Source organism: Zootoca vivipara, chromosome 2 (assembly GCF_963506605.1).
Source record: "Zootoca vivipara chromosome 2, rZooViv1.1, whole genome shotgun sequence".
In the NCBI taxonomy this organism is placed as follows: Eukaryota; Metazoa; Chordata; class Lepidosauria; order Squamata; family Lacertidae; genus Zootoca; species Zootoca vivipara.
Window position 1 is genome coordinate 13,199,699 of NC_083277.1, and position 62,307 is coordinate 13,262,005.

At 47.5% G+C, this 62,307-nt stretch overlaps 3 protein-coding genes across 4 annotated transcripts in view; 1 reads left to right on the forward strand and 2 right to left on the reverse strand.

Annotated features, from left to right (window-relative positions):
* Nucleotides 1-37,958: 37,958 nt before the first annotated feature.
* NFKBIL1 (NFKB inhibitor like 1) lies at nt 37,959-46,020 on the reverse strand. The gene is made up of 5 exons (XM_035107176.2): nt 45,934-46,020; nt 44,552-44,868; nt 43,228-43,340; nt 43,015-43,132; nt 37,959-39,530 (listed from the first exon to the last, which is right to left on the reverse strand). Exons 2-5 carry the CDS (start codon nt 44,838-44,840, stop codon nt 38,989-38,991), a joined length of 1,062 nt encoding a protein of 353 aa, XP_034963067.2. The 5' UTR covers nt 44,841-44,868; nt 45,934-46,020; the 3' UTR covers nt 37,959-38,988.
* Nucleotides 46,021-48,276: 2,256 nt separating this feature from the next.
* GPANK1 (G-patch domain and ankyrin repeats 1) lies at nt 48,277-55,898 on the reverse strand. The gene is made up of 3 exons (XM_035107177.2): nt 55,625-55,898; nt 51,210-51,859; nt 48,277-50,382 (listed from the first exon to the last, which is right to left on the reverse strand). Exons 2-3 carry the CDS (start codon nt 51,800-51,802, stop codon nt 49,920-49,922), a joined length of 1,056 nt encoding a protein of 351 aa, XP_034963068.1. The 5' UTR covers nt 51,803-51,859; nt 55,625-55,898; the 3' UTR covers nt 48,277-49,919.
* A 5,638-nt stretch (nt 55,899-61,536) lies between these two features.
* CSNK2B (casein kinase 2 beta) overlaps nt 61,537-62,307 on the forward strand; it is a 5,340-nt gene continuing 4,569 nt past the window's right edge. The window contains exons 1-2 of one of the 2 annotated variants that reach the window (XM_035107178.2): nt 61,537-61,686; nt 61,981-62,063. In XM_035107178.2, the coding sequence (XP_034963069.1) occupies nt 61,992-62,063 (72 nt within the window). In that variant the 5' untranslated portion in view covers nt 61,537-61,686; nt 61,981-61,991. Of the gene's footprint in view, nt 61,687-61,980; nt 62,064-62,113; nt 62,186-62,307 lie in introns of those variants that run through there. The other variant, XM_035107179.2, reaches the window with a different exon arrangement.

A 62,307-nucleotide genomic window follows, 5' to 3' on the forward strand; every position in this document is an offset into this window, starting at 1 on the left:
TCGAGGATTACGAGAGGCCAAGCTCTGCCCCTGTTTTCAATTTCAGTTCTCGGGCTTTGCCCCCTCTGGATCGATGTAACACAATTAAGAAAGGGACTGGTGTACTAACCTCAATGCCCTTTAACATTTTGGGGTTTTGTAAGGGGGGGGGGGAGTGGCTGTATAAGATGGCAAGATGAAGCAAACTTTGCCAGCATGAGTGGATTTTGGAGGAAGGCGCTCAGACCTGGCAATGAGGGGGGAAGCCAGCAACAAGAGGGGAGAGGCGGGGTGGGGGGTCACCATGCAAGCTCATCCTCCAGGGTAGGAGAGACATTTTTCGGGGAACAACTGGCTCAGTGCACCTCAGAACCCCCCCAGAATGGAGTTCGTTCTGCCTCACCTGTTTGCCCATGCTTTAATGACTCCCTCTTTAGTTGGGCACACACCATGCGTTGAAACCGAATAGCTTTAAACCAGGGGTCACTCAGCAACCTTTTTCAGCCGTGGGCCGGTCCACCGTCCCTCAGACCTTGTGGGGGGCCGGACTATATTGTGGAGAGAGAAAAATGAACAAATTCCTATGCCCCACAAATAACCCAGAGATGCATTTTAAATAAAAGCACACATTCTACTCATGTAAAAACACCAGGCAGGCCCCACAAATAACCCAGAGATGCATTTTAAATAAATACATTGTACTCATGTAAAAACACGCTGATTCCCAGACCGTCTGCAGGCCGGATTGAGAAGGCGATTGGGCCGCATCCGGCCCACGGGCCTTAGGTTGCCTACTCCTGCTTTAAATGCATGCTCAACAGTGGAACGGTCCCCCTCCCGGAGCTGGTGAGCTCTCCTTCCTTGGAGGTTTTTAAGCAGAGGTTGGATGGCCAACGGTCATGGATGTTTTCTTTTTTATTTTATTTTTTAAAAAAACATTTTATTGGAAGAATTTCATTTATAAAAAGATAGAGTGAGTAAAAAAGAAAGAAAAAATGAGTGAGAATGAAAAAAAATACTGTTACATTAGTATACAGGTGTGTATATTCTTATTATCCTAATATGCATATGGTTGTCAGTAACCTAATAGTTTCTGCGCTAACTCATTCCAGACATCACTGTATTTATCCAAAGAAAGTCTGTGTCTATACGCTGTCTGTTCAAATGTGGCCAATATTGTCAAGCCATTGATTAGGATAATCATGTCTCTGTTCTTCCAATTCATGGGTGCTTTAGTTGAGAATCCACCACAAAACAGACGTGACCAGCTTATAATTGTCTCAATATTGCATGATTATTATATATAAAGACAATTATCAGCTGGTCACATCTGTTTTGTGGTTGAGTACATTTATACGTGATCTTGGTTTCTTTGTGTGTGACACTTTAGTTGAGATTCCTGCAGGGGGTTGGACTAGATGACCCTGGTGTACCTTCTACAATTCTAGGATTCCCTGGTAATCCTAATAACTGTAGCTTCTTAAGGGTGTTATGTAAGCCTCTCCTGTAGGGCCCTGGGACCCCTGCACCAGGCCTGAGCTGCCTCGTGGGTTTTCAGCTTCTCATTCCTCCAAATGCAGCAAAGGGGAATTTTGGCTTCTCAGATGCTCGCCAGAGATTTCCCCAATTGCTGGGTCAGCTTTACCAGCCCTCTTGGTGCCTGTCAGCCCAACTGCGGGGCTCTCTAACATGGAATTTCACTTTTTCAGCGTCATCATTGCCACCGGCTGCAGCAGAACATTTGGTTCTGCCGGAAAAGGCAAGCCAGGGAACATTACTTGCCCTGCTTTCACTTCCCCATTGTGTGAGAACTTAGCTCTGGGCTTTGTTGGTCAACAGTGTGGGGGGGAAACACTGTCTCTCCGTAGCACTTAAGCTGCTTCCATTCTGCTCTGTGCCTCCCACATCCCAGCCCCCTAAGCTCCATCCTCGCTGTGTCCCAAGTCAAAGAGCTGTGCAACCTGAAGCCAATTGCAATGGGGCATATTATGTCAAGTGTGTCCAGGCTTGTAGCAACAGAGGCAAGCGTGCGTGTGTTCCCCAAACTCCACCCCCCCCAGATGCTTCTCTGCTCATCACGGCCCTTTGCTCATGTCTGAGCCAGCATGGTAGAGACAGCAGCTCAGGCAGGAATGGAGAATCTGCAGCCCTCCTGCAGGTGTTCCTTGACTGCAGCTTCCATCAGTTCCTGCCAATGGTTTCCCTTCCAATTTGTGCTTGCCCCATGCGATGCAGTTTCCATTCCCCTGCATTTCAGCTTCCAATCATCATCTTCTTCTTTGGCAATCACTCATAGCTGAGTAAGATTGTCTTCCATAAACATGGTTTTAACAATGAGTCCGTAAGTGACTGTCAGTATCCTTCTTGAACTGTGGTGCCCAGAACTGGACACAGTATTTCAGGTGAGGTCTGACCAGAGCAGAATACAGTGGTACTATTACTTCCCTTGATCTAGATGCTATACTCCTATTGATGCAGCCCAGAATTACATTGGCTTTTTAAGCTGCTGCATCACACTGTTGACTCATGTCAAGTTTGTGGTCTACCAAGACTCCTAGATCCTTTTCACATGTACTGCTCTCAAGCCAGGTGTCACCCATCCTGTATTTGTGCCTTTCATTTTTTTTGCCCAAGTGTAGTACTTTACATTTCTCCCTGTTAAAATTCATCTTGTTTGCTTTGGCCCAGTTGTCTAATCTGCTAAGGTCATTTTGCAGTGTGATCCTGTCCTCTGGGGTATTAGCCACCCCTCCCAATTTGGTGTCATCTGCAAACTTGATCAGGATGCCCTCAAGCCCATCATCCAAGTCATTATCTGAGGAAGTGTGCATGCACACGAAAGCTCATACCAAAATAAAAACTTAGTTGGTCTTTAAGGTGCTACTGAAGGAATTTTTTTATTGATAAAGATGTTGAATAAGACTGGGCCCAAGACAGAACCCTGTGGCAGCCCACTAGTTACTACTCTCCAGGATGAGGAGGAGCCATTGATGAGCACCCTTTGGGTTCGGTCAGCCAGCCAGTTACAAATCCACTGAATGGTAGCATTGTCTAACCCACATTTTACCAGCTTCTTTACAAGAATATCATGGGGCACCTTGTCAAAGGCCTTGCTGAAATCAAGATAGGCTATATCCACCAATTGTTGGTGTATATACTACATTTTTAAAAATTTGCCTTGAGACAGTCTTTAAACCTCTTTTGTTGACCACCAGCAATACGCTTTCTATTTTTAAAATAAAAAAAATTCCTTCAGTAGCACCTTAAAGACCAACTAAGTTTTTATTTTGGTATGAGCTTTCGTGTGCATGCACACTTCTTCAGATACAGTGAAATGGAAGTTTCCAGGCACTTATGTAGAGAAGGGGTGGGGAGGGGTGGGGATGGGGAGGGGGGATCACTCAGAAGGGTGGTGGAAATGGGTGATTGACTGACTGATAGCTGTTGATGACCGCAAACGACTGCAAATGGTTTTGCATGAAAAAGCAAGGGTTGAGATGGCTGAAGATCGCTTATCATGTATAATGAGATAAGAATCCGATATCTCTGTTCAAACCAGGTCCCTCCATGGTTTTGAGCTTGGTGATAAGTTGCAATTCAGCAACTTCTCTTTCCAGTCTATTTCTGAAATTCTTTTGTAGTAAGACAGCTACTTTGAGATCTTGTATAGAATGTCCTGGGAGATTGAAGTGTTCTCCTACTGGTTTTTCTGTCTTCTGGTTCCTGATGTCAGATTTATGTCCATTTATCCTTTGACGTAGGGTTTGGCCTGTTTGTCCAATATAGAGAGCTGAAGGGCACTGTTGGCATTTGATGGCATACACAATGTTAGAAGATGAGCAATTAAATAGTCCTGAGATGGTATGTTGGATGTTGTTGGGGCCAGTAATGGTGTTGTCTGGGTGTATGTGGCAGCAAAGTTGGCATCTGGGTTTATTGCAGGCTCTGGTACCAGTGTCCATGTTAAGTCTGGTGGTTGTATTATTGTGGGTGAGGAGTTGTTTAAGATTGGGTGGCTGTCTGTAGGCAATGAAAGGTCTTCCTCCCAGAGCTTGAGAAAGGGAGCTGTCATTGTCCAGGAGAGGCTGTAGATCTCTGATGATGCGTTGTACTGTTTTAGCTTGGGAGCTGTATGTGATGACTAGTGGTGTTCTGTTATTTTCTTTTTTGGGTCTGTCTTGCAGCAGGTTCTCTCTAGGTATCTGTCTGGCTCTGTTGATCTGTTGTTTAACTTCATCAGGTGGATATTTTAGTTCTAAAAAGGTTTGCTGTAGATCTCTTAGGTGAGATTCTCTGTCTGTAGAGTTGGAACAGATGCGGTTGTAACGTAAGGCCTGGCTGTATACGATGGATTGTTTGGTATGTTTGGGATGGTAGCTAGAAGCATGTAGATATGTTTGTCGGTCAGTTGGTTTTCTGTATAAGGTGGTGTCTATATGTCCATCCTGTATTTTTATAGTAGTGTCCAAAAAATGTATTTCTTGCATAGATTGGTTCATTGTTAGGTTGATGGTGGGGTGAAAGTCATTGAATGTCTGGTGGAAGGTTTCCAGGGTCTGTTGTCCATGTGTCCAGATAATAAAAATATCGTCAATGTATCGCAGGTACAGGAGAGGTTTGAGTGGGTAGGAGTTAAGGAAACGTTGTTCTAAATCTGCCATGAAGATGTTGGCATACTGTGGGGCCATGCGGGTTCTATTTTTAAGTTCAGAATAGAGTAGTTGCTTTAGAAGACGATCATCAGGCATCCGCACAACATGACCAGTCCAACAAAGTTGAAGTTGAAGAATCATTGCTTCTACACCAGCGTTTCTCAACCGCTGTTCCGCGGCACACTAGTGGCTGGTGTGCCGCGACGTGCGGCGACGAGAAGGGCAATTTGCATTGTCACGTGCCTGGCGGCCGCCAATAGACTACACTGACCCGCCGGAAAGGAAGCCAGCCGGGTCACGACGCGGAGCGAGCGCAGCTCTCAACAGCCACCACCACGGGAGGGTGGTTTTAGACAAACCTAAAGAAGCAGGCTGGATGAGCTCAACCTGAAACTTGCTGAGCAAAGGATTGTGCTGGCAGAGAAATCAGCGGCTTGTGAAGCCTTATTACAGGAGATTGCAACCAACAATTGGCACGTGTTTCTTACAGTCATAATTATATAGTCAATATAGGGCGGCACAGAGTTAATTTTTTTAACTTTTTAAATGGTGGTGTGCCTCGTGATTTTTTTCATGGAACAAGTGTGCCTTGGCCCCAAAAAGGTTGAGAAACACTGTTCTACACTAGTGAACTTTGCTTCTTCCAGTACACTGGCATTAGTTTGCCTGTCTTCCCAAGTGATGTGTTAAAAAAAATGGGAGACACCATTGATGGAATCTTTCGAGGAGTTGGTGATGGCGTTTATAAGTGGTCCATGTTTCACAAGCATACAGTGAGGTTGTTAGTACAATAGCTCTGTAAGCAAGCCTTTTGGTTTCCTTGCAAATGTCCCGGTGCTAAAAACACTTTGCACTTCAGTCAGGAGCGCAGGCAATGCTGGATTTCTGCATCAGTGTCACATAGCTAGATATGACCATCTGTCTTACTGGAAGGGAGATTCTCATGCATTCCTTATAACGTGTCTGCTTTTGTGAAGCAGTTGGGCACAGATGACTATGTTGTTGGACCACTGCGCCCATCACCCTTCACCATTGGCTGTACTGGAAGGGGCTGATGGGAGTTGGGGTCCATCAACATATGGAGAGCCACAGGTTCCTGATATGAATATGCTAATGCTGCCGCCGGGGGGGGGGGTCTTTTTGAGAGGAAGAGAGAGGAAGGAGACTTCAAGGGAAAGAGGAAAGCCCGCACAGAAAATAACTCGGAGGCAATGTTGCTTATGGCCAAAGGGAAATTAGATGGTGGGAAAGCCCAGAATTTCCTCGTTTCTAAAAAAGCTGGTGTCTATGTATTTGAACCTTTTTACCAGAAAAACGACTGTGCTGACCACATGCAGTCGATCAACCTACCTAGAGGCAAAGCAGAGACCCCTGTCTAATGAGCAGGGCAGAGGGTGTTCACGATGATTCAAAGTGTTATAGAAAAAATAGGGGGGGGTTGACTTTTGCTGCCCAACTCCCCAAGGGACTGAGTCCCCTAAGTCCATGACTGGTCAGAGATTGATGGATGGAGGCAAAATCCATAGAAAGCAAGGCAGATCTTGGTTTTTCTGTTGCAAGGAGGTAGGGGAGACCCAGAACAATGGTGAGCAAGCCCCCTTAAAGACGTTGAAAACTGCCCACCCTGTAGCCCAAGACCAGGAAGGTCCAGGAAGGTTCATATGGAAAGAGGCGGTCCTTGAGGTATTGTGGTCCTGAGCCGTTTAAGGCTTTATAGGTCAAAACCAGCACTTTGAATAAGGCCCGGTAACTGATCGGTAGCCAGCACTGTTGGACCAGGATCGGTGTGATACGCTCAAACCCTCTTCCTCCGCTGAGCAACCTGGCCCCTGAATTCTGCACTGTCTGAAGTTCCCGAACCGTTTCCAGAGGCAGCCCTACGTATAACAAACTGCAGCAATATAACCTTGAGGTTGCTAGACCTCAAGGTCACAAACACTGACTTGAGCATTTGTGGTTCATGTCTTGTGAAACTTCAGAAACTGCCGGAGGGGGGAACTTTAAAAAAAAATCTTATCCACCTTTCAGGGTGCATTGCCCTCACAAAGTAGTTTACAAAACAAACCTCAAATCATGTAACACAGCCCAGATTCGGTGCTTTCAGGACCTCACTGTCCTTTGTATCTCTTTGCCCCACCTCCAGAGCAAGCAGAAGCAGGGCACATGATGCAAAATAACAGAGCATGTCGTAATAAGCGAATGCAGGCTAATTCCCCAAAGTAAACATCACCCAAAGAAGAACCTGCGCAAACAGCCGGTTGTGAAATAATTTACTTCTGAAGCGAACATCATGTTCAGTTCAAAACAGCCTGTTTATAAAACATCCGTCCAGATTTGTTTATGCAAAGTTTGTCTGTGCAAAGTTTGCCAGGAGATTAGATGATGTCAGCTGCTTATTGAGCATCCACTCTCATTTATTCGCAGGGAGGTTGGGCGATATCGCACCAAGCAAATATTGTCCCACACTTTCCAGTACATTTCCCCCTTTCACTTTACTTTTCACAAAAAAAAGTCAGGGGGGGGGTAGAGTGGGTTTGTTTCCCTCTCCCTTCCGGTGGCTCACTGATAAGAATTAACGAGCATTTGGTAGATTTATAGTCTTTTTATTACAGCATTCTGTTACAAGCACAAACGGGCAACTCTCTACAAAGACGTTAGTTGCCTACTCTGACTCCTCCTTGCAATTTCCACAGCAAACTCTGACGGACCTCCCAGCTGCTCCCTCCCTTCTGGTTGCTTAGCTACTATCTCAAAGCTGGGCAGCTCCTCTCTCAACTGTGCAGTTTGTGTTGCCTGTCTAGATCTTCCTCCGATTGTATTCCCCAATCTTCTGATTCAGACCAGCCCCCCTGACACACAACTCAGCGATAAAGCTGATGGGACAGCCATGGTCTCTTAGCCAAAGCTACCTCACAAGGTTGTTTTGGAAGGATCAAATGTCAAAGAAGAAAACCACAGATGACACCTTGAGCTTCTCAGAGGAAAGGTTGGGTGTAGATCAAATCAACAAATAAAAGCTCCTAAGCAACTTTGATTGCACAACCTGGATTTGTTGGTATGTGGTTGTATCCCACCAGAAAATGAAGCCAATCTGGAAGCGCCTTGTGACTGAGACCTTGAGACTGAGACAGGTGTGATGGGCCAAACCAGGCACAAGCCTCATTACCAGACGTTTCAGTCACCCTCACAGATGATCAGGCTCTGTCACTTGATAGGGATGGGGGAGAAATCCATTGCAGTTTGTATGTAAAGATGAAATTGTCTGTTTCACACTTCCCATAACAATCCGTGATCCGAAATGCAGCCACCCATTCAACATTCACACTTCAAAAATAAAATAAAACAATTAAAGTAAAAATCTGTGCTTCTCTGAATTTTGCAGTGCAGAACCCAGCCAAGCAGTGTGTGCAAAAAAGTTTTTTAAAAAAATGCATATACTAGGTAAGTTGTGAATTAGTGAAAATAACCTAAAAATGCATTATATTAGGGGAAATTACTTTGCAGAGAGCTGTATATTAGGCAAAATTGCATACAACATGTGTCTATTGGGAGTTACGTTGCCTCCGTGTGATTCCACACCATTCCTTTTGGTGCAAAGGAAACATCGGGGTGGGGGTGGGGAATGAGGGAGAAGGAAGTCCTACATTACATATAATCTGCATACAGGTAGGTAGCCATGTTGGTCTGACGTAGTTGAAACAAAATTAAAAAAATCCTTCCAGCAGCACCTTAAAGACCAGCTAAGTTTTTTATTTTGGTATGAGCTTTTGTGTGCATGCACACTTCTTCAGATATAATCTGCAGGCTGGGAAACATCAACAGCTAATGCAGGTCGTATTTGCTTGTCTCATTTCTGTTCCTCACCACAAATGAACATGCAAACTGAGGCAATTTCCACTTCCATGTCTGCTCGGAGCTGAATTCTCTGCAGTGCCAGCCCTAGCTGTCACCCGAATGGAAAGAAGGATGAGCTGCCAGTTCATTTGTTTCTACAATTGTTGCTTTTACACCTGGCAGAAAAATGTCATGGATTGGCCCTGAGTTGGGGGAGCCAGCCCTCAAGTGTGTGTGTGTGTGTGTGTGTGTGTGTGTGTGTGTGTGTGTGTCTTAAAATACCCCCAGCTCCTGTGCCACTTCCCCAATCAAATTTGTATCAGCTTAGGGGAGAGAGAGAGAGAGAGAGAGAGAGAGAGAGAGAGAGAGAGAGAGAGAGAGAGAGAGAGAGAGAGAGAGAGAGAAAGAGAGAACATATTAAGAGAATATATGCTGGATCAGTTTAAACACCCATTTGGTTCAGCATTCATATTTTCATCATCATCATCATCATTTATTATTTATACCCCGCCCATCTAGCTGGGTTTCGCCAGCCACTCTGGGCCGCTTCCAACTGAATATTAAAAACAATACAGCATCAAACATTAAAACCTTTCCTAAACAGGGCCGCCTTCAGTTGTCTTCTAAAAGTAAAATAGTTGCTTATTGCCTTGACATCTGCTGGGAGGGCATTCCACAGGGCAGGTGCCACTACCGAGAAGGCCCTCTGTCTGGTTCCCTGTAACCTCACTTCTCGCAATGAGGGAACCGCCAGAAGACCCTCAGTGCTGGATCTCAGTGGCCAACCTGAGGGAAGCCTTCGAGAAAGATATGGGTGTCATTTATATTAAACAAGTGCCTTCACTGTATCTTACCCAAGCCTACTCGGGCATGTAATTTCAACACATAATTTTATTTTATTGCAAAAGGGTTGTAGCCAACCAAGTCCTACTCAGAGTAGACCAAGGCCTTACCCGCCCTATACATTTGACACAGTACCATGCCGCTGCAAACAATCATGGCTTACTCCAGAAACCTGGGAGTTGTGGCATGTTAACGGTGCAGAGAGTTCTTTGGAAACCCCTTACAGAGCTATGGTTGCCAGAGCAGTCTAACCATCAGTCCCTCTTCCTAGTGAGCCCTGGGAATTGTAGAACTCTGAGGGTAATGGGGGGGGGAGTCTCCTAGTTTCAATTTTTTAATAGTGTTTTTATTGTATGGTTTTATGCCTGACTGTTATTTGTTGTTGTTTAGTCGTGTCTGACTCTTTGTGACCCCATGGACCATAGCACGCCAGGCACTCCTGTCTTCCACTGCCTCCCGCAGTTTGGTCAAACTCATGTTTGTAGCTTCGAGAACGCTGTCCAACCATCTCGTCCTCTGTCATCCCCTTCTCCTAGTGCCCTCCATCTTTCCCAACATCAGGGTTTTTTCCAGGGAGTCTTCTATTCTCATGAGGTGGCCAAAGTATTGGAGCCTCAGCTTCAGGATCTGTTCTTCCAGTGAGCACTCAGGGCTGATTTCCTTCAGAATGGATTGGTTTGATCTTCTTGCAGTCCATGGGACTCTCAAGAGTCTCCTCCAGCACCATAATTCAAAAGCATCAATTCTTCGGCGATCAGCCTTCTTTATGGTCCAGCTCTCACTTCCATACATCACTACTGGGAAAACCATAGCTTTAACTATATGGACCTTTGTCGGCAAGGTGATGTCTCTGCTTTTTAAGATGCTTGTCATTGCTTTTCTCCCAAGAAGTAGGTGTCTTTTAATTTCGTGACTGCTGTCACCATCTGCAGTGATCATGGAACCCAAGACTGTTATAAACCGCTCTAAAAAAATCATGCCAAGGAATCAGTAACTTTACAACCTCGAGACAAGGAGATAAGTAGCTATAAAACCTTTAGAAGATAACCGAAAGCTTCCCTGCCTAGGGAAGTTTTTAAATGTTTCATGTTTTATTCTGTTTTTATATATGTTGGAAGCTGCCCAGAGTTGCTAAGGCAACCCAGTCAGATGGGCGAGGTACAAATAATAAAATTGTGACCATGCAGACTTTGGTCACGCCCACTTTTTCTTTAGCCACGCCCACCACTGTCATGTGGCCCTCAGAGGAATGCAACTGTTCAGGTCCAAAAGATTAGCCTCCCCGGTTGTCCCAGAGGCAATGCAAGAGGACAATGCCATCTCTCTCTCTGTGTGCCTTCATTACGCCAATGGGGAAGTGGGCGGGGAGAGCAACGGCACGGACTTTTGCAATACTTCCTAGGGAACGGAGTTTGTGTTTGCCAACAACATACCGTGGAATCACGCAAGAATATTGACTATGACGCGACAGGAGTGTCACACAGCCTTCAAGAGAGAAGGAGGTGGCGCTGCGGTGGGAGTCCGGCCATCCCCACGGCATGATTTACAGTTCAGGAAATGGGTTCATTTAAAACACACACACACAGAGTAAAGAGTACTTGGGGCTGTTACCTCAGGACTGTTACCCTGAACCAGTCACTGCTTTCAACGCAAGGCAAGGAATTCCAGGGAGTTTCAGTCTACACCTTCTTGCTGAATGACTGTCACGGGTCATTTATGAGTAAAATGAGGTGGGGACTGTGGGATTTGCATGACCAGGCCTCTGGGTCCGTGCACACTTCCAAGTGTCCCATTTGTAGAAAGCACAGGCCCTTACGGTAGGTTTTTCTTTTAAGCCATGGGCCTGGTGGGTTTTTTCATTCGTCCCACTGCTTTGCCCAGGAAAGCCCACTGTTTACCTCTGAATCGGAACAAACAATTGATGTTCAGCAGTAAACAGCAGGTTTTTGTGAAGAGAAGCACGGTGGCGAGTGCAAAAGCCCTGTTGTCTGTGGGACAACCTTGAGGTTGCAACTGTTAGTCCCTCAAGTGGTCGCCATCTGTTATAAGCAAAAATCTGCCCTTATTCCCTTATGGGGTTCCCAAGAGCCCTGTTATAGGGAATTGTATGGGGGGGGAGCAGGACACCATTGTTGATGAACAGGGAGGGGTGGCAGAGTTTGGCAGCTGCGGCTACCCAGAGTCCTGTTCAATGCCATCTTCCCCGTCTCCTCACCCCTCCCGCTAGGACGCGACCCTGCCTGAAGGAACGCTTAAGGATCTGCATATGCACGCATGTCTCAACGTTAGCATAAGCTCACACATTTCCCTTCTCCACCTTCCCCTCCGCCCCAGACTCCTTTAGATTATCACTACAGAACCTTTTGCCTTAAATTATGCTAAATTCTCTCTGTATTAGAGTTGCTGTCTTATTCATGACGTATGCTAGGATCTCTCTGTATTAGAATTGCTGTTTTATGTCTCAGAACCTTTATATATCAGGATCAGAATACCTTTTGCATAGAATTCTCTGTATTAGATATGTCTCCTGTAAAAGGAAATGCTGCATAACCCGTGCATGACCCCAGCCCACCTGAACTTTGCCCCATCGCCACCCTGATTCAAAAGACACACATGGACAAAGATGGATTAACTGGGACAGTTTATTCAAACCTCAAGAAGTGTCACCTTTTACATAATCCCATGGATCATCCTTGCGTGACCTGGGGGAAAACACCTGTCGGCCACCTCAACTCCCATCTAGACTGATCAAACAAAGGGAAACCCATCAGCAACGGGAGGAGAACAATTGACATTTCATCATATGAAGAAATAGCCGTATCAACACCCAGTTAATCCCCTAAGCACCCATTTTCCTTGTCTTTCCCGTCCCTCCCAGTCCAGGGGTTTCCACGTGGGGACAGGAGGGTATAAAAGGGAGATGCACCATTTCCCGGGGTTCCTTCCTACATTCTTTGAGGCAGGGACCCTACAGCTGTAGTTCTTTCTTTTCTGTAATAAAAGGATCAGTTTGTTTTTCCTGACAGCATCGTGTGGTCTCTGTCATTTCCCAGCGGAGCTGAACTTAGTGCAAATTTTGGAGCTTCTGACCCGCGTCTGTTCCTCCTAAAAGGCTGTGCATTTTAGGGGCATTTTTACCATAACAGCCCTTATTGGGTTCTCCATCGGTCAGAGATATAAAAGAGGCCAACCAGAGAATTTTGAGAAGCAAAGCCTTTTATTTTTTGTTGTTGCAACAGGGTCCTTCCCCTCACGCAGGAGAACAAGGAAGGAACCCAGAACAAAAGAGAACCTCCACTTTTATCAGTTTTCCCATCACCAAGAAACACCCCCAAAATACATCATTCCTACATCACAGCTACGTAATCAATACCTCACAAAAAGGGAGGGTTCAAGGTAGAAATCTGAGCACCTTTGACACCTCTCCTAGTCCTCCTCTCACCCCTCCCAGGTGTAAATTCCTAAACACAAAGAGAAATTAACAGTTTCCTAAAAGTTGATCACTATCTTTTGTTCGGAGGAGTCTTCCATTGTGAATGAGATGGCTAGCAGTCTGGCACCATTTATGGGGAAATGTCCAGTTGGCAGAGCCTCCGGCTTACAGGATTATGGCTCCCAAGTTGATAGTCATGTGGAAATGTGTGTGTGTGATTCTGGTCAGAGAGAGTCAAAATGGTGTCAGGCCTGTCTTCCTGTTCTGCTTCAGACATGTGCCTGTACATTCATGTACATGTTTATGAACAATTATTATATATAAATATATAACCTTAAAATTCTTACAACACAACTGCTTGACTCAAGTTGACCTCTGGGACACTGAAACACTGCTCAGTGCAAACCGATACATGCCTGCTCAGAAGAAAGTTCCAAGTGATTTATGCGCCAGATAAGATAAGGAGCTGTTGGCCCACGAAGGAAACTCCAAAAATCCATAGACTCAGTAGCCCAATGGTGAAGTTACAGTTACCAACTCATGAATCATGGTGGCAAAGCTGCCTCTTTCCAGGAAAGGATGCAGTTGGTGTACCGTAATGGGCACTATTTAAAGATAAGGCACCCTCTGCCTACAGGCTAACCATCGAATAGACAGGAGACAAAAGGAAAAGGGAATGAGGAGGGAAGAGGAAAAGTAAGCAGTGGGGCTGGGGCAGCAGCTGCTGTTTCATTGGCTGAGAGATGAAGTTATGTTGGTCTCCCCATTTGCTGTGGCATTATTGGGGGTGCAGCCTGCCAGCGGCCCCAGGTCACCTGGCTGATGGCAGAGGCCAGAATAATGCCCACTCTATTGTTCTATCCTATATAATAAAGTCCCTGTGTCTCTGCGTCCAGTTTTCCCGTGTGTCCCTGGGTTACTGCGCATGTGCCCCAGGGACACAGGGATTGGAGGCAGAGACAACCGCCAACCGCCGCTCTGCCAACCGTCGCACGGCGCTTCCTCGGCGAACGCAAGCAGGCAGACAGCCCGCCTGCTTGCCTTCCCCAAGGAAGCCGAAGCGGCAGCGGGCGCCTAGGGAAGCCGGCTTTGGCTTGGCGGCGGCGGGAAGAAGGGGAGGAATTCCTCCCCTTTTTCCCACTGCCGCCAAGCCAGTCCCCGAGCTGAAGTGCGGCGCGGCAGGGGCTTTTCGCCGTTTGCCTTCCCCGAGCTAAGGGGGGGAAGGCAAACGGCGAAAAGCCCCCGCTGCGGAATTCCTCCCCTTCTTCCCGCCACCGCCAAGCCAGTCCCGGAGCCGAATTGTGGCGTGGTGGGGGCTTTTCGCCGTTTGCCTCCCCCTTAGCTCAGGGAAGGCAAACAGCGAAAAGCCCCCCCCCGCGCCCCGCAATTCGGCTCTGTCCCCCGCGCGCTTTGGCTTGGGGAAGCAGGTAGAGAGACAGAAACAGCCCGGGAAGCTGCGGGCTGTTACCGTCTTCCTGCCTGCTTCCCCAAGCCGTAGCGGCAAGCAGCACCCGCCGATCTTCGTGTGACAGGCGGTGGGGAATGCAGGCAAGCAAGAGAACAAGCGCCTGCCTGCCTGCCTGCCTGCCTGCCTGCCTGCCTGCCTGCCTGCCTGCCTGCCTGCCTGCCTTCCCCGCCGCCAGTCCCCCGGTGCTCCGTGCAGCGCTGCTGGGTGCCAACCCGGCAGGCCGCTTCCTTGATCTGGCGGCCTGCCGGGTCGGCGCTGATCAGCGCTGCGCGGAGCACCGGATCAAGGAGCCGGTCTGCAGAGTCAGCGCCCAGCAACGCCGCACGGAGCATCGCCTCCTCAATCCAGCACGGCGTTGCTGGGCGCTGACTGTGCAGACCGGCTGCTCGATCCGGTGCTCCGCACAGCGCTCACATGTGTTCTAGCGCCCGTTTATTTAACGGGCTGAACACACTAGTTGTTTCAATAATAGTACTAATGTGTTTTCTGTAGTAGTATAACTAGGGTGGTGTGGCAACACAGGGTAAAAGGTTGGCAGTAGCTTGAATCTCACACATTCAAAGATAATTTTCATATTTGTTAAAGTATGAAAAATTTAAATCACCCGTTATAAACAGTGAATAAAAGTGGTAGTAATCCTATGTGGCGCTGTGAAAAAGCATTACCGGTAGTAATCCTATGTGGCTATGTGATGCAGGTGGCACTGTGGATTAAACCACTGAGCCTAGGGCTTGCCGATCAGAAGGTCGGCGGTTCGAATCCCTGCGACGGGGTGAGCTCCCGTTGTTTGGTCCCAGCTCCTGCCCACCTAGCAGTTCAAAAGCACATCAAAGTGCAAGTAGATAAATAGGTACCGCTCCAGCGGGAATGCAAACGGCGTTTCCGTGTGCTGCTCTGGTTCACCAGAAGCGGCTTTGTCACGCTGGCCACATGACCTGGAAGCTGTATGCCGGCTCCCTCGGCCAATAACGCGAGATGAGCGCCTCAACCCCAGAGTCGGTCATGACTGGATCTAATGGTCAGGGGTCCCTTTACCTTTACCTTTAATCCTATGTGGGTATTGAAGCAGGGGGTGCTTTGTGGAGGCCTTCTGTGGGCAACCGCAGGCACCAACTTGGCGACCCCAACTCTAGTATTAGCCAATGGGTGTTGTGTTATTCAGGCCAACAGCGACTGAAAGAGCGATTCCCACAGAAACTTCTCTGCCGCAGACTGTTAAAGCAAGTTGAGCAAGCAACTGAGGAACCTCAGGGTGGCCCTGGAGTGGAGAGTGTTAGTGGGATGCGAGCATTGCACGATCTCCCACCCAAGCTCACCCACACCCACAGAGCCAGCCAGCCCGGCTGTTAGCTGGACTTGACATCACGCAGAGGAAGTCCAAGTTCTACCACGGAAATCAGCCAGACTCAAGTCTAAACAAATGAGCAATGACAGATTTCCCCGTAGGTTACGCTGGGGCCACATCAGAAAGGCCTTCCCAGCAATGCAGAAGATGATTTACTCGGGAGCTGGCCTACAGAAACCAAAAAAAGATTTGTTGCGAAACCCGGCCAGAATCAGCAGCACTCCATGTCTACAAGGAATCGCTGCTTGAGGTAATTGATATTCATGCATTAAGAAGGACGAATCACATTACTTCATATTTTGCAAGATAGGGTAGGATTTGTTCATAGAGTTTTCTAGGGGCTATGCCCCTGTTGGCTCTGCTCATCTCACTCTGCCATTCTCCCTACATAGAGCTTCCCCTTCCCAGCCTGTTCAACTTTTCACCTTCCCAACCCATTTCTTCATGCAAACCCAGGATTGTGATGTGGCACTGTAAGCACTCCAGTGGGGGCTCTGTGATGACAGCCTTACGTTTTTATGTATATAGGAAGATAAGTGCCATGGTGCACCTGTAGCAGCAAAACCGGATGCCTTTATCTGCCTCAGCTGCAACTAAACACATCTCTCCTGCATCATCCAAAAGACTGGCCTCAGACAGATGGATGCCACCCAGGAGGATTCTGAATTCCGTACCCTTTTTTCCCCTTTTGCTTTTGATGGCTGGTTAAATATTAATTTGTCATATGGTAGGCTCGTGAATTTGCCATATGGTAGGCTAAAAAATTATGGTGCTGGAGGAGACTCTTGAGAGTCCCATGGACTGCAAGAAGATCAAACCTATCCATTCTTAAGGAAATCAGCCCTGAGTGCTCCCTGGAAGGACAGATCGTGAAGCTGAGGCTCCAATACTTTGGCCACCTCATGAGAAGAGAAGAATCCTTGGAAAAGACCCTGATGTTGGGAAAGATTGAGGGCACTAGGAGAAGGGGACGACAGAGGACAAGATGGTTGGACAGTGTTCTCGAAGCTACGAACATGAGTTTGACCAAATTGCGGGAGGCAGTGCAAGACAGGAGTGCCTGGCGTGCTATGGTCCATGGGGTCACGAAGAGTCGGACACGACTAAACGACTAAACAACAACAACAAAAAGGCTAAAAAAAACTAAGACCATGGTCACTGGTTCCATCACCTCCTGGCAAATAGAAGGGGAGGAAATGGAGGCAGTGAGAGATTTTACTTTCTTGGGCTCCTTGATCACTGCAGATGGTGACAGCAGTCACGAAATTAAAAGATGCCTGCTTCTTGGGAGAAAAGCAATGACAAACCTAGATAGCATCTTAAAAAGCAGAGACATCACCTTGCTAACAAAGGTCCGTATAGTTAAAGCCATGGTTTTCCCAGTAGTGATGTATGGAAGTGAGAGCTGGACCATAAAGAAGGCGGATCGCCGAAGAATTGACGCTTTTGAATTATGGTGCTGGAGGAGACTCTTGAGAGTCCCATGGACTGCAAGAAGATCAAACCTATCCATTCTGAAGGAAATCAGCCCTGAGTGCTCACTGGAAGGACAGATCGTGAAGCTAAGGCTCTAATACTTTGGCCACCTCATGAGAAGAGAAGACTCCCTGGAAAAGACCCTGATGTTGGGAAAGATTGAGGGCACAAGGAGAAGTACAAGTAGATAATTGGGAAGGTGGGGGATGTTACTATTATGCAACATCCTAATTCCGAGGATGTTACAGTTATGCAATTGTGGTTCCTTACATCACCTTTCTGTGGAAGAGTAAGTTCTCAGGCATTCAAACTGTATATACTAGGGCAGTGGTTCACAAACCTTTTCTGCCACTTCATGGTTTTTCTTCCTGTTGTAGCAACTGAAATGTACCAGGCTAGACAATGTGTGGTCTTGAATTGTATGTTTGCAGACACGCTAAGAAACACCCGAATGAGGTTTGGGAATTACTGGCGGTCTGCAGGCTACAGTTGGGGAACTCCTGTGCTAAGCTACTCCCAGCTGTGCTAAGTGCTCCCAGTTCACAGCATCCTTTCTCCACACACAGATTTTGGAGTAAACTCACGGCGCCTGTAGCCAGCTGCGTAAACCACACACAGCTCTGCCAGATGAGTCAGCTGGTTTTGTGCCTATTCTGTGACCCTTCTGGGCCAGCTTTTAATAAAGGTCTATGTGTGGTTACAGAATTTACCTTCTTGAGACTATCCGTTTCTAAGAAAGCAAGTTTTTAGTTCTCGTGGTTATGAAGATAATCGATATCGTAAGTCCCAATAAGTCCTGTTGGTAGAAGGAGCTCAAGAAGTTGCCAGCTGATGACTCTGGAAGAGGGTCCAGGAGGGTATAGAATCACAGAACTGTAGAGTTTGGATTTATTACATTGACCATATATCCCACCTTTCCTCCAAGGAGCTCAGGGTGATGTACATGGCCTGCTCCCTCTGTCCGTTTTAACCTCACAACAACCCTTTGAGGTAGACCAGGCTGAGAGACTTTGACTGGCCCCAAAGTCAGTATCCCAGCCTGTGTGTGTATTTTCGCAAAGGAAGTGGTTTTTCACTGTGGAATTGCATTTATATATGGACTTGTCTTGTCACTTGTTTTTGCACGTGATAATGCTTTTAATATTTTTGTACATGTATTATTTTGGGGATATTTTTACGTGAACGTGTCTTTATACAAGGAATCGAGGTGGGTTGTCTTACACGTTTATTTTGTTTACTGTTGATGGCTTTACAATGAAACCCTTTTGATGGGAAGCGATGGGCTCAATCCATCCATCAACACAATTAATCATAGTCGAAAGGGACGCCAAGGGCCATCTAGTCCAACCCCCTGCAATGCAGGCATCTTTTGCCCAACCTGGGCCTCGAACCCACGACCCTGAGAGTGAGTGTCTCGTGCTCCACCTGCTGTCATGCCATGCATAGTTTGGCCTTGGGAGTGCTATTCACACACATAGTACAACTTCTGCTCGCAACACTCGTCTTCCCACAGGACTCCTTCCTCCGTGCCTGTCCCTGCCCCACAGTTTCCCCATAGGGGATCGCTCGGTTCCCCTTCCCGCCAGCTCTGAGGCTCCTCTACGGTGCTCCCATTGGCCCAAGCCCAGTAGCCCCACAGCCCGTGGCGGTGCAGCCCCAGCCACGCCTTCAGACCCTGCTGGAGCGCGACCCTCCCAGCCAGGATCTGGCCTCTGGCGTGGCAGGCAGCCAGAGCTTCGAACCAGGTGCTGTTTTCCTGAACGACGACAGGGCTTCGATCCCGCAGGGGTCCCACTAACAGGAAACAGAAAGAGAGAAGAGGTATTAGAGCCAGGAGCGTAGCCAGGATCAAAATTAGGGGGGGCAAGGGGCAAGGGGCGGGGCCAAGGCACGGGAGGGGGGCCACAATGGGGCAAGGATAGCCATGGTCATTCAGGGGCGAGGGGGCGCCAGGATCAGCCTGAAATCGGGCTGCTCCGACCCCCTCCGCGATCGCCGGCTAGAAGGGACGTCTCCCTTCTCCCTGGCTGGCTGTGGGGTGGGTGGAGGGAAAGCCAGCCAAACGCTTTGCGCGGCTCTGGGGCTTTCCCTCCGCCCGCCCCACAGCCAGCCGGCTAGAAGGGACGTCTCCCTCCGGGCGGGGAGTAACTGGAGGGCGGCTCCAGCAGGACTGAGACTCTGGCCGCAGTGCAGGGCGGCATGGTGGAGGCGGCGCTGCCGGCGAGGCTCTGGAGGGTGGCGCTCCGGCAGGGAAGAGGCTCCAGCCGTGGCGCGGCATGGCGGGTGGGCGAGAGCGCCGCGTCCAGCCTCTGCCTCGTCTTTGGCGCCCTCCAGAACGTGATGCCTCTGATGACCGCTTCGCCAGCCCTGCTTCTGAGGGGGGCAGCTGCCCCCTCCTGCCCCCCTGTCTACGCCCATGATTAGAGCAGGGGTCAGCAAACCTTTTCAGCAGGGGGCCGGTCCACTGTCCCTCAGACCTTGTGAGGGGTCCGAGTATATTTTGAAAAAAATAAATAAATGAACAAACTCCTATGCCCCACAAATAACCCAGAGATGCATGGCTGCCATCCGCGGTTGCGGGGCGCCTCGCTGATCCATGCAGGTGGCGTGGGGGGATGGCCTCTTTGTTTTCAGTGACGGTGGGGTGGGGGCATGGGGGCCATCCCCCGCCACCCGCCACGGTGGGGGCGGGTACTTAGCTGCCCCAAGAGGGTGGCGGAAGCTCCAGCCGTAGGGCGCATGCATATCCTCAGCCAGAGGCTGGGTGGGTTACCTGCCAATGCCTGTGCCAAGTTTCCCGCTTCTGAAGCTCAATAAAATTGTGGCCAATTTGAACCCATACTCTGGTCTCATTCATTGCGGGGACATTGCACCACAGTGTCAGGAGTATGGGCAGGAGTCAGGCTCTGGGGCCTGTAGTGCTTTGCAGGACTGGGGCCTGCCTCAGCTTGTGCTGGGGAAGCAAGGACTGGCCACTCAGGTGAGGCCTCAGCTTGTGCTGGAGAGGCAAGGAGTGGTCACTCAGGTGAGGCCACTTGATACCTCACTGCACCTGGTGGCAGGAGCTGGGAGGAATAAAAGCTCAGCATTTCCCTTCAGCTCTTTGCCACAGCAATGCTATCCCTGCCTGGTTGCCTCTGGCATCTTGCTCCTTGGACCCTTGCCTTGCCGACGCCTTGACCCTCAACCCTTGGACTTCGCCCTGCTGATGCCTTGCTCCTCGACCCTTGGACCTTTGCCTTGCCGACGCCTTGCTCCTTGACTCCCAGACCTTCGCCTCTGCCTTGCTCCTTGACCCTGCGACTGCCTGATGCTGGACCCTCAGCCCTGCACCTGTTCCTGCTTCTACATCACCATCTTGCCTCTGGTCCTGACGTCCCCAGTCAGGGCTTCAACCGCCCGCCGACCGGACCGTGACGTGACACACAGACAGGGTTTTGCACGTGCGCCCGCAACTAAACAGTGATCTGTCTCCAGGGTGTACCTTCTGTTAAATCAGAAGCAGAGAAAGTTGTCAGCTTTGTCTTTCTGGTCTCTTGCTCAGGCCTGTGTTGGGTTGAGGAGAGATCCTGAACCGCAGTGGGATAAGGGAGCTCGTTTCCATCAGTAGTTGCAGGGGCGTACTCTAAGAAGACAAGATAACCAATTATTTTGCATTTGGACTCTGATCAGCCCCAGCCATCAGGCACGATGGTCAGAGGCGATGGGACTTGTAGACTGGCTACATCTGAAGTTCTACAATTTCCTCCTGAAAAGCTGGAATTGGGAGACTGAGCCCAGAGCTTAGGCTGCACACACAACTATCTAGGATTAAGAAGAGCCCGTCTGGTCCAGAACCCTGTTTTCACAGCAGCCGACCAGATACCCAAAGGGAAGCATATGGTATTACTGGCGAGTAGGACTCTTGAGCCCTCTTCACTTCCAGGACTGTATCTGGATTACTGATAGGCAGGCGATATGTGACCTGGGACACGGGTGGCGCTGTGGTCTAAACCACAGAGCCTAGGGCTTGCCGATCAGAAGGTCGGCTGTTCGCATCCCCGCGATGGGGTGAGCTCCCGCTGCTCAGTCCCAGCTCCTGCCAACCTAGCAGTTCGAAAGTGTGTCAAAGTGCAAGTAGATAAATAGGTACCGCTCCGGAGGGAAGGTAAACAGCGTTTCTGTGTGCTGCTCTGGTTCGCCAAAAGCGGCTTAGTCATGCTGGCCATATGACCCGGAAGCTGTACGCCGGCTCCCTCAGCCAATAAAGCAAGATGAGTGCCGCAACCCCAGAGTTGTTCGTGACTGGACCTAATGGTCAGGGGACCTTTATGTGACCTTAACCAAATATCATTGCCAGTAGCACCTTTGGTAAAGGCTGTTCTCCAACTGGAGCGCTCCGCAGGCCAGTGTTTCCCAGTTGTCAGTGTTTATACTACATTTTTTAAAGATTTGCCTTGAGAGAGTCTTTAAACCTCTTTTGTTGACCACCAGCATCACACTTTGCATTTTTAAGTTCGGAATAGAGTAGTTGCTTTAGAAGACGATCATCAGGCATCCACACAACATGACCAGTCTTTTACCTTTTTTTCTTATAACATCACTCTTTTCCATTTCCCTTCTTCATTCCTCCAGGCTATCTGGAAAAAACTCACCATCGTTGGATCCGGCTGAGAACCGCTTACTTGTCAAAGGTATCCAGGAATCTGAAGCTGAACCACTTGCCGTGGGAGGGGAAGTCGCTAGGAGGAGAGATTTCAAGAATTAGTCCCACCGCCATTCACTACCTAGGTAAAGGTAAAGGGACCCCTGACCATTAGGTCCAGTTGTGACCGACTCTGGGGTTGCGGCGCTCATCTCGCGTTATTGGCCGAGGGAGCTGGCGTACAGCTTCCAGGTCATGTGGCCAGCATGACAAAGCCGCTTCTGGCGAACCAGAGCAGCGCACGGAAACGCCGTTTACCTTCCCGCTTGGAGCGGTTCGTATTTATCTACTTGCACTTTGATGTGCTTTCGAACTGCTAGGTTGGCAGGAGCTGGGACTGAGCAACGGGAGCTCAGCCCGTCGCAGGGATTCGAACCGCCGACCTTCTGATCAGCAATCCCTAGGCTCTGTGGGTGTACCTTCCCCTACCTACCTCTTCACTACCTACCTTCCCCCCCCAAAAAAATTGTAGGGCTGTAACTAGACACAAACAGCTTTGTGAGTGTTTGCATTGTGGGGGAAGTCGAGCTGAATTCTTGACTTTAGAAAGCCACATTCTGGGGCCTGTGTAAATTATGCAAAGGAGCTGGATTTGCATTGGCCGGTTTTACAGAATTTGTTTGGCTTCTGGCATGCAGGGGATAGAGGAAAAACCCCTGACCGCAGGAAACTCTGACTGTAATCGAAGCTTGATTATTATTATTCTTGCACAATAAGATGTTATCTCCCTATTCTCCCCCTGTGCGACCCCCCTAAATCTGTTCTGGCTGTTTCCCACAACCCCGTGTGGCAGATTCGGGAAGGGTGCAAGGAGTGGAGAAGGGGGGGAATTCCTGCTGGGCAAGCAGAAATCGTTGTGCCGAAGGGACAGAACAGTTGAATACTCCCCATGATGTGGAAGCACTGTGAGCCACAATATTAATACTGTCAACAATGGTTCTTGCTCTGTGTATACTAAACAGCCTCGGTCCAGTATACGTGAAGAAGCGTCTCCACCCCCATCGTTTGCCTGGACACGACAATGAGGTCCAGTGCCAAGGGCCTTCTGGTGGTTCCCTCACTGCGAGAAGCCAAGTTACAGGGAACCAGGCAGAGGGCCTTCTCGGTGGTGGCACCTGCCCTGTGGAACGCCCTCCCACCAGATGTCAAAGAGAAAAACAGCTACCAGACTTTAGAAGACATCTGAAGGCAGCCCTATTTAGGGAAGCTTTTAATGTTTAATAGATTATTTAATTCTAATGTTCTGTTGGAAGCCGCCCAGAGTGGCTGGGGAAACTCAGCCAGATGGGCAGGGTATAGATAATAAATTATTATTATTATTATTATTATTATTATTATTATTATTATTATTATTATTATTAGGGGTGGGAAACCTGAGAACCTTCTAACATTGTTGAACTACAACTCCCTAACAGGGATGATGAGAGTTGGGATCTAACAATATCTGCCAGGCTGCAGGTTCCCCATCCCCGGAGTAAGAGATATGGCTTCCTACTTGTGCCCACCTTGCTCCAGGAAGCCCTATGAGGCACAGATACCGTTTCCCTCAGTGTTGAAACTGAGGCTGTTTCACCGGCCTGCAGTTTGAGATTTTCTAAGACTCCATTGATGGTGAGAGAGATTTGGGTTGGCCAGTGGAATTTGCTGCCAAGGAGTGTGGTGGAGTCTCCTTCTTTGGAGGTCTTTAAGCAGAGGCTTGACAGCCATATGTCAAGAATGCTTTGATGGTGTTTCCTGCTTGGCAGGGGGTTGGACTGGATGGCCCTTGTGGTCTCTTCCAACTCTATGATTCTATGATTCTAAGGGTATAGTTGTTCATTTGTGATTGGCTATGATGGTCTTTCTCCTGCTAACCTAGCAGTTCGAAAGCACATCAAAATGCAAGTAGATAAATAGGAACCGCTACAGCGGGAAGGTAAACGGCATTTCCATGTGCTGCTCTGGTTTGCCAGAAGCGGCTTTGTCATGCTGGCCACATGACCTGGAAGCTATACGCCGGCTCCCTCGGCCAATAATGCGAGATGAGCGCGCAACCCCAGAGTCGGTCACGACTGGACCTAATGGTCAGGGGTCCCTTTACCTTTATGATGGTCTTTGTTTTCATGTGTGAGTGGGGTGGGTGGATATTTTTGGGTCAGGTTAGCCATACTGATTTGAACGCTGGTGGTAAATTTTTGTCATTTGTCACCTACTCTCACCCCCATCCACCCTCCCATCCCCTATCTGTCTCGTTTTCCCTCTTTCTTCTTAGTGTCTTAACAAATGAAACTGATTTGCAAAAATGATACATGTTAAAATATGAGTGACACTGCACACACCTTTGTAATTCAAGAAATCTTTAATAAAAAATATTTTTTTAAAAAAGATTCCATTGATACCTAGGTGTGTGGCAGTCTGGTGCATGCAATGAGAGCTTATGCGGTTCTGGTAAATGGATCCAGATTAGGATCAGGGAGACATGAGCATTATGTGGCCTTGGGACGGTCATGTACTCTCGGCATAGCTGCCAAGTTCCGGCCTGAGATATAAGGGACTGGACCGGAAGTAGCAAACCGGAAGTAGCGCTGCTGCCATTTTGGAACTGGGCGGAGCATGCTCAGAAGCTACTTTTGATGCTGCTCTGCCCTGTTCCAAAATGGCCACCGCACCAGAAGTCACACTGCAGCCATTTTGGAATTGGGCAAAGCAGCATCAAAAGTCGCTTCTGAGCATGCTCCGCCCAGTTCCAAAATGGCCGTCGCACCAGAATAAACCGGGGGGAAACAAAAAAATCCGTTTTTCAGGCTGGGGACAGCCGGAAAAACGGGGGTTTCCTGGGGAATACGGGAGACTTGGCAGCTATGACTCTCGGCCTAAGCCACCTCAGAGGATAATTCAGGAGATGAGATCCTTGGATGCGGCCTTCCAGTGGTCTGACTTAGTATAGGTCAGCTTCCTGCATTCCTAATGATGTATAGTAGAGGACTGGGCAATATGGAACAACCCAATCAAGAGGCAAACTAATAGCAATGAGGGGCTGGACAGAAATCTGCTTTTCTTGAATTAACATTTGTTTGTTTGTTTGCTTGCTTTATAAAACTATTTGTATACTTCTATATCATCAAATATAAATACATCAAAGTAGTTTGCAGCAATAAAACCATGAAATAGTTAAAAGCAGACATCAATTAAGCGTTGTAGAATAACAATAGGAAGTGGATAGCTCAGTTGGTTAACAACAATACCCCACCCATCTGGGTAGGGTTTCCCCAGCCACTCTGGGCGGCTTCCAGCACATATGATTAGTTCGTGGTGCTGATAACGCCAAGGTTTCAGGTTTGATTCCCCCTAAGGGACAGCTGCATATTCCTGCATTGCAGGGGGTTGGACTAGATGATCCTCAGGGTCCTTTCCAACTCTATGATTCTATGAGATTCTGTTAGAATAATTTTTTTAAAAAAAACCTAAGGCGAGACTGGATGAATCCCAAGCCGGAATTAAGATTGCTGGAAGAAATATCAACAACCTCAGATATGCTGGTGACACAACCTTGACGGCAGAAAGTGAGGAGGAATTAAAGAAAGAGGAGAGAGCAAAATATGGTCTGAAGCTCAACATCAAAACATCAACATAAAAAAAAACTAAGATCATGGCCATCACCTCCTGGCAAATAGAAGGGGAAGAAATGGAGGCAGTGAGAGATTTTACTTTCTTGGGTTCCATGATCACTGCAGATGGTAACAGCAGTCACGAAATTAAAAGACGCCTGCTTCTTGGGAGAAAAGCAATGGCAAACCTAGACAGCATCTTAAAAAGCAGAGGCATCACCTTGCCGACAAAGGTCCATATAGTTAAAGCTATGCTTTTCCCAGTAGTGATGTATGGAAGTGAGAGCTGGGCCATAAAGAAGGGTGTTCACCGAAGAATGGATGCTTTTGAATTATGATGCTGGAGGAGATCAAACCTATCCATTCTGAAGGAAATCAGCCCTGAGTGCTCACTGGAAGGACAGATCGTGAAGCTGAGGCTCCAATACTTTGGCCACCTCATGAGAAGAGAAGAATCTTTGGAAAAGACCCTGATGTTGGGAAAGATTGAGGGCACTAGGAGAAGGGGACGACAGAGGACGAGATGGTTGGACAGTGTTCTCGAAGCTACGAACATGAGTCTGACCAAACTGCGGGAGGCAGTGGAAGACAGGAGTGCCTGGCGTGCTCTGGGTCCATGGGGTCACGAAGAGTCGGACACAACTAAACGACTAAACAACAAACAAATGCTCAATTGCTCCCCCTAGAGGCAAACAGAGGAATTACCAGGTTTTCACCCACCTGAGTGCCCCTGCGCCCACAGAATCTTTCCCTGGCACCTTCAGGGTCGTGTTCCCCACACCCTCCACCACTTGCTGAAATCAGGCTTGGGAAAAGTCTACTACTGCAGCCAACAGAAGCGGGTGCCACAGCCGTTTCTGCCGCCAGCAATACACTTGCAGGACCCCCTCCCCCCCCCTCCCAAAAAAAGTTGGAGATCCCCGGAGGTTTAGGATACCTACTAGCCATGGTTGACTGCGGGGCAGGAGTCAACGCATCCTTCTGGTCAGGTATGGAGCGGCAGTTTAGCAGGAGTTGGAGAAGAAAAGGAAGAGCACCTGTAGGCCCTGAAAGGCAGAATATAGGAGACCCTTTTTCGATGCGATTATTTAGCCACGCTTTGCTTCTCTTATTACTGGGAACTGTCGTTTCCCCCTCTCAGAACTCCCAGCACCCTTAAACAAATTACAGCTCCCATTATTCTGAATGGGGGAGGGGGGGCCTCGTACGCTTTAAATGCGTGTCGAACGTCCTTTGAACGTGTGGTGTGGATTTAGGTGCTGAGATTTTCCAGTGACGTAGCCAAAACAGGGGTACTGACTGAGACATAAGAGGGAGCTAACAGAATGCTCGGGTGGGGAGGTGTAGTAGTAGTAGTTTTTATTACGGCCATTGGCCCATATCAAAACAACTGCCCATGATGTAGAAGCACTGTGAGCCACAATATTAATACTGTCAACAGTGGTTCTTGCTCTGTGTATACTAAACAGCCTCGGTCCAGTATACCTGAAGGAGCGTCTCCTCCCCCATCGTTCTGCCCGGACACGACACTGAGGTCCAGTACCGAGGGCCTTCTGGCGGTTCCCTCGCTACGAGAAGCCAAGTTACAGGGAACCAGGCAGAGGGCCTTCTCGGTAGTGGCACCCACCCTGTGGAACGCCCTCCCACTAGAGGTCAAAGAGAACAACAACTACCAGACCTTTAGAAGGCATCTCAAGGCAGCCCTGTTCAGGGAAGCTTTTAATGTCTGATAGATTTCTGTGTTTTAATATTTTGTTGGAAGCCGCCCAGAGTGGCTGGGGGAACCCGGCCAGATGGGCAGGGTATAAATATTATTATTATTATTATTATTATAACAAAACATCACGTAATCATTTACCGATATAATTTGAACAATTTTTCGATTTAAAATGGCCTCTATATATACATATTTCCAATTAATTAAGACAATTTTATTCAATAAAATTCATTCATCCATCCATCTAAAACAGGGGTCCCCAAACTAAGATTGTTTGTTGTCCCCAAACAATCGCCTTCTAAATCCAGCCCGCAGATGGTTCGGGAATCAGCATGTTTTTACATGAGTAGAATGTGTTCTTTTATTTAAAATGCATCTCTGGGTTATTTGTGGGACATGCCAGTTGTTTTTACATGAGTAGAATGTGTCCTTTTATTTAAAATGCAGCTCTGGGTTATTTGTGGGGCACAGGAATTCATTCATTTCCCCCCCCAAAAAATATAGTCTGGCCCCCCACAAGGTCTGAGGGACAGTGGACCGGCCCCCTGCTGGAAAAGTTTGCTGACCCCTGATCTAAAACATAATTTAAGCTCTATCAAATAAAATTGTAATTTTGCAACTAAATTCTGATTCCCGTTAATGGTTATTTGGTTTAGTTGAGCTATCGAAATCATAAAGTGATCCATTTCTCTTCTTATAAAATAAAACATTAATCAAGAATCTGGCGACCATGAGGGATCTGCTCATCGTTCAACAATTACCAGACCTTTAGAAGGCATCTCAAGGCAGCCCTGTTTAGGGAAGCTTTTAATGTTTGATGGATTTCTGTATTTTAGTGTTTTGTTGGAAGCCGCCCAGAGTGGCTGGGGGAACCCGGCCAGATGGGCGGGGTATAAATAATATATTATTATTATTATTATTATTATTATTATTATTATTATTATTATTATTATTATGTTAATTGGACTTCCGTAGTTTTGTCCACAATTCGCGATAAAAATGGAGACCGAAACCTGGTCCGTGCAGCCAGATGTAATGGGCAACAAAAGATTATATGGTTCAAAGATTCTATAGAACCACTGTTACAGTCGCATAGAAGTGAAATCTGGCCATTGGAGGGTCTATTACTCATGACATTTGATGGGAAAGCATTGAACCTGGCCTTTAGGAAAGCATACCTGTATGTCTCAACGGATAGAGTAGTTATGTAAGATGGTAATTTCAGTGATAGTGTTAAGCCAAGGTTTATCGGTGAGCAGGTACCGCTGCCCATAGTGATATTATGTTGGAGGTGGGGAGGTGTATTGCTTAGTTCTGGTTCTTATTGTGCACTTTTGTGTTTTTCGTCTCGTATTTTTGCGTCGCCACTCACCTCTGCAGCACACGAAAGGGTGTTTCTGGAGGCAGTTCTCTTGATACCACAGGCTCTCGTTCATAACCGCACAGCTTTCCGAAGACCTGGACGCCGGGCTCCACTGCGTAAACTTATAGGGGTCACCGTTAAGCCAGACCCAGGAGAAGCCTTGGCAGTACAGCCCAATCCAGAATGAGCAATTGGGGCAGAGGGAGGCAGCCTCCTCCATATCCCTGTCGTCCCGGAAACTTGCCAGCCGGGTGCCCTGTCGAAGGCAGTAGCAATGGGCACCAAGCATGGTTTGCGGGTCCTGGATGAGGAAGTACTCGCGGTCTGAGGACAGGAGCGATGCCAAGGCAACTGTGTAGAGAAAGAACAAAGAGAAAAGGCACCCCAATATATCCGGTATCGAAAGGGGGTTGGACTAGATGAGCCACGGGGTCCTTGCCAACCCCAGAGTTCTATGGTTCCGAACCCTGAACTTACTCTGTCCAAATTTCATGATTGGAAGTCGTAATGATTTGTCACGTTAAGCCACCATTGTTCTAAGGCACTTTGGACAGTAAGCGCTGGGAGTCCGTGACTGACTCCAAGGTCAGAATCCCGTGAGCTTTATGGCTGAGTGGGGATTTGAACCCTGGTCTCCCACTCCACCCAGTAATTATTATTATTATTATTATTATTATTAATACCCCGGCCATCTGGCTGGGTTTCCCCAGCCACTCTGGGTGGCTTCCAACAGAAAAATGAAATAAAATAAACTATTAAACATTAAAAGCCTCCCTAAACAGGGCTGCCTTCAGATGTCTTCTAAAAATCTGGTAGATGTTTTTCTCTTTGACATCTGATAGGAGGGCGTTCCACAGCGTGGGCGGCACTACCGAGAAGGCCCTCTGCCTGGTTCCCCGCAACTTGGCTTCTCGCAACAAGGGAACCGCCAGAAGGCCCTCGGTACTGGACCTCAGGGTCCGGGCAGAACGATGGGGGTGGAGATGCTCCTTCAGGTATACTGGACCGAGGCCACACCACACCGGCTCTCTAAACGCCAGGGTTGTTCCATTTTAACCTTTTAGCAACCCCTCTGAGGTAGGGTGAGAGATGGCTACTTGACTCCAGACAACCTAGAAAGTAGGGATTCAATGCTCATGTTTTCCAGGCCCGGTTCGAGCACCTCTGCTTCTTTATGAACACATGCACACTCTCCTCCGAAATGACAGGAGCAATAAATAACCTCTGCAAAGCAGGGGGTGAGGGTTGTTGGACTACAACTCCCATCAGCCCCCAGCCAGCATGGCCAGTGGTCAGGGTTGGTGGGAGCTGTAGCCCAGCAACATCCACATTTCTCCGCGCCTGGTGCAAAGGCTGTCATTTGCCTTGGCCCACTTGGGGAAGATGGAACAAGGATCTGGGGATGGGAATAATGGGAAACCGATGAGCAAAAAGGTACTGAGACCACCATGCTCCTTGACCAGTGGAATGATGGGAATTTTCCATTCCACCTTTAACAGACATGGGATTCTTGTGTGTCACACATCTGTTTACATTCCAGCACTGTTTCCTAGAACAAGCAGAACCTCCTTTTTTTTTAAAAAAATCATTTTTATTAAATCTTATTAAATCTTCCAAATTAACAATCCAATCAAAATCATATTAAATATTCCAAATTATACATATATATCAAATAATCAAAATATTCAATCCAATTATAATCAATTTTTAGGACTCCCCATGCTTCAAGATTCGGAGGGCTCTCATCTCATCTTATTTTTCTGCATTTTCTTTCCAATACTGTAGTCCATTTAGTTCTCAGATGTTGTCCTTCATCATTCTTTTTTCCCCCCACAGCCTCTGAATTATTCCCGCAGGTGAGTTGAAACAGATGCTATATTCCTGTGTGGATTTTATGTCCATCTCCTGTAAATTCGCAGTCTGTCATCCCATGCCAGCATTTCCATCATATCAGTTCAAAAACTCCTCTGTTATTGGGCAGCGGGACAAGCGGAACTTCTGTTGTGTTGTTGTTGCTTTTGCTTTTCTCGCTCTCTCGGAAGAGACGGCAAGGAGACAACACATTTCTTTGCCCTGATTCATGATTAATAAATCCGTAGTTCCTAGTTTGTCTCCACAAGCTTCAAGCCTCTTCTGTTGCGCAGTTTTGCCCTGCTAAGTAAAGTGTGCCCATGTCCACAGACTTGGGTCACTGATTTATGTCGCATCAGAGGTTGAGGGATCTTCACAGTGTGCCAGCTGGAAGGAGACGATCCAGCTGGGGGCTAGCCAGCTGGCCGTTCAACCCCCAGATGCCAACGTGGAGACCCTTCACAGAATCAGTGCATTCATGCACACACCATAGCTGCTAAGTCTCCCGTATTCCCCGGGAAACCCCCGTTTTTCCAGCTGTTCCCATCCGAAAAAACTGATTTTTTTTGTTTTTCCCTGGTTTATTCTGGCACAGTGGCTGCAGCGTGACTTCTGGTGTGGCGGCCATTTTGGAACAGGGCAGAGCAGCATCAAAAGTAGCTTCTGAGCATGCTCCGCCCAGTTCCAAAATGGCGGCAGCGCTACTTCCGGCCTGCTACTTCCGGTCCAGTCCCTTATTTCTCAGGCAGCTATGGCACACACACACACACACACACACACACACACACACACAAACGTCACTCTTACTCTGGCCATTAGATATACAGTATAGGCAAATGAAGCTCATCAACCTGGTTGGGTAGCCCATCTAGCAGAAGGAAAACTGTGGTCCTAAACCTCTGCTGCTTGGTGGAATAACTTCAGGAGAATAAAAGGCTAAGAAGGAAACCCTACACAAATCTGGAACGGAGTCCCTAAGATGGTTGGATTGCACTCCTTCTTCCGTCAACTCCTGCGGCCAAGCTGGTGATAAAAACGTCTTGCTCTGCTCCCCTTTGGAACACATCAGTGAGGCTGAGAAGGGGGTCTGGTCATCTGGGCAGCTCAGGACTTCCATACGCACTGCCCAGGGAGGATGCTTCACCCCTGCTAATGTAATGCTTTGACTTCACCCCCAGACTGAGGCACGCTCCATTGTCTCTCGAGGCAGATGGATGCCAATGGCAAATCAACGACAACACAAGCCCATTGCATCTTCCTGATTCGCTCTGCGGGTTTTGCATCAGACTTTTCATTTTAAATGACCAAAGCCGGCAGAGACGGTCAGAAAGTGGGATCTTCACATTTGCATGGCAATTGCCTGGCTATGGAACACAGAAACACACATGTAATTCCCCTTCAGAAAGTCCAGGATTCTTGGCTTTTAATAAGCACGCCAGCCCGATCTACACTTTAGGTAAGAAGGATGTTTGATCAGGTGGGCCGTGGCTGCGTTTGGGTCAGCGAGTACAGTGGAAACGCATGTTTGCAAAACTCACACAAAGGGCAGGATCTATGGCTCCCCAAAATGCAGCACTATATATTATTATTTGCAGATTAAAAAAAATAAGTAAATACAGCTTGGGTGGTAGGGGATGGAGGAAATGTAGACGAAAGCAGCGAAGGGTGGAGGTAAAAGGTAAGTAGCCCCACCACCACAGCTTTCCTTTAAAGATAAATATGCCTGCACCCTGAAATCATCAGCCAAGGGATTTCTCCCTATTTCCTTTTTGTTAGAAGTGAAGCAGTGACAACTACTGTAGGCAGAAGACCTTTTCAGCTGGGATGCCGTGTCTACAGAACACCCTCCTCAATCTTTTAACCTGCTTTTCAGCCTGCCAAAAAGATCCCAGAGCAGTTTACATACAACCCGTTGAAACAGGGCAGTCCCTGCCCACAGGCTTAGAATCCTAAAGGACACGGCACAAAAGGAAACACAGGCACAGAGGGAAGAGGACAAAAAGTGAAGCCAGGCACAAATTCTTAAAAGTCGAATGGTTGCAAGAGCAGCGTGATAGAACTGGTCTTGGGAGCAAAGCTGTTGAAATGGGCTGCTTCCCACCGCTCCTCCTGAGGCAACCTGCTAATGTTTGCTGCGAGGTGGCAGTTGTGTGTGAGAAGACTCAGTGGAGTGTCAGTGCTAGTGGATTGGGCCCAACTTCCCAGCTCTCCTCTTCTAGAGGCTGACCGCTTTAATGGCTGGTTCCGGGTGGCAGTTGAGGTATCCCTACTACTTACTTGGGAGTAAGCCCCATTTAAAGGAATTGGCATGCGAACGATGCCTCCTAAAATCCTCTCTTCTACACAACTACGAAAGGGGGAGAAGCCTTTCAGGGGAACTTACTTCTGAGTAGACATGCACAGGATGACAATATTAATGCATTAATTCCCCAATGTCTGTTTTTTAAATTTTTATTTTATAAAATAAAGAGGCAGATGAATAGATTTAGTTCAGAATCAATTCTGGGCCTATTCATTGCAAATGCTTTTAGTGGGATAAACTTCACTTACCCCCTAGGATAGCTGCCAAGAAAAGCTTCATAGTGATGCAAAAGGGGTTTCTTCAAACCCAGGCAAGTTCCAAACACCCAACAAGAGCCGAGGTGCAAGGCTGCAAAAGTCAACTTCTAGGAAATTATGACCTTGCTTAGGAGACTTAAAGCCTAGTGTGTCGGAATGATGAAGAGGAGGACCTAGTTTTGGTAAGAATTCCACCTGAGGCAACAGCCTTGTCCACAAGATTATGCAAAAGGGTCGGAGATGACAGCTCCTGAAGAATTTGGAAACGTACAGCCCTTGGAAGATGATTTGAATTTCAAATTGAGGCATAGACACGGGAACATCCTGTCCTCCTGGGGGGCTGAGCTGGAGACAGGTGCTTCCTTATTTTGGAAACCAGATCTCAGAGAACAAACAAGAGCTGTTTGGTCTCCATCCTGCATTGCACAGGTGTTCCAATTCATTGAGTTCCTGCTCCATACCTGCCAAGGTGCCCCAGAGAAAACGGGTCATCCCATTTTTTTCCATCCGTGATCATGGTGGCCGTTTTGGGTTCCGCGATCTCAAGCTATGCTCTAGCCCCTTTTTTTAAAAAAAGCGCTTTTTGGGGGGCTGCGAGATCTTTCCTCAAGGTGAGAGTGGGGTGCAAGCAACGTGACTTGCCTAGGAGTGTGTCCGAGATGACACACACCCCGGGTTTGCGTCTCCAAAAGTTGGAAGCAGTGCTGGATTTACATATAAGCTAAACAAGGTGGCGCTGTGGGTTAAACCACAGAGCCTAGAGCTTGCCAATCAGAAGGTCGGCGGTTCGAATCCCTGCGATGGGGTGAGCTCCCGTTGCTCGGTCCCAGCTCCTGCCAACCTAGCAGTTTGAAAGCACGTCAAAGTGCAAGTAGATAAATAGGTACCGCTACAGCGGGAAGGTAAACGGCGTTTCTGTGTGCTGCTCTGGTTCGCCAGAAGCGGCTTTGTCATGCTGGCCACATGACCTGGAAGCTGTACGCCGGCTCCCTCAGCCAACAACACGAGATGAGCGCCGCAACCCCAGAGTCGGTCACGACTGGACCTAATGGTCAGGGGTCCCTTTACCTTTACCTTAAACAAGCTATAGCTTAGGCCCCACTCTCTTAAAAAAAATTAAAGGAAAAAAAACCTGGATGTACATTTCCAAAATATAAGATAAAAAACAAATAAAACCTACATTCAGCAACAGTGTTTTGTGTTGTGTAGGCTCCTATGATGTAATTCATGCTAGCCTGCTCCCTAAAATATCACTGGTTTGCTCCTACCAGAGAAGAATGGCAAACCAAGCTGATGGACTATGCCAAAATGGCAATGCTGACTGGAAACCTCAGGAACCCAAGAAGACAATCTTTTTTTACAAAAGAATGAGAAAAATGTGTAAGTTATTTAAGAGACCACTGTAAGCAGATGGAAACATTGTCAGGATTTTGATTTCACTTGTACAGTAGTGTAGCAATTGTCATGGAAAATATGGATTGATACAATAGTTAAGAGTTTGAAGAAGAGGCAGTTTTAAATGCATAGCTGCCAAGTCTCCCGCTGAAAAATGCGGGATCAGCAGCGGCGCGGCACCAGAAGTTGCTTCATGCATAGAAGCGACTTCCGGTGCTGCTCTGCCCGATTTCTGGTGCCCAGACATGGGCAGAGCGGCACCCAAAATGGAGCCTCCCTGGCAGGTAGGAAATCCGGGGGATTTCTGGGATTTTTTTTCTATTCGGGATAACAGCAGGAAATGGATTAAAATCCGGGGGTTTCCCGCTAAAAACGGGAGACTTGGCAGCTATGTTTAAATGTTTAAAATGGGACACCAGGGAGGGGTGGGGCAAGTCCTGAGATTCGGAGGAATTACTGTATATGGATAAACGGCCTCGGTCCAGTATACCTGAAGGAGCGTCTCCACCATAGCTGCCAAGTACCCCGTTTTCTCCGGGAAAACCCTGATTTTACCTTTTCCCGGTGGTCCCCCGTATCACTTCGTCTCCCATTTTTCTCCATCATTTTCTCCTGCCAGCGGCCATTTTTTTTCTTTCCGATTTGCCCTTCTATGGGCAACAAAAATGGCCGCCGCCGGCTTCAAAAGTCGCATCTACGCATGTCCGGAAGTGCATAGACGCGAATTCCGGTGTCGGCGGCGGCCATTTTTTGTGCCCATAGATGGGCGGAGCGACACCGAAAGTTGCGTTGACGCACTTCCTGACATGCGTACAAGCGACTTTCAAAGCCGCCAGCGGCCATTTTTGGTGCCCATAGAAGGGCAAAACGACACCAGAAGTTACGTCGACGCAACTTCCGGTGTCACACTGCTGCCGTTCCCGGATTCTGTAGTCCGGGACTTGGAAGGTAATGTCTCCACCCCCATCATTCTACCCGGACACTGAGATCCAGCGCTGAGGGCCTTCTGGTGGTTCCCTCACTGCGAGAAGCCAAGTTACAGGGAACCAGGCAGAGGGCCTTCTCGGTGGTGGCACCCGCCCTGTGGAATGCCCTCCCATCAGATGTCAAGGCAATAAGCAACTATTTTACTTTTAGAAGACAACTGAAGGAGGCCCTGTTTAGGAAAGTTTTTAATGTTTAACAGACCATTGTATTTTAATATTTGGTTGGAAGCCGCCCAGAGTGGCTGGGGAAACCCAGCCAGATGGGTGGGGTATAAATACTATATTATTATTATTATTATTATTATTATTATTATTATTATTATTATTAATCTAAAAAAATTTCTTTATAATTCTGTATTGTAAAATCATGTAAAAATGATATATGTATTTTAAAAAAGATATCGTAGAGTCTGAAAAGGTTCAGAAACGAGGTGAAATTATTTTTGTTCTTCAGCTAATGTAGTAAAAATGGCACTGTTCATGCAGAATTGGTAGCGGGGGAAACCCCGAGGTTTCCAAAAGTACAATAGATATTTAGGGGGAAACCCTACAGGGAGAGAGAAAATCCAAACAGACCAAAGAGAACAGAGCGTGCTCACTAGGCATGGGATGTGGGACGTGGGGGGTGGGAACCAATGAATAAATGGAATGGGTAGGGGATGGAATGGAATGGAATGGAAAAATCTGGGCTACTTTACGAACAGCGCTCCATGTTGCAACATTTTGCTGCGGTACTGTTGAAGCCGTCTTACGTTGCAGGTGGCCTGAGGCAGAGCCCTCTACTTTTGAAAAGCAACGATTTGCACATTGTGGAGAATTTCGAGAACCGGGGTTTTTCCTGCAGTCATTTCTTCCAAAGCAGCCTGAGCAGTAGCGCTTCTTACTGGTGCTCCTCTTCTGCAGCGATGAGGAAACCAGTCACAAGTCAGATGAGGTTGAACTCTGGCTCCTGCCAGCACAACCAGTGGTTGAAAGTGATGGGAACTGTAGTCCGGCGTCTGGGAGCGTACAAATTCCCCATCCCTGCTCTCTACCGCTTAAGACCTTGGTATCTTCTGGAAACCACAGGAGGGGAGGGTACTTTTGAACTCGGGTCCTGTTTGAGCGTTTCCCACGGGCATCTCCTTGGCCCCTGTGAGAACAGGATGCTGGAGTAAATGACTCATGTGGGGAGAGGGCTTTTCAGCTACGGAAACTTTGCTTAGGAGATGCTCTCCCAAGATCTGAAATTCAAGAGCTGGGGAGGGGGGTGTCCTCTTTTCTTTATCTGAAAGACGTCAAGCTGCACATTACGGTCAAAAGACTAGAGCGGGTTCTAAAAATATGATTAAGGAAGAAGAATGAAGCGGTAACATCAGGAATGTAACAAACATCTGTTTGTAATGGGAGTGGGAAGCCTAATTTTTTTTGGGGGGGGGGGTTGTATTAAATTTAAATAATTTGGATGGATTTGTTAAAATTTGGAAAACTAGTAAAAATTAATATTAGAAAAAAATAAAAATATGCCTCTTATAGGGTTGCCATATCAAAAAAGTGAAGATCCAGACACCTTTTTTCACATAGTTGTTGAGCGGTTTTTGTAAAATCTATTTTTAATGAATTTCGCCAAATTTGATGCTGCTGACATGGACATACGCCCAGATTTTCTCAGACATTTCAGCGATTTTCCGCCCAGACATTGTTTCAGATGACCAAATCCAGGCTATTTCCAGGAAAAGGGACGCAGGTGGCACTGTGGTCTAAACCACTGAACCTCTTGGGCTTGCTGATTGGAAGGTCAACGGTTCGAATCCCCGCAACAGGGTGAGCTTCCGTTGCTCTGTCCCAGCTCCTGCCAACCTAGCAGTTCGAAAGCACACCAGTGCAAGTAGATAAATAGGTACCGCTGCGGCGGGAAGGTAAATGACGTTTCTGAGCGTTCTGGTACTTGTCATGGTCCTCCGTGTTCCAGTAGCGATTTAGTCATGCTGGCCACATGACCAGGAAAACTGACTGTGGAAAAACGCCGGCTCCCTCGGCCTGAAAGTGAGATGAGCATCGCAACTCCATAGTCGCCTTTGACTGGACTTAAACGTCCAGGAGTCCTTTACCTTTATTTCCGGGAAAATCCAGACGTATGGCAACCCCAGCCTCTTAGCTATCAAAGGCAGGAGGGAAATGTGTCTTCCAGCATGCAATGAATGCCGCGTAATGAAGGTGTTGGACACACCTCTGTGGGAAGGGAATTCCACCGCTTGGGGGCTGTCACAGAGAAGGCCCTGTGGTGGGCCACCCACCCACCCCGAACGTCTGAAGGCGGCGTAACTACCAAGAGGCCCTCCTCTGCTTATCTTGAGGTGGTCTGTATAGATGGAGGCACCCTTTCATATATTTGGGGCCCTGAGTCACTTAGGGCTTTAAACAAGAATGTGAGCATTTTGGGACGGAAATGCAATGGCGATGGGAACAGTTGTGAGTGTCATAAAGGCGACTCCCCAGTTATGTGGGGGCTTACGTTCTGGGCCCGCGTGAGCTTAAGCGGAATCTCGTAAAGTGGGGAGCGCCCTCTAAACCCCCTTTAAACACTTTCTCTGCTGTTCTCTCTCTCTCTGCAATCCATACCCAAAATACGGTATCCTAAAATATCAATAACTAGAACTGAAGTTCTGGAGAGGATGAGCAGCATAAACAAAGCCCCACTGTGCCTCCGGTCTCCTAGGGGCTTCTACCGCCCTCACTGACGTTCTATTTGGGCTTCGGGAAGGGTTTCCTCACGAGTCACAAGGACTCCCTAGCTCTAACCTGCCATTTCTGGGTCTGAATTAGAATTATTTAATTATTTCCCAGCGTCGCACGCAAGCAGAACACACGTGTGTGTGTGTGTGTGTGTGTGTGTGTGTCTGTCTGTCTGTCTGTCTGTCTGTCTGTGTCTGTGCTGTTGTTTTGGCTGCTCTCTTTCAGCCTTGCCTAGTTGTTTTTTGTTTTAGTTTGTAGGGTTGCATTTGCTATGACAAATCCGCAAACAGACATTATTAACCCTGCAAAGGAACAAAGAGGGCATGAAATGTTCGGGTTTTGCTAAATTAGTAGCGTGAGAAACCATCAGATTGCTTCTTCACACAATCAACTCTAGGACAAGCAATTAACACTGGGCAGAAAGCCAAGGTCTACTTCTGCCTTAGTAACTGCGCTCTCATTGGTTGGGATCAGCACCGAGACCTGTTATCAGAGAAAGCTAGCACAGTACGTGGTGTGGTGAGTGTGGTCAGTGTAGGAGGAGAGGTGCTGTATCGGTTGAGAGAGAGACAGAGAGGAAAGGATTTATTTTACTTTGTTTTGAGTTCTAAAGCTGTACATAGAAACTCTGGATTTTCTTTATTTTAATAAATCCTGTATATAGTTTTACTCTGTGTCCAGACGTCTAGTCATTTAAGTTACCGCCAGAAGCTTCCGGAAAAACCTGCGCAAACTCTGCTGTGTTCACGCTGAAGTTACACCTGACACTTTGAAAACCAGCCTTTGCCAACTTGGCGCCCTCCTGATGTTCTGGACTACAGCTCCAAAAACATCCAGAGGGTGACAATTCTTAACTAGCTTTGGTCTCCAAGGGGGTTCCTTTCAAGAAGAGAAAAGACCACTTATCTCTGTGCTTCTCTGGAAAGACTCCCAAGAGGCTTGCCGAGAAACCACTTCATTTGACATCTTGAACAGGGTAGGGGGAAAAGGCAAGAAGCCCTTGCTGCCCGAAACGCAATCCAGCACAATTCCGTCCTCTTCAAAAAGGCAAAAAGAAAACCAACCCTTTATTCACAGACAGCCAAGGAGAGAGCGAGTGAGTTATTTGCAAGCTTCTGCTAGCCGGTTGAACGCTTGGGAGAGCGCCGTGACAGTGTCCAATATCCGGCAGCGATCCTGCTCTGCCAAGCGCGCACCACAGCGTTGGGCAAACTTGTCCGGGTGCCAGAGGGCCTGCTGGCGCCGCAGGAAGCGCCGGTAAGCCGCTCTGTCAGAGGGGTCCATGCCATGGAGCGCCACGGCAGCCATCTCCTCTGGCGTCCCGGCCGGGCACGGCCAGGGAATGTCCACGTATCTCAAAAGGCGCGAACCGTCGGCAGAGAAGACCTGGCTGCAGCCTTCCTCGTAGCGCAGCCTCTTGGCTTCCCTCAGTTCCTTTTCCTTGGCTCGGGCCCGCTTTTCGTAGAGCAGGTGTTCCTCCTCACGGAGGCTCCCCAACTTAAGGGGAGTCTTCTGTGGCTCTGCTTTAGGCCTCTGGCGAAGGCGTTCCTCGTCCCGGCTGCGCCTCTGCCTGTATTCTTGAGCGATGCGGTCAGCCCAGTCCTCGTAGGTTTCCGTGTCTGGGCCAGTGGTGTAGAAATCCTCTGGGAAGGGTGAAAAGGGAAGAGGAATTTGAGAATACAACTTAAATGATCGTCTCACCCATTATACACCCAACTGAACATGGCACTCGGACAACAATTGGCCAGACACATCATTGGATTCCTCATAACAGCTGTGTGAACCAAGGAGAAGGAAGAGGACTATCGTCATTTAAATTTCTAAGATGACAATTCTCAGATAAAATGGCAATTATGGAAGTGATCTGAAATATAACACAACTTTGGCTGATTAATATTCTAAGGCAGGCACCCCCAAACTTCGGGCCTCCAGATGTTTTGGACTACAACTCCCATCTTCCTCAACCACTGGTCCTGTTAGCTAGGGATCATGGGAGTTGTAGGCCAAAACATCTGGAGGGCCACAGTTTGGGGATGCCTGTTCTAAGGCCTTTAAATTGTGCTTGTGGGACGGTTTTTTAAAAAACTATTTCTTTCCTGCTTTATCCTGTATTTTTATCTTGTGAACCACCCTGAGAACTTCAGGTGAAGAGTTGTACAGGTGAAACTCAGAAAATTAGAATATCGTCGAAAAGTACATTTATTTCAGTAAGGCAACTTATTATTTTTTTATTTTAATTTTAATTTTTACAAATGCTTTCTTTTGGAAATTCCACAGTAATAAAACAAATAGTTACAATAATACAAAAATAAACACGGCTGTTACATTTCATTAATTACATTCTATATATAATTGACCCACCTAACGACAAATAATTACAATTACAACAAATAAAGGCTTGACATATCTTGCTTTGCATGTCATGCATCTATCTCAGGGGTCCCCAAACTACGGCCCCCGGGCCGGATGCGGCCCAATCGGCCTTCCAATCCGGCCCGCGACGACCCCCGCCGCCCGCTGCCGCCGCCCGCTCTCACGGCGCGCGGCGCAGCGGCGATCTAAAAAATCGCCAAAAAATCGCCGAAAATCCTTTGTGCGCATGCGTATGGGCCTCTCCTGACCCGGAAGAGGTCATTTCTGGTGCACTTCCGGGTCAGGGGAGGCCCATACGCATGCGCACAAGCGATTTTCGGTGATTTTTTTCCCGCACGGGCGCGTGTGCGCATGCGCACGGGCGCGCACTCCCCCGCCCTCCGGCCCGCTGCGCGCGCACTCCCCTGCCCTCCGGCCCACCGCGCAGTCGGCGCGGCGGGCACCGGCCCGCCGCACGGTAAGTCTGGGGACCCCTGATCTATCTCATATATTGGTTTCCCCTTTTAAGTTGCATTACTGAAATAAATGCACTTTTCGGCGATATTCTAATTTTCAGAGTTTCACCTGTATATAAATTTATTATTATTATTATTATTATTAATCTTTTGCAATATTTTCCCAGGCCAAGGGTCACCTGGGAAACAATCCCCCCCTGCCCCCAGTGATCAGCACAGAAAGCCTTCAATATAATCTGCTGTAGGAGCATAGCACATTTTGAGCTGTTTTACATGTAACACTAAGGCAAACCATGGTTTAGTGTGGAGCTATAAGTGTGCAGGTTCTCAGAGGAAAGGTCATTTTTGCTCTTTTGGTTCTGCTGTGTCACTGTGAACTAAGCCTTGGCTTGGCTTAGCAAGTCGTTTCAAACTGGGCCCATGGTTTGTCTCGCTCCAGGCAAACCACAAGCTGGGGCAAGGTTCATACCTGCCAAGTTCCTGCCGGAAAAATAAAGGATCGGCAGTCACGCTGCAGCCATTTTGGAACTGGGCAGAGCAGCATCGAAAGTCGCTTCTGAGCATGCTCCGCCCAGTTCCAAAATGGCCGCCATGCCAGAAATCGCTTGCCAGAGACTCCAGACATGCGCAGAAGGAGCCTCCCCCGGCCGGTAAGTAAACCGGGGGGGAACAAAACAAAATCCGTTTTTCCAGGTGGGAACGGCTGGAAAAACGGGGTTTCCCGGGGAATACGGGAGACTTGGCAGCTATGGCAAGGTTTGTCTTACAGGTCGCGACTCGTGCTTTGCCTGGAGAAGACAGAATTGGATGGTTTCTTGTCTGCTTCTCAGCAACGCACCCAGCAGCCCTGTAGGCAAAGTACAATTTTTTTAAAAAAAGTTTTTAAAACAAGAGGGAAATAGTCTGCCCTGACCCCCTAGGTACGTTCATGCCTACGGTAGAAGTCAGGGTCCCTGACTCAGGGAGGAACTCTTGACTTTCTCAGGAACCGCTTGTACATCCCCAGGGAGGCTCACCTTACACAGAGCAGGGTGAAGCAGAGGGGGTCTGAGTGGGCTCTCGTAAGTGAAAAACGGGGTGGGAACTGTTGCTAAGGCCATTGGCTGGTTACTCTGCTTGAATGTCTTATGTTTCATGATTATCTAATTTTTGTTCAGGCCTGTGTTTATTTTTATTACTTTGCTCTCGGACTAAAGATCCATCAGTCCTGGACAATATAACTGAACTTTAAAAAGAGGAGGAAGTATGGAATATTGTTCCCCCAGTGGGAGAGGGGAAACAAGACTTATGTTTGATTCAACAAGTCCTGCCAGCATGGAATAATGTCCTCCCAGTGAGAGAGGGAGGGCAGGATCTATGCTGGGGCCTGAGCTTAACTGGGGGGGGGGGGAATTGAGATAGGGCTGAAAAGTGGAAACATAGGAAACTGTGCTACAGTTAGAAAATGGGGGAGGCAGCAGGGGACAAAAAAGGGAGAGTGGTGGATAGGTGGTGAAAGAGTAGGAATAGGGTGAGGAGAAATAATGGGTTATTTTCTGATTGATTAAGATGGTCCGAAACTAGAACGTTTTATGGAGCTGGTTGATGCACCTGGGAGATCTGGAGTCCAGGGGAAGGGGGGTAGGATTCGATAAAAGTGGTTAAAGGTTATTATGATAGAAGAAATAATATTTGAATGTATGGAAAAATTTTGGGGTATAAATTGTGAGGCTAAAGGAAGAATTAGAGATGGGTGGGAAAATAAATTTAGGATTAATTAATGACTTATAGGTTGAGGATAGTCTATGGTTTTTTTTCCTTTGTGTAGATTAAAATTGGTTGTGATGGAAATAATGGAAAAAAATGTGTTAGAATGATTTAAGATGATAAAGGAAAATTGCTTAATTTAGATTTAATAAATGGACCCAGTGAGGGGGGAATCGAGGAAGTCCACAAGTTAATGTAAGAATTGATAGGTTTTTTCTTTTTCCGATTATGTTTTCTTTTTGCTTTTGTGTGTTTGTCTTTGTGTTGAAATGTTTGAAAATCAATAAATATTATTTGGGGGAAAATAATATTCAGGCCAAACATAGTGCAAACAATAATAATAAATAAAATCAATATCCCACCTGTCCTGCAAGCAGCTGAAGGAGACATATAGCTCCCCCTACCTCCCCATTTAATCCTTACAGCAGCTCTGTGGGGTAGGTCAAGCTGAGGGGCGGTGGATTTGAACCCGGGTCTCCCAGGGCCTAGTTCAACACTCTAACCACTACACTGGCTCTCACAGAACTTTTGACTCTGCGAGGCTGAGCTTCACCTTCGTATTGCCAGCCCATCTCCTGGTACTCGTCCTCCCATTCGCCAAGGAGTTTCTGGCGCCACTCCCTCTCTGCGTCGCCCTCTGCCTTGTCTTCCTCCGATGCCTCCTGAGAGCACTGCAAGAAAAGTTAGGGAAGTTATCAGCATCCAGTCTGGTCAGCAAGCATCTGAAACCCAACCTTATCCTTCCCCCACGGACCCACGCCGATACCCATTTCTCTTCCTCTTCCCTCAGGAGTTCTCCTGGTGTCTTCCCATCTCTGTTCCTGATGCTCATTGCAGAGGGGCAACGGTTTCGCAAGGGTGAAAACAGGTCTTCGTAGACTGGGGGAAGGGGAAGAACAAAAAAAACAACACCGAGATTAATGAATGGCAACCGACCTAACAGCATCAGGCAAACCCTCTCTCCAGCGCCCTCTAATGGCTACAATATGTTCTGCTGACAGGAAATCCAGGCGTTTTTATAGGTATAGCCAAGTTTTTTGGGGGGGGCAGACCTTTTGTGGGGGAGAGCTTAGTTAGATATGTATTTTTATTGATCGGGGGGCAGCTGCCTCTCCCTGCCCCCCCTTTGGCTACACCCATGTATATATAGATAAAACTAAACTAGTGACTGGGAGTGGCCGCCAGGACCACATAACACCGGTCCTGAGAGATCTACACTGGTTCCCAGTACGTTTCCGAGCACAATTCAAAGTGTTGGTACTGACCTTTAAAGCCCTAAACGGCCTCGGTCCTGTATATCTGAAGGAGCGTCTCCACCCCCATCCTTCAGCCTGGACACTGAGATCCACCACCGAGGGCCTTCTGGCGGTTCCCTCATTGTGAGAAGTGAGGTTACAGGGAACCAGACAGAGGGCCTTCTCGGTAGTGGCACCCGCCCTGTAGAACGCCCTCCCAGCAGATGTCAAGGCAATAAGCAACTATTTTACTTTTAGAAGACAACTGAAGGCGGCCCTGTTTAGGGACGTTTTTAATGTTTGATGCTGTATTGTTTTTAATGTTCAGTTGGAAGCCGCCCAGAGTGGCTAGGGAAACCCAGCCAGATGGGCAGGGTATAATAATAATAATAATTATTATTATTATTATTATTAATAAATACATAAATTTTATAGTCCACCTTTCCACAAATAGCTCAAGGTGGAGTACACCGTTCTCCTCCCCATTTTATCATCACAGCAAGGTTTTAACTTGTGTGGATGTTGTTTAGTGTTTGTGTGTGTGTGTGTGTGTGTGTTTTAAACAGTTATTATATGTTATAAGTTTTATAAGGCTGATTAATATTCTACAGCCTGCCGAGATTGCTGTAGTCCTACCTATCAGCGACGCTATTATCCAACCAATCAGGGATGCTGTGGCAGTAGATTTCCTGCCCTGTCAGGGAGCTGGCCCAGAAAACCATACAGATCCCTTCCACCTCCATCCTTCCCTATTCCATCTCCTCCACTCACAGCAGACAACCACAGACCCCCATGTGCAAAGGCCTTAGCATGTCCATAAGCTGACCAAGGAGCTACTTGAAGGCCGTGCCTCACCCGTGCCTCCCTTGCGGGCCACCTGTCGGGCAGCCACATGCAAAGCCGTGTCCCCACGCCAGTCTGGAACGGAAGGGTCTGCTCCATGCTTCAGCAAGAGGATTGCAGTTTTGTGGTCCTTCCTGGCACAGCATCGGTGAAGGGGCGTTCGGAGCTTGCGCCCGGCCACCTCGCCCAAGTCCAAGGCTTCCCCGTGATGCTGCAGAAGCCTGCGCAGCTTGCGGCGGCGGCTGGAATCAACGTAGCGCCACAGGCGACGCTGGTACCTTGACGTCATGGGAGCCGGCATGTGGTGGAAAGGGCTTGACGCTGCCAAGCTGTGGGGGGAGATGCAGGATCAGTACCCAGCACCCTCCCCCTAGGTTCTGACCACACACCTCCATCTCTGCTTTGCTCACCTTCGCTGTATGACCTTTGTTGTATACCTGAGGTTCCCAACCTTATTTTGGCCATTCCCCACCTAAGTGTCTCTAAAATCATGATGCCCCACCCCCGTGACATATAATTCTTATTATTCAAAAAGTGAATTCCTACACATGTGGAGGAAGCCTAAAAGGCCATTAACTTGGTCTAAACAACATCCGAAGAACATGGCATCCATATTGCTTGTGTATGTCACAATATATATTTATATACTGCATATGAGGCCCTTAGAACCATAAGAAATGCAAAATGCAAACCAATTCACTGTTAATAACTCATTCTCGAATTGCCCCCCATAAAAATCAAATTGCCCCCCGTGGGGCGTGTGCTGGGAACCATGGTTTTATACCAAAGACCTAGTTCATTATTCTTGTGTTTGACACCTGATACTATCTATTTACCTAATGTGTGTGCGCTCTCTCTCTCTCTCTCTCTCTCTCTCTCACACACACACACACAGAGAGAGAGAGAGAGAGTGTTGGGGAAGAGAAATTGTTTTTCCGTAGCCACTTCACATCTCCCTAACGCCTTACCAGCTGGCATCCAGAAATCTTCCACTACTTCGGGAAATCTGGGAAAGCCAGGTGACTTATAGAACAGCAAACATTACCCATTGGTGGTGGGGGATCTTTTTACAGCTGAATAAGAGCCCTGCAGGATCAGGCCCATCTATTCCAGCATCCTGCCCTTACTGCAGCCAGCAAAATGTCCCCATGGGGAGAAGCCCACAATCAGGACCTGAGGGCAACAGCCCCTCTCCCCACCTGGACTGTCCTTTCCGTGAGAGTTTTTAAGCAGAGGCTGTATGGCCACCTGTCGTGTATGATCTAGCTGAGAGTCTTGCCTTCGCGTGTTGGACTAGATGACCCTCGGGGGTCCCCTTCCAACTCTACCATTGCGTGATTTCCCCCCAGCAACCTGTCTTCACGCGAGACCCGCTCCTCCCCAATCATAATTACCTAAACACCCCTCCGACAACTGCAAGGTTTCACGCGCGAAGGGATTCCTCCCGGTCTGCGTTGATCCATGGCGGAAGGGGAGGCAGAAAGGGCACGCACCCATGAGGGCGGATGTGGCTTCAGGAAGCCGCCCAAAGCGAAGCGGTCCGCGCGTGCGTGCCAATACTTGGTGCTCAGCCTATTAAAGTCCGACTAGGAAACTGCGAGGTAGGACCAGAAAGTAATTGGCCCTCCGGAACAGTCCCATAGCTTGTTGCTAGGTTTCTCACTGTACTATGGAGTCGTCTCCTCTCCAGTTTATGTGAGGCGGCCCGGGGCTGATGGGAGTTGTAGTTCAAAACATCTGGCGACAGATGAAGGCTGCTGGGAGGACTAGTGTGATAATTGTAGCGCTTTGAAGACTGAAAAGTGCTACATAATATTTACCTTTATTATTTATCATTAGTATTAGGAGTAGTAATATTTCTGTTGTTGACATCTGTTTTGGGAGACAATATTATTAATTTTATTATTTATACCCCGCCCATCTGGCTGGGTTTCCCCAGGCCACTCTGGGCAGCTCCCAACAGAATATTAAAAACATGATAAAACATCAAACATTAAAAACTTCCCTAAACAGGGCTGCCTTCAGATGTCTTCTAAAAGTCAGATAGTTGTTTATTTCCTTGACATCTGATGGGAGGGCGTTCCACAGGGCGGGTGCCACTACCGAGAAGGCCCTCTGCCTGCTTCCCTGTAACCTCACTTCTCGCAGGGAAGGAACCGCCAGAAGGCCCTCAGAGCTGGACCTCAGTGTCCGGGCAGAACGATGGGGGTGGAGATGCTCCTTCAGGTATATTAATAATGGTGGAACCCACGCTGCATTTTAAGATGCACACTTCATCTTCCTGTCAGCACAATTTTACAAGCAGCAGGAGGGTCCCACAGGCTTCACGCTGCAACATTTTGTTGCAAACCTTACATGTTGCTATTAATTATCACTTATAAATTGCCTACAATTTTTGAAGTGCTGTATAGAAATTAAATGATAAGGCTCTGTCTGCAAGCCCATAATCTAATAAGCACAATATAAAAGGGAACTTGCTTAGCACACACACCACAGGAAAGTCTTCCCTTGTTGGCATCTGGAAGCCCAAGTATACATTTTAATGTATTTTTAATCTTTGTTGGAAGTCGCCCAGAGTGGCTGGGGAAACCCAGCCAGATGGGTGGGGGTACAATTATTATTATTATTATTAGTAGTAGTAGTAGTAGTAGTATACATACACTGCAGGTAGTCAATGATATGCCCTTCAGATTGGGCTACATCTCCCTATCATCCCTGGAACCTTTGGTCAGGCAGCTGAGACTGATGGGAGTTGTAGTTCAACTTCTGCAGGGCGTTGCATTGGCTCCCCCTGAAAAACACATGCTAGGGAAATATCGGCAGGTTACAGACAGGAGTCTTTCCCAGCCTGGGAGCTGAACCTGGGACCCTCTGCATCCAAAGCAGGAGATCCAGCACTGAGCTATGCCCCATCCCCACTAGCTGCTGCCTACGACAGCTGCATGGTACTTCTGGGAGTGACATCAGGTGGAAGGGAATGTCTGCAAGACAGTGTTGCAAGGTGCTAGCTGCCTGAAACGCAGGACTGGGCAACCTGTGGTCCAAGCCTCATCCTAATTTCATGGGTGTTCAGAAGGTGACATGGGGATAAGAAGTTCCCTAGAAAGAGGAATTAAACCACTGAGAACAGTAGGATTCTTTGGGGGAAGACTCAGTGGTTAAATTGGTATGATCAGGGCCGGCTCCCCCATGTGACAGGCAGAGGTAGCCACCTCGGGTGGCAGAAGCCCAAGAGGCGGTGTTCCACGGGCTCCCTGCCTACTTCCACCACTGGTAGAGAAATGGTGCCAACAGCAGCTTTTGGCCAGATCTCATGAGATATCACCAGAGCCCAACATTGTCAAAACTGCTTTGCAGGCATTGCCTCTCAACCCAGGTAAGGTAGGCTTTGGCAGCCACAGCACCTTCCTGTTTTGCCTCAGGCGGCAAAAAAGGATGTGCTGCCCAAGGTATGATCCTTTTTTAAATGAATAGCACAGATGGGGCCAAATTTTAGAAAGCCCTAGGCCTTGGCCCAGTATACCTGAAGGAGCATCTCCACCCCCCATCGTTCTGCCCGTACACTGAGGGGTCCAGCTCCGAGGGCCTTCTGGCGGTTCCCTCACTGTGAGAAGCAAAGCTACAGGGAACCAGGCAGAGGGCCTTCTCGGTAGTGGTGCCCGCCCCATGAAACGCCCTCCCATCAGATGTCAAAGAGATAAAGAACTACCTGACATTTAGAAGACTTCTGAAGGCAGCCCTGTTCAGGGAAGTTTTTAATGTGTGACATTTTAATGTATTTTTAATCTTTGTTGAAAGCCGCCCAGAGTGGCTGGGGAAACCCAGCCAGATGGGCGGGGTACAAATAAATAAATTATTAATATTATTATTATCCTTTATTGGATCCCAAGTTTTTGATTACATATCTCCTACATCCAATACCATCTCATCTATCATGGACAAAAGAAAATTCCCATCTTCTTCCATCCTTTCCCTCCTGCCTCCTTAGGTTTATCATTCATTCATTCATTCATTCATTCATACACACATACATACCACACCAATCTGGGCAGCCAGTCCTGCCTCCTTGCTATAGTCCTACTTTGTCTTCTACACATACCTGTATTGCTGTATTGGGAGGCTCAATAACTCATCACTCAGAGGTTGGAGCTCAGATCTTTCTCCACCTGGTGCACTGAGCAAGTGCTGAATGAGTCATGACCCAAGCAGCTGTTCAACCTTTTATTTTGCTGTTTTGTCTCCAGTACATACTTATTTGTTTTCCATGTTTTTGTAGCTAGGGGAAGGCTAACAGGTACCCAGGGTGTAGCTCTCAGGGAAAGGGCAGCCAGGGGATGGACGGACACACACACACACACACACAGAGAGAGAGAGAGAGAGAGAGAGCGCAGCAAGAGTTCCAAAAGGCAAGTTGCTTGTGCATTTGACCGACATGTGGCATGCCCCATTTGTTGGTACAGGGTCAAATTGCAGCACACCTTCAAATTATGTGCAAGGGACCTGGAGAAGCACAAATCACCCAAGAGCTCAGCCACCACAAGTCTTGAGTAGCCGGGGGGGGGGCAATACATAGAGACTCAATGAAAAAGTTACCATGCAGGATCCAGCTTCCTGAGGGAAATCTTTTAAAAGTCAAGTCCCCTTATGGCTGCAATATTGGATGTTTCAGCTGGGATTGGACTAGATGACCCTTGGGTTCATTCCAACTATGATTCTATGATTCTATGATATATACTGAAAATGCATGAGAAATGCTTCTGGAACCTAAGAGGGCTTGGGGGCAGGAATGGGTTAGACGCCCAGGGATTGGGGCTTCCATGCCCTTCACAGCTCAATGTCCGTCACTGAGAATAATGCATGCAAAATGACAAACATTTCTGCATAAGGTAATTTAATTTGAAGTTTCTATAAGCTACATAATTCAGCTCTTTTGTGAGGCAAGTTCTGAAGCACAGTTGGCAAATAATTCTATTTTTTTCTTCCCAGCATAGAGTACACATAGCCCTGCCCAATGAACACCGACGACTGTGCAGAGCAAAAGCTAACATCTCCAGGGGAAGGAGGGAAAACAGAGAGATGTTGATCTTTTGCTTCCCTTGGGGATCCTGAAAGGAAGCCAAGAGCCTTTTCTGACCTTTGGCCTGTTTAGCTGGGTGGTCCAAGGATGCCTGAGTGTTATGGCCTAGTCTAGTGCAACATATTGGAAACTCCACGTTTATTTTTCTGGACTACCCACTTTGGCTACTACCTGGCAGGTGCCAGCAGCTCCTTGTACCTTCCATCAGCAGACCTTTCCCCTTTACAACATTGTCCTGTCTCTCCAATTGGGCCAGAAGGAGAACAAGTGGTTATGTAGACATCTCCTCTAACCAATAAGAGCTCAAATATCAAGGTTCATGTAAGTACGGAGGTTGCGTTCCCAAGCCTCGGCCTTGGCCTCTCTGCGCCGAGCTTCTCGTTTCCCCACTGTCGCTGCCCTTTCCTTCCTGGGCCGCTGCTCTACGGGCCTCTCCACTGCACTGGAGTCATTGGCGTCGAAGTGGGTGACTTTGGGTCTGAGGTCACTGCAAAAGCCCAGGCCTTTCTGATCTCGCTTGAGGACAGTCTGGATTGGGAATTTGCGGCCAGTGCCCTCAGGCCCCAAGCCAGCTTCTTGATCCCAACCTCCCTTGACCATCAGCCGGAAGCCCACGTTGTTCTCTGGGATGTGGTAGCGTGTGGGGGGCAGTGGGTCACGCCGGTTGAACAGGTGAGCAGTGGAGCGCTCGTGCAACGCCACCGTGTCCTCGCTGTAGTGCATCCGGCACACGGCACAGTAGTTCCTCTCGGCTTGTGGCTGCGGACTGCAGAACAAAGGAAAATTACACCGGAGAAAGGCAAGCTACATTCACACAAACTGTGACTGTAGTAACCCTCAAAGAGCATCTTACAGGGAAAAGTGAGGAAGAAACACAAATACAGGCTTCTCTTGAGAAAGAAAGGGGGGAAAGGGAGTGGCTACCCACTGTGTCTGTACTGCCTGGATGAAGATATCATCATCATCATCATTTATGAATCCTCTTTCCCACATTTACAAGCATACAGAAGAAAAAAAAAACAATTTAAAACAAAACAAACACCAATTGAGAGAAGTTTTAAAACAGCACAAATGCAAACCCAAGTCAAGAGGGTTGATTCCAACCAAGCTCTTCTAGTGATTTGCGGCCTAGATATGGGAAGAAGGATTCAGGGCCTGGATTTGCTAGGAAGGGGGTGAACGGTTTGTGGCAGGGAATGGTCTCTATAATAGGGGTTGCCAATATGGTGCCCCTCCAGATGCTTTTGGACTCTAACTCCCATCAGCCCCAGCCATCAAGAACCATTGGATGAGGATACTGGGAGTTGGTAGTCCAGCCACATATTGACTACTGCTGCTCTGGGAGATCTTTCCATGTTCACAACTGATGGTCAGTTGAAGTGTCTTAAGTGGATGGGAATCTCTTAAAACTGTGGCAGTTTTATTGGCAGGTATCCCTGGGTTTCTGGAATAGTCCGAAGCAGCATTTAAAAGCAAACCCATTCAGAGGCTTTCTTCTCCAGCCAGTAACTGGATATTTAGTTTATTACATTTATATTCTGCTCTTCCTCCCAAAGGAGCCCTAGCTAAATTCTCAGGAACAAGAAAGCTCACCTGGAGGGTTCCTCCTTCACCTGTGGCCTTTCACTCTCCTTTAGGACGTCCACCACATCCTGGTGTCCTGCCTCCTCAGCCAAATCCATAGCATCCCGGCCTTGTGACTCACAGACCCCCACCCAGGCAGCGCCACAGCTCAGGAGATATCTCACAGCCTCCACCTGTCCAGCGTAAGCTGCACACATAATCGCTGTCCAATAATAATCGTCCCTATAGTTCACATCACACCCTTCCTTCTCCGCCAGCGTCCGCAGAGATTTCAGGTCGCCATCCTGGGCGGCTTTCAGGAACTTGTTCCCTGTGCGGCTACTTGTCTGTCCCGGGTGGTTCTGGACGGGATGAAGCTCTTGCGCAGGTAGGTGGCGTACGCAAGGTGCCTTTCGCTTCCTATGTGAGGGTCTTGCAGGATTAGTTGGAGCTTCCAAAAGGCTCTCGTAGAAGCTGCGAGCTGCCTCACCTGCTGTGTTCCCTTCCTCCTGGCCAACAAGACGGAAGCCTCTGCAGCTTTTTTTCTGGACATGCCCATCTCTCCAGAGATCTGATTCCTCCTGGGCACGAGTAAAGGCAATCAGCTGAGGACCGTGGTTCATGTTGGAAGAGGGTGGCTCTGGTTATAAAGCCAAAACTGCAACCTGGAACTTCAAAGCCTGTTGAAAGAAGAGTCAGAGAATTACGTGTTACACCAAGATCCATATTTTGCTAAGTAATAAAGGCTGAATGTGTGCAGTGATTTCACAGCAACTACCTAAGAACCCATGTTTCCATAAAGTGAAATTTCTAGTGCATTTGGCTTGTGAAGACATGCCTTAAAGCATGCACACAAATGGCCGCTGAAATGTCTGAAGCCAGAGAAAGATGGCCGAGCAAGATTTCCAGTGGTTGGGGGGGGGGGTCTTCAGTGCTCTGCATAGTTCCTTGGCCCTCTCTGTGACTGGCAAAACCAGAATACATTATGAAAAATAAAATAAAATGTAAATATTTGCTCCAGTTGTTTATCTGTATAAAATCATAAGATTCCACCTCTCTTTTTTTAAAAAAATAATCAGGTTTTTGTTGTTGTTGAATAAGTACATCTTGTATTCTGTGCTAGAAAGCCAAACTTTAATAAAAGCTCAGTTCTGTAATACAATGGCATGGTTTGGACAACTGTTCCATTGTTTCATAAACCATGGTTTATGAAGCTGTGAATGAGTGCTTGGGCTGAGGGTTCCTCGCTTCACCTGTTGTGCCTTATATTAAACCAGAGCTCTCAGTTCATGTTAAAGACAATATGCAATAGAAGATGGGGAGAAAAGGAATGAGCAGAGGATGCTTTGACCCATACACTCCTTTATGGTTTCACAAACCATGGTTTATGGAGCTTCAAACAGTATCCAAACCAGGCCAATATCTCAAATCAAATTTGCATGAGTTTGCTTATTTTGTATAGTTCATTTTGTTAGGCATGGCTAGGAAATGCAAAGAGTCAGGAAGAACAATGATGGATCTGCTCTCCAGCTACCTGAAATCCTGCTTAAGACCACTCTAACTTCTAAGATTTGGTGGACAGAATGCCTGAAGAACTATGGATGGAGGCTCGTAACATTATACAGGAGGCAGCAACGAAAACCATCCCAAGGAAAAGAAAATGCAAGAAAGCAAAATGGCTATCCAACGAGGCCTTACAAATAGCGGAGGAGAGGAGGCAAGCAAAATGCAAGGGAGATAGGGAAAGATACAGGAAACTAAATGCAGATTTCCAAAAAAAATAGCAAGGAGAGACAAGAGGGTCTTCTTAAATGAGCAATGCAAAGAAATAGAGGAAAACAATAGAATGGGGAAAACCAGGGATCTGTTCAAAAAAATTGGAGATATGAAAGGAACATTTCGCACAAAGATTACCATAATAAAGGACAAAAGTGGTAAGGACTTAACAGAAGCAGAAGACATCAAGAATAGGTGGCAAGAATACACAGAGGTATTATACCAGAAAGATATGGAGGTCTCGTACACCCCAGGTAGTGTGGTTGCTGACCTTGAGCCAGACATCTTGGAGAGTGAAGTCAAATGGGCCTTAGAAAGCATTGCTAATAACAAGGCCAGTGGAAGTGATGATATTCCAGCTGAACTATTTAAAATTTTAAAAGATTGTGCTGTTAAGGTGCTCCACCCAATATGCCAGCAAGTTTGGAAAACTCAGCAATGGCCAGAGGATTGGAGAAGATCAGTCTACATCCCAATTCCAAAGAAGGGCAGTGCCAAATAATGCTCCAACTACCGCACAATTGCGCTCATTTCACACGCTAGCAAGGTTATGCTTAAAATTCTACAAGGCAGGCTTAGGCAGTATGTGGACCGAGAACTCCCAGAAGTACAAGCTGGATTTCGAAGGGGCAGAGGAACCAGAGACCAAATAGCAAACATGCGCTGGATTATGGAGAAAGCTAAAGAGTTCCAGAAAAACGTCTACTTCTGCTTCATTGAATATGCAAAAGCCTTTGACTGTGTCGACCACAGCAAACTATGGCAAGTTCTTAAAGAAATGGGAGTGCCTGATCACCTCATCTGTCTCCTGAGAAATCTCTATGTGGGACAAGAAGCTACAGTTAGAACTGGATATGGAACAACTTCAAAATGGGGAAAGGAGTACGACAAGGTTATATATTGTCTCCCTGCTTATTTAACTTATATGCAGAATTCATCATGCGAAAGGCTGGACTAGATGAATCCCAAGCCGGAATTAAAATTGCCGGAAGAAATATCAACAACCTCAGATATGCAGATGACACAACCTTGATGGCAGAAAGTGAGGAGGAATTAAAGAACCTTTTGATGAGGGTGAAAGAGGAGAACGCAAAATATGGTCTGAAGCTCAACATCAAAAAAACCAAGAACATGGCCACTGGTCCCATCACCTCCTGGCAAATAGAAGGGGAAGAAATGGAGGGAGTGAGAGATTTTACTTTCTTGGGCTCCTTGATCACTGCAGATGGTGACAGCAGTCACGAAATTAAAAGACGCCTGCTTCTTGGGAGAAAAGCAATGACAAACCTAGACAGCATCTTAAAAAGCAGAGACATCACCTTGCCTACAAAGGTCCGTATAGTTAAAGCTATGGTTTTCCCAGTAGTGATGTATGGAAGTGAGAGCTGGACCATAAAGAAGGCTGATCGCCGAAGAATTGATGCTTTTGAATTATGGTGCTGGAGGAGACTCTTGAGAGTCCCATGGACTGCAAGAAGATCAAACCTATCCATTCTTAAGGAAATCAGCCCTGAGTGCTCACTGGAAGGACAGATCGTGAAGCTGAGGCTCCAATACTTTGGCCACCTCATGAGAAGAGAAGAATCCTTGGAAAAGACCTTGATGTTGGGAAAGATGGAGGGCACTAGGAGAAGGGGACGACAGAGGACGAGATGGTTGGACAGTGTTCTCGAAGCTACGAACATGAGTTTGACCAAACTGCAGGAGGCAGTGGAAGACAGGAGTGCCTGGCGTGCTATGGTCCATGGGGTCACGAAGAGTCGGACACGACTAAACAACTAAACAACAACTTCTAAGCTGTCACCCACCAACATCATTTTAAGCCTGTTTTCATAAGCATAATGGTTAGAAACCGACTTTTAAAACCCCCACAAAGTTTCTCAGGATGCTGAACACTACATCAGATACTGTGTTCTGTGTTGTTCAACCAGGTATCCTTAGTGTTACACATCAGCAATGGAAGCCCTGCTTGAGAGGCCACCTGAGAAAACTTGCAGAAGCAGGTTGGATAGAAACATAGAATCGCAGAGTTGGAAGGGTACCCCCCAGGGTCATCTAGTCCAACCCCCTGAGGTGCAGGAATCTCAGCAGAAGCGTCCGTGACAGATGGGCCTCCAACCTCTGCTTCAAAGCCTCGGAGGAAGGAGAGTCTGCCACCTCCCGCATTCAGCGTTTGGGAGGAACTGCCAAAGAAATGAAACCAACTTTGGGAAAGACTTGCCAGAAATAAGACAGTCAGGCCCAGAGAAGTAGGAAGGGTGGCAGGAACGGAAAACAGGGACCTGGGTGGCAGAATCTATTGAGGATCTCAGGCCGCTCCCTCACCTCCAACCTAACCCTTGACTGTGTATATACACTGAGCACCTTCCCACCCGCAGCCTCCTAAACCCTGGAAAGTATAGTTCATACCCCACTGAACTAGCACCCTTAAGATACAGTTCCCAGGATTTGCGTGTGTGTGTGTTTGCTTTGAATATATGTGGCGTGTACATTTAAATATGTACATTTTTAACCTCGGGCCTTCTCCAGAGCGATCCCTGGGCGAAGGAAATCAAGCCAAGGTCTCCCTCCACCCCCGAAGTAGGAATGGGGGTGCGGGGCTGCTCTCCCCACCCCCTCACAAGCCCTACCGACCCGGGCCTTTCCTTACCACCCAGGAAAACACTCACCCAGTTCTCCTTCGCCGAAGGGGCACCCGATGGCGCACCGGAAATTCAGGCGGCGGGTCACTCTACCCTTTCCAAAACAATCTCTAAGGCGCCGGTCAGAGAGTTCTTGGCAGGAGGCTTGTAACGCGCATGTGCCAAACTGGGACGCCGGGGGGGGGGTGAGGCACGGATACCGCGCAGGCGTAGCAGCATATACCTTGGAGAAAACTGGATCTGTTTAGCCGCAGCTGACGAGCGGATACAAAGTGCCTCTTTACGCAGGGTTAAAGCAGCCTTCCCTGTAACTGACGCCTGCGCAGTAGGAAGCGCCCCGCCCTCGCAATGGAGACGCATGCGCTGTCTGCTCCTAGGAGAGGGCGGAGGTTGTTCTCGCGGACTGCTGCCTCGCGCGCTTTTCCGGCGCGAGGCGCAGTCACGTGCCAAGCGTTTTCGCGCCGTGGCCGTTAACGGTTAACCCAATTTGCATACTGCAGGCTCACTCTTCCCTCATAGCTCCCGCTTTTTCTGGAGAGTAAGCACTTTTTAAAAAGAAAAGGGACCATATTAATGAAAACAAGGGCCGGCTGTTAGAAAATAGGTACCATGCCCCACTAGAATTGTGAGAAAACAGCTTTCCCAAGCGACTTGCGAGTGTGTTGGTTTTACATTTTATTTTTCAACAAGAATTCGCCCTTTCGCCCTCACCCTGTGTTGAGTGAGTGGAGAGGGGTGGGTGGGAATTAGTTACTCACAACTAAATTTTACAGTGCGGCCCTAGCCATGTCTGTTCAGAAATAATTCCCACTGAATTCAAAGGATTTTGAATCCAGGAAACGGGAGTTAGGATTGCAGCCTTAGTCAGGTTCTGTATCTGTCGCAAACCCACTTTGCCAGAAAGGGGATGATATGCAAATAAACCCAATTAAGGCTGCTCTATAGACACCCTTTTCTATCACTCTTAAAGTGAGTTTGTAGCAGGTAAAGAATGTCAAAGTTCCTTGCAATAAATGAACAGCAATCCAAAGGGGGAGTGGCGGAGCAAGACAGCAAATTCTTTGGCACATGCCAATCCCTGCTAGCCTGTGGAAGGTGGCATGGCATTTTTTATTATTTGCTGTGCGTGTGGATGCCAGGCTGGTGTAGCTGTGGGGGATCTCTGCAGCTTTGGATCCAGAGTCATAATTGTCTCAGCCTAAAACTACCAGCAACAACTTCCCACCAAAATGGACAAAACAAGAGTCTCTGCTGTGGCATGCCACCCAGTTCCCCATGCCATCCATATTGGTGTGTGTGTGGATGGGTGCAAGATTGTACTTTTAAAAAAAAGACTCTTAAAAAGCATCCAACAGACCATTTCAGTAATCAAGATTTAGGCAGACATATGGTAAAAGTAAAACTTAAAACTGAACTAATTCAGACAAATGTTGAACTCAAAATGAACCAAAATTATCAAACCTGTTACAGTGATATTAACTATTAATTAAAGAAGGGTAAGGTGTAGAATGCAAAAATTATTTATATAAAGCATTGACTGACACCCCCACTTTCTGCACAATAACAGGAATTCAAGGCAGCTACCCATAAAAGAAAAATCTCAATAAGTTTTTTTTGTAAAAAGGCTGTGGTGACCGATGAAGGCGCTGGTCGGAACAGAACTTCCCCAGTGACCTAAGTATTAGTCCATGGGTCAGCAAACCTTTTCAGCAGGGGGCGGTCCACTGTCCCTCAGACCTTGTGGGGGGCCGGACTATATTTTGAAAAAAAATATCTGAGCGAATTCCTATGCCCCACAAATAACCCAGAGATGCATTTTAAATAAAAGGACACATTCTACTCATGTAAAAAGACCAGGCAGGCCCCACAAATAACCCAGAGATGCATTTTAAATAAAAGGACAAATTCTACTCATGTAAAAACACGCTGATTCCCGGACTGTCCGCGGGCCGGATTTAGACGGTGATTGGGCCGCATCTGGCCCCCGGGCCTTAGTTTGGGGACCCCTGTTATTAGTCTTTTGGTTTAGGCTCATTTGTTACTACGTATGCCAGTTATCTTGCCAAGTGGTTCAGAAGGGGAAAGGAATTTTTGTCCTCGTAAAATGGCTAAAGTTACTTGTCCTCCCCCCCCTTTTTTCCCTTTTGTACCTGCCTCTTAGATTGTAAACCTGGGAGAAGTGGCTGTTTTATGCTCTAATCTAGTCTATAAACTGATCTGGGAGCCATTTTTGCTGTAGAGTGAGGTAGAAAAATATTATATTATATTATATTATATTATATATGAAATAAATGCTGATCTTTATATATTTATATCCATTGAACAGGCATGGCTAATTAAGAGAAAACCTAAAATGACAGCCATGTTGAGAACGGGCACTGCAGACAGAATGAGTCGGCGAAGCAGCACCAGCATCAGGGATGGTAATTTACTGTGGATGGGAGGCCTGCACTGGATAGTGGGAAATGGATCTAGTTGCTCTTCATATAGTCTCTGAATTAGAGGAGGATCACCTACTTTCCTTTTGTGACTGCCCCTTTAGCTACTATTTTTAGAAAATTATGGAAGTGATTTGACTAAAGTTTTGGAGGAGGACGTCAGGAGATTTGTGGATTTCATTGGTACTCCCCCCAACTCTTCCACCCCCCAATTTAAGCACTGCCCTCATAGAAGTGACTTGGCCCTGTCACTTCCAGTTGAAGAGAATTCTGGAGGCTTGTGTTGAAATTGCAAGCTAAGCTAAATAGTTTTCTTTAACTTAAGTAAAATTTTGAATGGGAAGTGCCAGCACAATCCTGTACTGTATATGTCTACTCTGATGTCATCCCTATAGGGTTCATTAGAACTTGCTCCTAGATGTAGCTATATAACTGCAGCTCTAAATGTATTAAATATATATGAAAACATTTGAGGATGGTGCTGCTGCAACAACAACAACAAGCCAAGCTGCTTAAAAGAATGGCTGCAGTTGGTGACTCTTGGGTTCCTAGTAAATTACAAGGTTGATCCCAAACGCACAAGCCTGAAGTCTGTCCTGCACTTATTTAGTGAGTATTTTAAAATGTACATTAAAAGACAACAGCAAACCCATCAGGATTTTTCAGTTGGTCTGGACTTGCTGATAAATCCTGCATTAAGGCTGCAAACCGATACACATTTACCCAGGAGTAAGTCCCATTGTACTCCATGGGACTAAATACAAGGAAACAGGTTTTAGAGATTTCACTGTAAAGTAAATGATAACATATACAGTATGGTGGTACCGGTACCTCTGGATGTGAATGGGATCCGTTCCGGAGCCCCATACGCAACCAGAGCAGTACTCAACCTGAAGTGCTGAATCTGCAAATGCTCGCCGCGAGATTTGGCACTTCTGTGCATGCGCGTGATGTCATTTGGCGCGTCTGCGCATGCGTGAATCACCTAACCCAGGTGTAACCCGTTCCGGCACTTCTGGGTTCGGTGCGTTTGTAACCCATGTTGTATGCAACCTGCAGCGAACGTAACCAGAGGTATGACTGTACAGTACAGAAAGAAGCAAGCACTTTACTGCAGTTACACCATCTTGCCAGCAGGAGGGCCCACACCTGCAAACTGCTGCAATCACCAAAGTTCCCCCAACCTTCCTTCCACCTCCTCCCAGTGCCTCTGCCGTTGCCCCTTCATGTGCCACTTCTAATCTATGCCATAAATTATTGGACAAGCTCCAAGAAATTGAAGTATAGCTAGTATACTATGGCAATTTATATTGTATTGTAACTTGTAAAGGTAAAGGGACCCCTGACCATTAGGTCCAGTCGCGACCGACTCTGGGGTTGCGCGCTCATCTCACATTATTGGCCGAGGGAGCCAGCGTATAGCTTCCAGGTCATGTGGCCAGCATGACAAAGCCACTTCTGGCAAACCAGAGCAGCACATGGAAACGCTGTTTACCTTCCCGCTGTAGCGGTTCCTATTTATCTACTTGCATTTTGACGTGCTTTCGAACTGCTAGGTTGGCAGGAGCTGGGACCAAGCAACGGGAGCTCACCCCGTCACAGGGATTCGAACCGCTGACCTTCTGGTCAGCAAGCCCTAGGCTCAGTGGTTTAACCACAGCACCACCTGTGTCCCTTCTGTGTAACTTCTAGAGGTACTGAAATCTACATGGTCAGTACTATGACTAGTTGCAGGTAGGTAGCCGTGTTGGTCTGCCGTAGTCGAAACAAAATTAAAAAATTCCTTCCAGTGGCACCTTACAGACTAACTAAGTTTGTCATTGGTATGAGCTTTCGTGTGCATGCACCAACTAAGCTCATACCAATGACAAACTTAGTTGGTCTGTAAGGTGCCACTGGAAGGAATTTTTTTATTTTGTTAGTACCGTACTAAGACTGTTGGGCTAGAGCCTGGATTCAAAACCTCGTGCAGCCACAATGCTCACTGTACATACTGGGGTAATTGGTATAATTTTCTTTTGATGAATGCTTCCTGAAATTCTCTGCCCACTTTCTGGAGAGTAAGTTGCACCAAATTCTTTCCTTAACTAAACAGGGAAACAAGCCACAGAGTGGGTGACTTAGTAGTAAACAAAATTACTCACAAAGGAGGAGGATGGGGACCTAGGCACCACCCATGTCACCTCCTAGGTGCTGGACCTGGTCTAGGTTCCACAAGACACCACTGGATCCTAGGGAGGTTGTGGATTGGCCTCATTAAGTGTACCCACTCCCCATCTCTCCACAAGGCAGTTCACTAGCCTTGGACAGCAGGTGCAGTGTATGGGTGCTCTGTTGCTATTGTGAATGTATGCATCACTTTCTGCTCTCTCTTTTCTTCAAACTCTTGTCTCCTGCTAAATATGCATTAATGAATGATGATGTCATTGCAAGCAAATGAGGAGGAAGCACACAGGTGGGAGACCTAGAAGAGTAGATCCCATATGTATGCTGCTGACCAAAACCTCATGAGGATGGTTAAAATCTGAAGTTTTTAATGTTTGGTGTTTTATTGTGTTTTTAATATTCTGTTGGGAGCCACCCAGAGTGGCTAGGGAAACCCAGGGGTATAAATAAATAAATAATAAATTGCTCAAGAGAAAAGACCAAATTGGGCGATTCAGATCCTAAATTGTAGGATTTGGAATGGAAAAAATATTCTTCAAAGTCTTTTAACAGAGGGGGTGGGGATTAAAACGTCTTTTCTACCTAATGGACGCACATAGAGTACTTTCTTGGTTTTTTTTTTAGGGAGGGGCATACCTAAAAACACCTATTATGTAATAAGAAAGCAGCTGGCTTATTTTCTTTTCGCTCCTTCCTTTTCTATAATTAGCTTTTACTCAGTCCTTCCTTCGGGGATTGCATTCCAGTAATCTGAGCGCTTCATAAAAATAACAGCTAATGCTTGGTCCCACAATCCTGCTTTTCTGCGCCTCCCACTTTTCCGTCTCGCTCTGTGGACGCCCTTGTTCTCTTCCGCATATTTAATACGTATTTAAAATATGCGCTGCCTTCAGATAGGATCAGACCCACTTTGCTTTGCTTCCAATTCTCTTCCTCCCATGGGGTTATAATACTGTATGTTTTCATTTGCTCGCTATCTCCACCCCACCTTCCGAAAAACCATTCCCCAGGCTATGCCCGCCTGCTTTTCAATCGGGGCAAATATGAGCGGCGGTGAGAATTTGCATCGGGCTGACGGAGCCGTGATGCGCTATTTACCATAATGCACTCGTTATAGGTTAGCGCGGCAGAGGCAAACTTTACATTCGTTCTACCTAGACGCCTTTCACTGATCGTCTGGGACCACTCCACCTACACCTGTTCTTCTCAAAAGCGCAGCGGCTTAAAGGGCTTTTGGACTACAAATCCCAGTGTGCTCCGCGGCCCAGAACGTGCTTGCCATTTCCTTCGCGGTTGCACTCTAGGACTTGTAGTTTCCTCTATCTTGTTTGCTTACTCCAGCCTTATTCTGAAGTACTACTGTCCCGTGATGCTCTTTCATGAGTGAGAGTGGCGCGTGCGCGGTGGAAACTGGCAGAGGCCTCAGCGGTCCAGAGCTTGTTTGCACCCCGTGTTCCTCTCCTTGAGGCATTTGAGCCCCCTGAGGTGAGTTATTGAGGCATAGAAGGGCAGGGCATGGGTAGAGGTTAAACTAGTCTGCAAAGGGATTTTTTTCCTAGTTCTAACAGAGAGATGCTGTTCAAGTAGAAAGGAACACGTTGGATTCTCCTCTAATACCGGTCTTACTGGAACAGGGTGCGCTGAAACACTCTATACCCACTGAAGTGCTTTGCATAAGAAGTGTTTTTTATAAAGGAGCTGTTTCCTGGTTAAACTGGAAGAGTAGGCACGTTAGTGGTTGTGAAAATGTGGATGTTGATGCACCTTTTTTTTCTATAGAGGACGGGAAGATGAGTAGCTCTGAGGAAGTGTCCTGGATTTCCTGGTTCTGTGGCTTGCGTGGCAATGAGTTCTTCTGTGAGGTGAGTTGGGATGAAGGCCTCAACAAATGTGTGTGTGTATTTTGTGAGAGAGGGGCTGGGAGCTAGGAGTTGGGATGCTGCCGCCACCGTTCTCCATGCGTGGCAATGAGTTCTTCTGTGAGGTAAGTTGGGATTAAGACCTCAGTGTGTTTGCGTGTAGCTTTAGTAAGGGGCTGGGAGCAAAATGGCGTGATTCCCCCCTACAAAAACATATCCTAACTATGCAGTGGGAAGGGTGTTGGCA

Excerpts from the sequence above, each read along its gene's own strand:
- NFKBIL1 (XM_035107176.2), bottom strand. The coding sequence starts at position 44,840 with ATGCCGGCTCCCATGACGTCAAGGTACCAGCGTCGCCTGTGGCGCTAC. Across the intron at positions 43,133-43,227 it reads GGGAAGAGGAAGAGAAATGG|TGCTCTCAGGAGGCATCGGA; the intron begins GTATCGGCGTGG and ends CTTTTCTTGCAG. Across the intron at positions 39,531-43,014 it reads GATGGGCTGGCAATACGAAG|AGGATTTCTACACCACTGGC; the intron begins GTGAAGCTCAGC and ends CACCCTTCCCAG.
- GPANK1 (XM_035107177.2), bottom strand. The coding sequence starts at position 51,802 with ATGAACCACGGTCCTCAGCTGATTGCCTTTACTCGTGCCCAGGAGGAA. Across the intron at positions 50,383-51,209 it reads GTGAAGGAGGAACCCTCCAG|TCCGCAGCCACAAGCCGAGA; the intron begins GTGAGCTTTCTT and ends TTTGTTCTGCAG.